Genomic DNA, 71,809 nt, shown 5'->3' on the forward strand with positions numbered 1-71,809 from the left:
GAGGATTGTCGAGTTCCAACCCTACTCCAACATGGTTGAGTTAGTCCACCAAGCAGCGAAGGCCGAGCGCCAAGTGATTGAGGACATCAAGTACTCCAAGGCCAAGTCCTATTTCTCCTCCAAGCTCGCTACATCGACTCCTCCTACTACATCAACTCCTTATGCTACAAGTGCCAAGGCCAACGCATCCTCTACACCTTCCAAGAAGACGACTATCCAAAGTCGCGTGAAGCAAACGGTCTCCTCCACCGCCTCCTCTAAGGCATCCACGGGACCCTCTAGTGTCACTTGCTTCAAGTGTGGCACCCAAGGTCACAAATCGTTTGAGTGCAAGAACACCAAGGTTATGATCGCTATGGAGAATGGTGACATCGAGACACTAGATGAAGATGAATATGAAGCCCTTGTGCAAGCCGCCGTGGAAAGTGAAGAAGCTTATGAGCAAGAAAGTGGAGAAGATCCTCTCTTATGTGAGCATGACCCAAGTCCCTCACTTGTGGTCACAAGGGTGCTAACCACACAACCTCATGCTATGGAAGACCAACGGTGCAACATCTTCCAAACCCGTGCCGGAATTGGTGGCAAGTCGATCAAGGTCATCATAGATGGTGGAAGTTGCCATAACCTTGCAAGCACCGAGTTGTGTGAGAAGCTACACCTTACTCTCCGCAAGCATCCTCACCCCTACCATATCCAATGGTTGAGTGACAAGGGCAACGTCAAGATACAACATACCGTCACCGTCAACTTCAAGATCGGCCCTTATGAGGACATCATCGAGTGTGACGTGGTACCCATGACGGTGTGCCACATGTTGCTTGGCCGCCCTTGGCAATATGACAAGAAGGCTATACATGATGGACTCTCCAACACATACACCTTCAAGGTCAACGACAAGAAGTTCGAGTTGCGCCCGATGACTCCTAGCCAAATCATCGCGGACAATGCGAAGGCTTTAGCGAGGGCACAACTCCACACCCATCATAGCGAGATGAGAGGTGAGGGAGCGACCCACCACAAAGAGAGTGAGCGCCACAAGCCATATATGAGTGAGTCCAAGAGTGTCCTTCTAGCCACCAAGAGTGAGTGGAGAGAGCTACAAGAGAACCCATCCACCATATTGCACTATGTGCTCATATGCAAGGGACCCTCGTCGGAGACTAACGACTTAACCAACATTCCTCCATCTTTGTTGTCTCTTTTGCAGGAATTTCGAGACGTCTTCCCCGACGAGCTCCCTCATGGACTACCACCACTCCGCGGCATAGAACACCGCATCGACCTCATACCCGGCGCTCCGCTCCCGAACCGTGCCGCCTACCACACCAACCCCGAAGAGACCAAGGAGATCAACCGTCAAATTCAAGATCTCCTCGCCAAAGGGTATGTCCGTGAAAGTCTTAGCCCTTGTGCGGTTCCCTGATCCTTGTACCTAAACCGGATGAGACGCAACGGATGTGTGCGATTAATGCTGGATGTCTTGGCGGTAAATACGCCTTGATAACCACATGGCCACCTCCCATCGATGACTTCTACCTTGATCGTGGCCTCGACAGAGTAAAGGATGTGACCAAATGTGAACTTGAGCGTACTGAGCTTGCTAGTCCAAACACGATGGATCACACATGATCTAGATGGGCTGTTACTAGTGTAACATGCTGCTAGAAGGCTTAAATCTTTGTCCTCGGACATAGTAGCGCCTTTCACTTTGAGATCGACCTCAAAGTAGACCGGATGGACGTTCACCACAACGGCTCGGCTAGGGCCGGTTAGTGCTAGACATGAATCCTTCATGCAAACACATTTATAATCTTAGCCAATGTTCAGATCAATATGCATATATAATACGTACTAGTGGTGAGATGAGGTAGGAGAAAATGTACTGACCTCCTCGCTAAGCGTTTGAGAGTCGTCTCGTTGAAGGTTGAAGATAATGTTACGGTTATGATCCACGACGTCCCGTACGGCAACCATACCGTAGACATCAATCGGCCACCACTAGTAGAAAACCTCTCATCCGTCTAAGCCATAAATACCGGTTCCCTTACGAACCGGTACTAAAGGGTGCATTAGTACCGGTTGCACTGCCCAGACCTTTAGTACCGGTTCGTAAGGACCTTTAATACCGGTTCGTCACACGAACCGGTACTAAAGGGTTCGCGTCAGCTGAAAAACCTTTGGTACCGGTTCGTGACACGAACCGGTACTAAAGGGTAGACCTTTAGTACCGGTTCGTGACACGAACCGGTATTAAAGGTTTTTCTGCTTCCCCACGCAGCTCCACCCCCCCCCGTGGATCGCCTTTTTTGACACTGTAAAATAGAAAAGAAAATGATAGAAAATTCAAAAAATAAAATGTTTTCAGATTCTTGTATGTTATGCAACCTACTATTAGGGAAAATTAACAAATTTAAATTTTCACTTTTTTTGCAAAAAAGTTTTGAAAAATGGTAAAACCGCAATAACTTTTGCATACGACGTCGAAAAAAAACGTATAATATATCAAAAAAATCCTGGGAAAATAAAAAAACGTGCGGAGCTAGACTATACACCCCAGCGGGGACACACGTTACAGCTGCAAAAGCATGGAGGTGAAGAGAGCAGAGAGCATCAGCGCGCACGTACAGGGACCAAAATTGCCCCGCCTCGCAACGGCAAAACTCTATATATCTGTCATGGGTAGTAATAATTTCATTACTTGATCTGATGATGTGACAGTTGCACTAGTAGAGCCAAATTACACCATCAATAGGCTCCAACTAACTGTCTCCCATGAACAGCCCCACGTGGATCGAACGGTGAAAAAGGGGGGCACTGGCTAACACACGACGGTGCCCAGGCACTTAATAGAAATTGGGTTTGTGTTTCTCAAAAGGAAAAATAACAGAGCAAGGCCGGACTGCACTAGGGCGCACGCCCGTGTTATTATTAGAGAACAGAAAAACGATAAATCCAATCAACTGCACCCACGAGTCCACGAGTCCAGCCGTCTCCAAAGTCCAACCACCACACGTATCCGCCTCCGGCCCAAATCGCATCCAGCGCAGATCGAGAAGAGAAGGCTAACCGGGTCAAAATAAAAGGAGAGAAGGCTAATCTAGATCGGCGACGATACTCGAGGCTTTCAGGCGCCCGTCCACAGGTAGGTCAATCAATGGAACTAGAGGAGGTCCTCGGTGACCTTGCCGACTCTACAACCGATGAGGAGGATTTTCTAGCAGCGAGCGACGAGGAGGGAGATGAGGAATGGCACGAGCAAGCTTTTGTGGCATCGAGCGATGAGGAATCGCCCGAGGAGTCCTTCACCGACCCAGCCGCCTACGAGGCTCGTCTCTACCGTGATTTCTGGAACGATATGTTTGCCGGCGAAGAACACGGTTCCTACGACACCATCAGTACGTAATTAAGCACCTCCATCGATCTCTACCATCCTTTTCTTTTCTTGAGCGTGTATTTCTTTTCTTCACATTAGTTGCTTCTCTTATAGTATCATAATACTATAATATATGATGTGAATGGATTGCATATCTAAATCATGAATACTAACTAACATCTCAATTCCATCATGCAGCGTCTATCCCTCCCATGTTTTTCACGGACCGTAATTGTACCCATGACGAGTACGTACACGAGCAACCGACTCTACAGGTCTTTTCAGTCAAAGTTACCGAAATAACTGGGGGTCTAGAGTGGCCGCTCGACGTCTACGGCATGGTTGTTGCACGGGACGTGGTGGATCGCAACCGTAACATCATATTTCACAGCGACAGAGACAACTGCCAAACAATCACCCAGGAGGTTTTGACATAGTCTCACTGATCCTATGTTGTTATTGATTATTTGTTTTGATCTTCAGCTAACTTTAAAATATATGCAGGATCCATGTCTAGCACTAACCGGTCCCACACGTGCCATCGTCTTGTCCGTGCAAGCAGCGTTTGTCGAGGTTGATCTGAAGGTGAAAGGCACCACAGAATCTGAGGACAGAGACTTGAGCTTTCTAGCGGTGTCATACAAAAACGACGGATCATCTAGTTCTTACGTATTTGACCGTGTCGAGACTAGCAGACTTAGCACACTAGAGCTTACATTCGGACACATCGTCAACTCTGTGGAGGCCACGATCAGTATGCAAGTCGTTCGTGGGAGCTGGCCACATGGTTTTCGTGGTGTATTCACGGCATGTACCACAGACATACATGGCTTGGATGTCTTGCTGTTGTCTTTTGGAGACGGTGGAGTGCCTGTAGATGAGGAGGGTGAGGTCAAGCTTTCGCGCCGTGTTGTTTCCGTTGAATTCTCTCGACCAATGGCAAGACGCAAGAAGGCCAACCGTAAGAAGCCAAAGCTCAAGATTTCTGGGCAGGCGCTACACATTGAAGGAGAGAGAGACGTGTTGAAGGATGATGCAGTTTTTACATCCAAGAAAAACGGCCGAAGCAAGCAGATGCTCAGGATTGGCTCATGTGAGATGGAAGTGACGGTGGCATGGTCTCTTCTATCGACCTTCAAATGCAGCTACGATTAGACTGATCTCAACTCAGCTTTTGAGCCGTTTTCTTTCCCTCTGGGATTGCTTTAGTTCCCATGTGTAGTTTCTTTTTGTTGCTTGTGGAGGATGTCAGTTAAATTCTAAATACGCAGAGGTCCGATGTAACCTTCTATGAATTATAATACTTATGAGCTTGGTGCTATCTTATGATTTTAACGAAGCACCCTTCTATGTATGTTGCTGGTTGTTTCATTTTTGTATGTGGTTGCTTTGTGCCAGCTGCTTTCGGTTGCTAATTATACACCGTCTTGGTGCTTTTTTGCAGTCTTTCATGCTGGTATATGAATATAGGGGGTACATGTATCTAGATTTCAGATGGCACGTGAAAGTTTACAAGCCTCAGAGTTGTCCGTTCCCAAAATGATACACCCTCCGTCACAAAATATAAGACGCGATCGCTGGTCAATGACATAGAACTTTGACTATGGTTTGTATTTATAATATATCAACAAAATCTGTGAACTTATAAAAACGAATGAGAATTGCACGATGAGTGCAAGGATACTATGTATACATTCTCAATTCGTATAGTATTTTAGTATATATACTAGTGGTTAAATTGTGCATCAAATACCGTGCGAAATATTCCCCAAATATAAATCATCATCAGTCCACAGCGAGCACCACCTGAAGGAGTTATGCCATATTGCCATAGAGGCAATAATAATAAGTGTTATTTATTATATATAACTTCATATTTATTATTAAGTTTATTATTTATGCTATAACTATTGTGTTTCTCAAATATGAGTTTTGAAGAAAAGCTCACAAGCATAGTAGAGAGATAATAAAAAGAAAGAAAGTTTCTACTCTTTGCTCCTAAATATGGATAGCTCAAATAATGTAAGATGATCAAGCTTTTCTGACCATGCACATTATTATTGTAACAAGGATGTTTGCAATGATTAGGGTACATTGTTTGACTTAACAATGGTACTGAAAAGACTCAAGCCACTAATACACTATGAGACATATTCATCGTTGTTAACAACTTTATTTTTAAGTGTTATCTTATGTAAAAGTCCTTACACAATGAACCGGGCCACTCATCAGCAGGTAATGGTCAAATGCTCCAGGTGAGAAAGAGATAGTTGGCACGAAGTGTCTCCTGGCAGCCCCACTCGTTAGCACGTAACTGCCAAAGGTTGACACGGCCCTACCAAACCACATTTGCCAGTAGGTAACGGTCAAGGCCTCTTATCCGACGACAAAGTGTTGTTTGTGCTTTTGTGGAGGTTTGAGACGAGAGAGGGGAAAAGTGAGCAAAAGTTTTTGAAGCTAGACAAAACGGGGAACAACTAAGAAGCGATTGGAACGAAAGAAAACCTTTTTTATTCAATAAAGCACCATATTTGAAGGTCGGTAGAAGAGACCATGCCAGCGTTTTCCTCTGCTGCAAATCATGGTATATACTTTCTAAAGCAAAAAAAACACGAATCCAAAAAATCTTTTCTTAAGTGACTTATGTTCTTCTGACCCAAAATTCGTTCTATTACATGCCTAGGTTTGTAAAATATAAACTATTGCATTTATTCAAAAATACAATCCTCTACAAATAAGATATAGTATGACTCTTAAAGCACGGAGCTTACCTCTAAGTGCATACATGGTGGGACCCACAGCTAGCGCTTAGGCAGCAGTTCTTATCCAGTCTGAGTTATAGGACGGGAATTCGGGAAAACATGGTGACAACCCCATGCGATAATAAAATTTGTAAGGTCTGGTGTGGTGAGGCACCTAGTGTAATTGGGAACCAGCTTGTTCTGGATTTGGTTCTACGTTAATACAATTGCAGCATTTCTTCTAAAAAAAAGGGTGACAACCCCATGGGTAGATTGGCACGGACGAGAATATTAAGTACATGTTTAACCATTGTACTACTATCCATTATGTATAACAATATATGACAAAAATCATGAAAAAGAAAGTCCATGCAATGGAAAAATATCATGTATCATGTTGAAACAAAGCAATTCGAGTGGCGACGACGATTTTTTGATAGGTTATTAGTCTTTCTCATGTGGTCATGTTCTAAGAGTTGTGCTCAAATCTATATTAATGATACTTCCATTATTAATTTTGTGTGTGAATTTGTAGTTGAGAAATTGAAATGGTCTATTTCATACACGAGATGATACCAAGCACATTGTAGACATACACATTAGATAATCAAATTTTATTTGAAGTAAATTCTTCAGTGATACTACAGTCAATACCATTTCATGCATATATTGTCAACTTATTACCCAACTCAGCCTGCAAGACGCAATACAATTAATCAGTTCAACTAACAGACAAGAAACCACTATTAAGATATTTGTTGGACCTTACGGTTTAGAGATCTCTACCATATTGTACTTCATCCGTTCAAAAATAAACCCTCCAGTTCATATTAATTGACTCTATTATGGATGTATCTAGACACATTTTAGTTCTAGATACATCCATATTGAAGTCAATTAATATGAATCAGAGGGAGTAACTTAGTTTTGTCTAGATAAGGATGTATATAAGTTGAGTTGTTTATTTTTTCCACCGAGAGGGTATTAAGGATACTAAAATAGACACTAAGCTAACACACATGTGCATACAAATATATGCATATACAATATATAATTTATGCAGTATTCAAAATATTATTTCAAGTTAACATTTATCAAAACACAGTGGTTTTAATGATAAACAATACAAATGTATTACAAAGAATGACATAATTAATATTAGCATCATTTTAAATGTGATTAACTTTGCAAACTAATATATAGAAAATTATGCTTGTTAAAACTGTAGTATGATAAAAGTTAGGCATAACAAAGTATAATAGTTTGGTATAATATATTAATGTTAATAAAGTTGTTGCTCAAAAGTGTACGAGGGCACCGCACTAAGTAAGATTAGAAACTAAAATCTGTAAGAAGATAGCCCTAATCATAAAACTAGGCGTTGGTTAGGAAATGAATTGGTGATTACCATGGTGGCATGGATAGCGTGCGGGCATCGTCCACAAACGGAGATGACAACGTTGTTGGCGTGCAGTCGGGTTGACCTTCCTGACGCGTCCAAAGATCGAGCACCAACCCGCAGCACTGTTCACCCACCGAAACCCGTCAATGCTCTACACATACACGTAGCTTCTGTGGGGGTAGGGCCTAGTCGTGCCGTGGGAGGCTTCATCACCGGCGAAGGCATAGGGCGAGATTGGACGACTCGGTGTGCATGCACTCCCGCGCAAAGTGCAACAACGTCGCTTATGGGAGGCCCTAAGCAGAAGAAACGTTAATGTGACTTGCACCATTAAATTGTCTTACGAAAAAGGGAACAACATAACTGTTACAAATTAGTAATTACACCACCATCGTATAACGTTCATTCAACTTCTAACAAATGCCAACCATTTAGGTTGTGAGAAGAGACCATGCCACGGTCACTTGCATCTTACATGTGTTGACCTTAATTGTATGTTGGCTTCTACCATTCTGTTTGGGCTTGAAATAAATATGATGTTCCACCTTACTATTTTTTTCATTGATACATTGTGCCTTCAGAAAAACGATCAGCTTTGGATTCCTAAGGTTTTCCTTGGGACGAACAAGTTCGATAGAAACAACACGGCGCGAAAGCTTGACCATGCGGCCATCAGCCATAGGCAATTCACCGTCTTCAAAAGCGAGCAGCGGGACTTCCATGCGATTAATGCTGGATGTCTTGGCGGTAAATACGCCTTGATAACCACATGGCCACCTCCCATCGATGACTTCTACCTTGATCGTGGCCTCGACAGAGTAAAGGATGTGACCAAATGTGAACTTGAGCGTACTGAGCTTGCTAGTCCAAACACGATGGATCACACATGATCTAGATGGGCTGTTACTAGTGTAACATGCTGCTAGAAGGCTTAAATCTTTGTCCTCGGACATAGTAGCGCCTTTCACTTTGAGATCGACCTCAAAGTAGACCGGATGGACGTTCACCACAACGGCTCGGCTAGGGCCGGTTAGTGCTAGACATGAATCCTTCATGCAAACACATTTATAATCTTAGCCAATGTTCAGATCAATATGCATATATAATACGTACTAGTGGTGAGATGAGGTAGGAGAAAATGTACTGACCTCCTCGCTAAGCATTTGAGAGTCGTCTCGTTGAAGGTTGAAGATAATGTTACGGTTATGATCCACGACGTCCCGTACGGCAACCATACCGTAGACATCAATCGGCCACCACTAGTAGAAAACCTCTCATCCGTCTAAGCCATAAATACCGGTTCCCTTACGAACCGGTACTAAAGGGTGCATTAGTACCGGTTGCACTGCCCAGACCTTTAGTACCGGTTCGTAAGGACACTAATACCGGTTCGTGACACTAACCGGTACTAAAGGGTTCGCGTCCGCTGAAAAACCTTTAGTACCGGTTCGTGACACGAACCGATACTAAAGGGTAGACCTTTAGTACCGGTTCGTGACACGAACCGGTACTAAAGGTTTTTCTGCTTCCCCACGCAGCTCCAGCCCCCCCCGTGGATCGCCTTTTTTGACACTGTAAAATAGAAAAGAAAATGATAGAAAATTCAAAAAATAAAATGTTTTCAGATTCTTGTATGTTATGCAACCTACTATTAGGGAAAATTAACAAATTTAAATTTTCACTTTTTTTGCAAAAAAGTTTTGAAAAATGGTAAAACCGCAATAACTTTTGCATACGACGTCGAAAAAAAACGTATAATATATCAAAAAAATCCTGGGAAAATAAAAAAACGTGCGGAGCTAGACTATACACCCCAGCGGGGACACACGTTACAGCTGCAAAAGCATGGAGGTGAAGAGAGCAGAGAGCATCAGCGCGCACGTACAGGGACCAAAATTGCCCCGCCTCGCAACGGCAAAATTCTATATATCTGTCATGGGTAGTAATAATTTCATTACTTGATCTGATGACGTGACAGTTGCACTAGTAGAGCCAAATTACACCATCAATAGGCTCCAACTAACTGTCTCCCATGAACAGCCCCACGTGGATCGAACGGTGAAAAAGGGGGGCACTGGCTAACACACGACGGTGCCCAGGCACTTAATAGAAATTGGGTTTGTGTTTCTCAAAAGGAAAAATAACAGAGCAAGGCCGGACTGCACTAGGGCGCACGCCCGTGTTATTATTAGAGAACAGAAAAACGATAAATCCAATCAACTGCACCCACGAGTCCACGAGTCCAGCCGTCTCCAAAGTCCAACCACCACACGTATCCGCCTCCGGCCCAAATCGCATCCAGCGCAGATCGAGAAGAGAAGGCTAACCGGGTCAAAATAAAAGGAGAGAAGGCTAATCTAGATCGGCGACGATACTCGAGGCTTTCAGGCGCCCGTCCACAGGTAGGTCAATCAATGGAACTAGAGGAGGTCCTCGGTGACCTTGCCGACTCTACAACCGATGAGGAGGATTTTCTAGCAGCGAGCGACGAGGAGGGAGATGAGGAATGGCACGAGCAAGCTTTTGTGGCATCGAGCGATGAGGAATCGCCCGAGGAGTCCTTCACCGACCCAGCCGCCTACGAGGCTCGTCTCTACCGTGATTTCTGGAACGATATGTTTGCCGGCGAAGAACACGGTTCCTACGACACCATCAGTACGTAATTAAGCACCTCCATCGATCTCTACCATCCTTTTCTTTTCTTGAGCGTGTATTTCTTTTCTTCACATTAGTTGCTTCTCTTATAGTATCATAATACTATAATATATGATGTGAATGGATTGCATATCTAAATCATGAATACTAACTAACATCTCAATTCCATCATGCAGCGTCTATCCCTCCCATGTTTTTCACGGACCGTAATTGTACCCATGACGAGTACGTACACGAGCAACCGACTCTACAGGTCTTTTCAGTCAAAGTTACCGAAATAACTGGGGGTCTAGAGTGGCCGCTCGACGTCTACGGCATGGTTGTTGCACGGGACGTGGTGGATCGCAACCGTAACATCATATTTCACAGCGACAGAGACAACTGCCAAACAATCACCCAGGAGGTTTTGACATAGTCTCACTGATCCTATGTTGTTATTGATTATTTGTTTTGATCTTCAGCTAACTTTGACATATATGCAGGATCCATGTCTAGCACTAACCGGTCCCACACGTGCCATCGTCTTGTCCGTGCAAGCAGCGTTTGTCGAGGTTGATCTGAAGGTGAAAGGCACCACAGAATCTGAGGACAGAGACTTGAGCTTTCTAGCGGTGTCATACAAAAACGACGGATCATCTAGTTCTTACGTATTTGACCGTGTCGAGACTAGCAGACTTAGCACACTAGAGCTTACATTCGGACACATCGTCAACTCTGTGGAGGCCACGATCAGTATGCAAGTCGTTCGTGGGAGCTGGCCACATGGTTTTCGTGGTGTATTCACGGCATGTACCACAGACATACATGGCTTGGATGTCTTGCTGTTGTCTTTTGGAGACGGTGGAGTGCCTGTAGATGAGGAGGGTGAGGTCAAGCTTTCGCGCCGTGTTGTTTCCGTTGAATTCTCTCGACCAATGGCAAGACGCAAGAAGGCCAACCGTAAGAAGCCAAAGCTCAAGATTTCTGGGCAGGCGCTACACATTGAAGGAGAGAGAGACGTGTTGAAGGATGATGCAGTTTTTACATCCAAGAAAAACGGCCGAAGCAAGCAGATGCTCAGGATTGGCTCATGTGAGATGGAAGTGACGGTGGCATGGTCTCTTCTATCGACCTTCAAATGCAGCTACGATTAGACTGATCTCAACTCAGCTTTTGAGCCGTTTTCTTTCCCTCTGGGATTGCTTTAGTTCCCATGTGTAGTTTCTTTTTGTTGCTTGTGGAGGATGTCAGTTAAATTCTAAATACGCAGAGGTCCGATGTAACCTTCTATGAATTATAATACTTATGAGCTTGGTGCTATCTTATGATTTTAACGAAGCACCCTTCTATGTATGTTGCTGGTTGTTTCATTTTTGTATGTGGTTGCTTTGTGCCAGCTGCTTTCGGTTGCTAATTATACACCGTCTTGGTGCTTTTTTGCAGTCTTTCATGCTGGTATATGAATATAGGGGGTACATGTATCTAGATTTCAGATGGCACGTGAAAGTTTACAAGCCTCAGAGTTGTCCGTTCCCAAAATGATACACCCTCCGTCACAAAATATAAGACGCGATCGCTGGTCAATGACATAGAACTTTGACTATGGTTTGTATTTATAATATATCAACAAAATCTGTGAACTTATAAAAACGAATGAGAATTGCACGATGAGTGCAAGGATACTATGTATACATTCTCAATTCGTATAGTATTTTAGTATATATACTAGTGGTTAAATTGTGCATCAAATACCGTGCGAAATATTCCCCAAATATAAATCATCATCAGTCCACAGCGAGCACCACCTGAAGGAGTTATGCCATATTGCCATAGAGGCAATAATAATAAGTGTTATTTATTATATATAACTTCATATTTATTATTAAGTTTATTATTTATGCTATAACTATTGTGTTTCTCAAATATGAGTTTTGAAGAAAAGCTCACAAGCATAGTAGAGAGATAATAAAAAGAAAGAAAGTTTCTACTCTTTGCTCCTAAATATGGATAGCTCAAATAATGTAAGATGATCAAGCTTTTCTGACCATGCACATTATTATTGTAACAAGGATGTTTGCAATGATTAGGGTACATTGTTTGACTTAACAATGGTACTGAAAAGACTCAAGCCACTAATACACTATGAGACATATTCATCGTTGTTAACAACTTTATTTTTAAGTGTTATCTTATGTAAAAGTCCTTACACAATGAACCGGGTCACTCATCAGCAGGTAATGGTCAAACGCTCCAGGTGAGAAAGAGATAGTTGGCACGAAGTGTCTCCTGGCAGCCCCACTCGTTAGCACGTAACTGCCAAAGGTTGACACGGCCCTACCAAACCACATTTGCCAGTAGGTAACGGTCAAGGCCTCTTATCCGACGACAAAGTGTTGTTTGTGCTTTTGTGGAGGTTTGAGACGAGAGAGGGGAAAAGTGAGCAAAAGTTTTTGAAGCTAGACAAAACGGGGAACAACTAAGAAGCGATTGGAACGAAAGAAAACCTTTTTTATTCAATAAAGCACCATATTTGAAGGTCGGTAGAAGAGACCATGCCAGCGTTTTCCTCTGCTGCAAATCATGGTATATACTTTCTAAAGCAAAAAAAACACGAATCCAAAAAATCTTTTCTTAAGTGACTTATGTTCTTCTGACCCAAAATTCGTTCTATTACATGCCTAGGTTTGTAAAATATAAACTATTGCATTTATTCAAAAATACAATCCTCTACAAATAAGATATAGTATGACTCTTAAAGCACGGAGCTTACCTCTAAGTGCATACATGGTGGGACCCACAGCTAGCGCTTAGGCAGCAGTTCTTATCCAGTCTGAGTTATAGGACGGGAATTCGGGAAAACATGGTGACAACCCCATGCGATAATAAAATTTGTAAGGTCTGGTGTGGTGAGGCACCTAGTGTAATTGGGAACCAGCTTGTTCTGGATTTGGTTCTACGTTAATACAATTGCAGCATTTCTTCTAAAAAAAAGGGTGACAACCCCATGGGTAGATTGGCACGGACGAGAATATTAAGTACATGTTTAACCATTGTACTACTATCCATTATGTATAACAATATATGACAAAAATCATGAAAAAGAAAGTCCATGCAATGGAAAAATATCATGTATCATGTTGAAACAAAGCAATTCGAGTGGCATTTACGATTTTTTGATAGGTTATTAGTCTTTCTCATGTGGTCATGTTCTAAGAGTTGTGCTCAAATCTATATTAATGATACTTCCATTATTAATTTTGTGTGTGAATTTGTAGTTGAGAAATTGAAATGGTCTATTTCATACACGAGATGATACCAAGCACATTGTAGACATACACATTAGATAATCAAATTTTATGTGAAGTAAATTCTTCAGTGATACTACAGTCAATACCATTTCATGCATATATTGTCAACTTATTACCCAACTCAGCCTGCAAGACGCAATACAATTAATCAGTTCAACTAACAGACAAGAAACCACTATTAAGATATTTGTTGGACCTTACGGTTTAGAGATCTCTACCATATTGTACTTCATCCGTTCAAAAATAAACCCTCCAGTTCATATTAATTGACTCTATTATGGATGTATCTAGACACATTTTAGTTCTAGATACATCCATATTGAAGTCAATTAATATGAATCAGAGGGAGTAACTTAGTTTTGTCTAGATAAGGATGTATATAAGTTGAGTTGTTTATTTTTTCCACCGAGAGGGTATTAAGGATACTAAAATAGACACTAAGCTAACACACATGTGCATACAAATATATGCATATACAATATATAATTTATGCAGTATTCAAAATATTATTTCAAGTTAACATTTATCAAAACACAGTGGTTTTAATGATAAACAATACAAATGTATTACAAAGAATGACATAATTAATATTAGCATCATTTTAAATGTGATTAACTTTGCAAACTAATATATAGAAAATTATGCTTGTTAAAACTGTAGTATGATAAAAGTTAGGCATAACAAAGTATAATAGTTTGGTATAATATATTAATGTTAATAAAGTTGTTGCTCAAAAGTGTACGAGGGCACCGCACTAAGTAAGATTAGAAACTAAAATCTGTAAGAAGATAGCCCTAATCATAAAACTAGGCGTTGGTTAGGAAATGAATTGGTGATTACCATGGTGGCATGGATAGCGTGCGGGCATCGTCCACAAACGGAGATGACAACGTTGTTGGCGTGCAGTCGGGTTGACCTTCCTGACGCGTCCAAAGATCGAGCACCAACCCGCAGCACTGTTCACCCACCGAAACCCGTCAATGCTCTACACATACACGTAGCTTCTGTGGGGGTAGGGCCTAGTCGTGCCGTGGGAGGCTTCATCACCGGCGAAGGCATAGGGCGAGATTGGACGACTCGGTGTGCATGCACTCCCGCGCAAAGTGCAACAACGTCGCTTATGGGAGGCCCTAACCGGAAGAAACGTTAATGTGACTTGCACCATTAAATTGTCTTACGAAAAAGGGAACAACATAACTGTTACAAATTAGTAATTACACCACCATCGTATAACGTTCATTCAACTTCTAACAAATGCCAACCATTTAGGTTGTGAGAAGAGACCATGCCACGGTCACTTGCATCTTACATGTGTTGACCTTAATTGTATGTTGGCTTCTACCATTCTGTTTGGGCTTGAAATAAATATGATGTTCCACCTTACTATTTTTTTCATTGATACATTGTGCCTTCAGACAAACGATCAGCTTTGGATTCCTAAGGTTTTCCTTGGGACGAACAAGTTCGATAGAAACAACACGGCGCGAAAGCTTGACCATGCGGCCATCAGCCATAGGCAATTCACCGTCTTCAAAAGCGAGCAGCGGGACTTCCATGCGATTAATGCTGGATGTCTTGGCGGTAAATACGCCTTGATAACCACATGGCCACCTCCCATCGATGACTTCTACCTTGATCGTGGCCTCGACAGAGTAAAGGATGTGACCAAATGTGAACTTGAGCGTACTGAGCTTGCTAGTCCAAACACGATGGATCACACATGATCTAGATGGGCTGTTACTAGTGTAACATGCTGCTAGAAGGCTTAAATCTTTGTCCTTGGACATAGTAGCGCCTTTCACTTTGAGATCGACCTCAAAGTAGACCGGATGGACGTTCACCACAACGGCTCGGCTAGGGCCGGTTAGTGCTAGACATGAATCCTTCATGCAAACACATTTATAATCATAGCCAATGTTCAGATCAATATGCATATATAATACGTACTAGTGGTGAGATGAGGTAGGAGAAAATGTACTGACCTCCTCGCTAAGCGTTTGAGAGTCGTCTCGTTGAAGGTTGAAGATAATGTTACGGTTATGATCCACGACGTCCCGTACGGCAACCATACCGTAGACATCAATCGGCCACCACTAGTAGAAAACCTCTCATCCGTCTAAGCCATAAATACCGGTTCCCTTACGAACCGGTACTAAAGGGTGCATTAGTACCGGTTGCACTGCCCAGACCTTTAGTACCGGTTCGTAAGGACCTTTAATACCGGTTCGTCACACGAACCGGTACTAAAGGGTTCGCGTCAGCTGAAAAACCTTTGGTACCGGTTCGTGACACGAACCGGTACTAAAGGGTAGACCTTTAGTACCGGTTCGTGACACGAACCGGTATTAAAGGTTTTTCTGCTTCCCCACGCAGCTCCAACCCCGTGGATCGCCTTTTTGACACTGTAAAATAGAAAAGAAAATGATAGAAAATTCAAAAAATAAAATGTTTTCAGATTCTTGTATGTTATGCAACCTACTATTAGGGAAAATTAACAAATTTAAATTTTCACTTTTTTTGCAAAAAAGTTTTGAAAAATGGTAAAACCGCAATAACTTTTGCATACGACGTCGAAAAAAAACGTATAATATATCAAAAAAATCCTGGGAAAATAAAAAAACGTGCGGAGCTAGACTATACACCCCAGCGGGGACACACGTTACAGCTGCAAAAGCATGGAGGTGAAGAGAGCAGAGAGCATCAGCGCGCACGTACAGGGACCAAAATTGCCCGCCTCGCAACGGCAAAACTCTATATATCTGTCATGGGTAGTAATAATTTCATTACTTGATCTGATGACGTGACAGTTGCACTAGTAGAGCCAAATTACACCATCAATAGGCTCCAACTAACTGTCTCCCATGAACAGCCCCACGTGGATCGAACGGTGAAAAAGGGGGGCACTGGCTAACACACGACGGTGCCCAGGCACTTAATAGAAATTGGGTTTGTGTTTCTCAAAAGGAAAAATAACAGAGCAAGGCCGGACTGCACTAGGGCGCACGCCCGTGTTATTATTAGAGAACAGAAAAACGATAAATCCAATCAACTGCACCCACGAGTCCACGAGTCCAGCCGTCTCCAAAGTCCAACCACCACACGTATCCGCCTCCGGCCCAAATCGCATCCAGCGCAGATCGAGAAGAGAAGGCTAACCGGGTCAAAATAAAAGGAGAGAAGGCTAATCTAGATCGGCGACGATACTCGAGGCTTTCAGGCGCCCGTCCACAGGTAGGTCAATCAATGGAACTAGAGGAGGTCCTCGGTGACCTTGCCGACTCTACAACCGATGAGGAGGATTTTCTAGCAGCGAGCGACGAGGAGGGAGATGAGGAATGGCACGAGCAAGCTTTTGTGGCATCGAGCGATGAGGAATCGCCCGAGGAGTCCTTCACCGACCCAGCCGCCTACGAGGCTCGTCTCTACCGTGATTTCTGGAACGATATGTTTGCCGGCGAAGAACACGGTTCCTACGACACCATCAGTACGTAATTAAGCACCTCCATCGATCTCTACCATCCTTTTCTTTTCTTGAGCGTGTATTTCTTTTCTTCACATTAGTTGCTTCTCTTATAGTATCATAATACTATAATATATGATGTGAATGGATTGCATATCTAAATCATGAATACTAACTAACATCTCAATTCCATCATGCAGCGTCTATCCCTCCCATGTTTTTCACGGACCGTAATTGTACCCATGACGAGTACGTACACGAGCAACCGACTCTACAGGTCTTTTCAGTCAAAGTTACCGAAATAACTGGGGGTCTAGAGTGGCCGCTCGACGTCTACGGCATGGTTGTTGCACGGGACGTGGTGGATCGCAACCGTAACATCATATTTCACAGCGACAGAGACAACTGCCAAACAATCACCCAGGAGGTTTTGACATAGTCTCACTGATCCTATGTTGTTATTGATTATTTGTTTTGATCTTCAGCTAACTTTGACATATATGCAGGATCCATGTCTAGCACTAACCGGTCCCACGCGTGCCATCGTCTTGTCCGTGCAAGCAGCGTTTGTCGAGGTTGATCTGAAGGTGAAAGGCACCACAGAATCTGAGGACAGAGACTTGAGCTTTCTAGCGGTGTCATACAAAAACGACGGATCATCTAGTTCTTACGTATTTGACCGTGTCGAGACTAGCAGACTTAGCACACTAGAGCTTACATTCGGACACATCGTCAACTCTGTGGAGGCCACGATCAGTATGCAAGTCGTTCGTGGGAGCTGGCCACATGGTTTTCGTGGTGTATTCACGGCATGTACCACAGACATACATGGCTTGGATGTCTTGCTGTTGTCTTTTGGAGACGGTGGAGTGCCTGTAGATGAGGAGGGTGAGGTCAAGCTTTCGCGCCGTGTTGTTTCCGTTGAATTCTCTCGACCAATGGCAAGACGCAAGAAGGCCAACCGTAAGAAGCCAAAGCTCAAGATTTCTGGGCAGGCGCTACACATTGAAGGAGAGAGAGACGTGTTGAAGTATGTTGGCTTCTACCATTCTGTTTGGGCTTGAAATAAATATGATGTTCCACCTTACTATTTTTTTCATTGATACATTGTGCCTTCAGACAAACGATCAGCTTTGGATTCCTAAGGTTTTCCTTGGGACGAACAAGTTCGATAGAAACAACACGGCGCGAAAGCTTGACCATGCGGCCATCAGCCATAGGCAATTCACCGTCTTCAAAAGCGAGCAGCGGGACTTCCATGCGATTAATGCTGGATGTCTTGGCGGTAAATACGCCTTGATAACCACATGGCCACCTCCCATCGATGACTTCTACCTTGATCGTGGCCTCGACAGAGTAAAGGATGTGACCAAATGTGAACTTGAGCGTACTGAGCTTGCTAGTCCAAACACGATGGATCACACATGATCTAGATGGGCTGTTACTAGTGTAACATGCTGCTAGAAGGCTTAAATCTTTGTCCTCGGACATAGTAGCGCCTTTCACTTTGAGATCGACCTCAAAGTAGACCGGATGGACGTTCACCACAACGGCTCGGCTAGGGCCGGTTAGTGCTAGACATGAATCCTTCATGCAAACACATTTATAATCTTAGCCAATGTTCAGATCAATATGCATATATAATACGTACTAGTGGTGAGATGAGGTAGGAGAAAATGTACTGACCTCCTCGCTAAGCGTTTGAGAGTCGTCTCGTTGAAGGTTGAAGATAATGTTACGGTTATGATCCACGATGTCCCGTACGGCAACCATACCGTAGACATCAATCGGCCACCACTAGTAGAAAACCTCTCATCCGTCTAAGCCATAAATACCGGTTCCCTTACGAACCGGTACTAAAGGGTGCATTAGTACCGGTTGCACTGCCCAGACCTTTAGTACCGGTTCGTAAGGACCTTTAATACCGGTTCGTCACACGAACCGGTACTAAAGGGTTCGCGTCAGCTGAAAAACCTTTGGTACCGGTTCGTGACACGAACCGGTACTAAAGGGTAGACCTTTAGTACCGGTTCGTGACACGAACCGGTATTAAAGGTTTTTCTGCTTCCCCACGCAGCTCCACCCCCCCCCCCCCCCGTGGATCGCCTTTTTTGACACTGTAAAATAGAAAAGAAAATGATAGAAAATTCAAAAAATAAAATGTTTTCAGATTCTTGTATGTTATGCAACCTACTATTAGGGAAAATTAACAAATTTAAATTTTCACTTTTTTTGCAAAAAAGTTTTGAAAAATGGTAAAACCGCAATAACTTTTGCATACGACGTCGAAGAAAAACGTATAATATATCAAAAAAATCCTGGGAAAATAAAAAAGCGTGCGGAGCTAGACTATACACCCCAGCGGGACACACGTTACAGCTGCAAAAGCATGGAGGTGAAGAGAGCAGAGAGCATCAGCGCGCACGTACAGGGACCAAAATTGCCCCGCCTCGCAACGGCAAAACTCTATATATCTGTCATGGGTAGTAATAATTTCATTACTTGATCTGATGACGTGACAGTTGCACTAGTAGAGCCAAATTACACCATCAATAGGCTCCAACTAACTGTCTCCCATGAACAGCCCCACGTGGATCGAACGGTGAAAAAGGGGGGCACTGGCTAACACACGACGGTGCCCAGGCACTTAATAGAAATTGGGTTTGTGTTTCTCAAAAGGAAAAATAACAGAGCAAGGCCGGACTGCACTAGGCGCACGCCCGTGTTATTATTAGAGAACAGAAAAACGATAAATCCAATCAACTGCACCCACGAGTCCACGAGTCCAGCCGTCTCCAAAGTCCAACCACCACACGTATCCGCCTCCGGCCCAAATCGCATCCAGCGCAGATCGAGAAGAGAAGGCTAACCGGGTCAAAATAAAAGGAGAGAAGGCTAATCTAGATCGGCGACGATACTCGAGGCTTTCAGGCGCCCGTCCACAGGTAGGTCAATCAATGGAACTAGAGGAGGTCCTCGGTGACCTTGCCGACTCTACAACCGATGAGGAGGATTTTCTAGCAGCGAGCGACGAGGAGGGAGATGAGGAATGGCACGAGCAAGCTTTTGTGGCATCGAGCGATGAGGAATCGCCCGAGGAGTCCTTCACCGACCCAGCCGCCTACGAGGCTCGTCTCTACCGTGATTTCTGGAACGATATGTTTGCCGGCGAAGAACACGGTTCCTACGACACCATCAGTACGTAATTAAGCACCTCCATCGATCTCTACCATCCTTTTCTTTTCTTGAGCGTGTATTTCTTTTCTTCACATTAGTTGCTTCTCTTATAGTATCATAATACTATAATATATGATGTGAATGGATTGCATATCTAAATCATGAATACTAACTAACATCTCAATTCCATCATGCAGCGTCTATCCCTCCCATGTTTTTCACGGACCGTAATTGTACCCATGACGAGTACGTACACGAGCAACCGACTCTACAGGTCTTTTCAGTCAAAGTTACCGAAATAACTGGGGGTCTAGAGTGGCCGCTCGACGTCTACGGCATGGTTGTTGCACGGGACGTGGTGGATCGCAACCGTAACATCATATTTCACAGCGACAGAGACAACTGCCAAACAATCACCCAGGAGGTTTTGACATAGTCTCACTGATCCTATGTTGTTATTGATTATTTGTTTTGATCTTCAGCTAACTTTGACATATATGCAGGATCCATGTCTAGCACTAACCGGTCCCACGCGTGCCATCGTCTTGTCCGTGCAAGCAGCGTTTGTCGAGGTTGATCTGAAGGTGAAAGGCACCACAGAATCTGAGGACAGAGACTTGAGCTTTCTAGCGGTGTCATACAAAAACGACGGATCATCTAGTTCTTACGTATTTGACCGTGTCGAGACTAGCAGACTTAGCACACTAGAGCTTACATTCGGACACATCGTCAACTCTGTGGAGGCCACGATCAGTATGCAAGTCGTTCGTGGGAGCTGGCCACATGGTTTTCGTGGTGTATTCACGGCATGTACCACAGACATACATGGCTTGGATGTCTTGCTGTTGTCTTTTGGAGACGGTGGAGTGCCTGTAGATGAGGAGGGTGAGGTCAAGCTTTCGCGCCGTGTTGTTTCCGTTGAATTCTCTCGACCAATGGCAAGACGCAAGAAGGCCAACCGTAAGAAGCCAAAGCTCAAGATTTCTGGGCAGGCGCTACACATTGAAGGAGAGAGAGACGTGTTGAAGTATGTTGGCTTCTACCATTCTGTTTGGGCTTGAAATAAATATGATGTTCCACCTTACTATTTTTTTCATTGATACATTGTGCCTTCAGACAAACGATCAGCTTTGGATTCCTAAGGTTTTCCTTGGGACGAACAAGTTCGATAGAAACAACACGGCGCGAAAGCTTGACCATGCGGCCATCAGCCATAGGCAATTCACCGTCTTCAAAACCGAGCAGCGGGACTTCCATGCGATTAATGCTGGATGTCTTGGCGGTAAATACGCCTTGATAACCACATGGCCACCTCCCATCGATGACTTCTACCTTGATCGTGGCCTCGACAGAGTAAAGGATGTGACCAAATGTGAACTTGAGCGTACTGAGCTTGCTAGTCCAAACACGATGGATCACACATGATCTAGATGGGCTGTTACTAGTGTAACATGCTGCTAGAAGGCTTAAATCTTTGTCCTCGGACATAGTAGCGCCTTTCACTTTGAGATCGACCTCAAAGTAGACCGGATGGACGTTCACCACAACGGCTCGGCTAGGGCCGGTTAGTGCTAGACATGAATCCTTCATGCAAACACATTTATAATCTTAGCCAATGTTCAGATCAATATGCATATATAATACGTACTAGTGGTGAGATGAGGTAGGAGAAAATGTACTGACCTCCTCGCTAAGCGTTTGAGAGTCGTCTCGTTGAAGGTTGAAGATAATGTTACGGTTATGATCCACGACGTCCCGTACGGCAACCATACCGTAGACATCTATCGGCCACCACTAGTAGAAAACCTCTCATCCGTCTAAGCCATAAATACCGGTTCCCTTACGAACCGGTACTAAAGGGTGCATTAGTACCGGTTGCACTGCCCAGACCTTTAGTACCGGTTCGTAAGGACCTTTAATACCGGTTCGTCACACGAACCGGTACTAAAGGGTTCGCGTCAGCTGAAAAACCTTTGGTACCGGTTCGTGACACGAACCGGTACTAAAGGGTAGACCTTTAGTACCGGTTCGTGACACGAACCGGTATTAAAGGTTTTTCTGCTTCCCACGCAGCTCCACCCCCGTGGATCGCCTTTTTGACACTGTAAAATAGAAAAGAAAATGATAGAAAATTCAAAAAATAAAATGTTTTCAGATTCTTGTATGTTATGCAACCTACTATTAGGGAAAATTAACAAATTTAAATTTTCACTTTTTTTGCAAAAAAGTTTTGAAAAATGGTAAAACCGCAATAACTTTTGCATACGACGTCGAAAAAACGTATAATATATCAAAAAAATCCTGGGAAAATAAAAACGTGCGGAGCTAGACTATACATCCCAGCGGGGACACACGTTACAGCTGCAAAAGCATGGAGGTGAAGAGAGCAGAGAGCATCAGCGCGCACGTACAGGGACCAAAATTGCCCCGCCTCGCAACGGCAAAACTCTATATATCTGTCATGGGTAGTAATAATTTCATTACTTGATCTGATGACGTGACAGTTGCACTAGTAGAGCCAAATTACACCATCAATAGGCTCCAACTAACTGTCTCCCATGAACAGCCCCACGTGGATCGAACGGTGAAAAAGGGGGGCACTGGCTAACACACGACGGTGCCCAGGCACTTAATAGAAATTGGGTTTGTGTTTCTCAAAAGGAAAAATAACAGAGCAAGGCCGGACTGCACTAGGGCGCACGCCCGTGTTATTATTAGAGAACAGAAAAACGATAAATCCAATCAATCGCACCCACGAGTCCACGAGTCCAGCCGTCTCCAAAGTCCAACCACCACACGTATCCGCCTCCGGCCCAAATCGCATCCAGCGCAGATCGAGAAGAGAAGGCTAACCGGGTCAAAATAAAAGGAGAGAAGGCTAATCTAGATCGGCGACGATACTCGAGGCTTTCAGCGCCCGTCCACAGGTAGGTCAATCAATGGAACTAGAGGAGGTCCTCGGTGACCTTGCCGACTCTACAACCGATGAGGAGGATTTTCTAGCAGCGAGCGACGAGGAGGGAGATGAGGAATGGCACGAGCAAGCTTTTGTGGCATCGAGCGATGAGGAATCGCCCGAGGAGTCCTTCACCGACCCAGCCGCCTACGAGGCTCGTCTCTACCGTGATTTCTGGAACGATATGTTTGCCGGCGAAGAACACGGTTCCTACGACACCATCAGTACGTAATTAAGCACCTCCATCGATCTCTACCATCCTTTTCTTTTCTTGAGCGTGTATTTCTTTTCTTCACATTAGTTGCTTCTCTTATAGTATCATAATACTATAATATATGATGTGAATGGATTGCATATCTAAATCATGAATACTAACTAACATCTCAATTCCATCATGCAGCGTCTATCCCTCCCATGTTTTTCACGGACCGTAATTGTACCCATGACGCAGTACGTACACGAGCAACCGACTCTACAGGTCTTTTCAGTCAAAGTTACCGAAATAACTGGGGGTCTAGAGTGGCCGCTCGATGTCTACGGCATGGTTGTTGCACGGGACGTGGTGGATCGCAACCGTAACATCATATTTCACAGCGACAGACAACTGCCAAACAATCACCCAGGAGGTTTTGACATAGTCTCACTGATCCTATGTTGTTATTGATTATTTGTTTTGATCTTCAGCTAACTTTGACATATATGCAGGATCCATGTCTAGCACTAACCGGTCCCACGCGTGCCATCGTCTTGTCCGTGCAAGCAGCGTTTGTCGAGGTTGATCTGAAGGTGAAAGGCACCACAGAATCTGAGGACAGAGACTTGAGCTTTCTAGCGGTGTCATACAAAAACGACGGATCATCTAGTTCTTACGTATTTGACCGTGTCGAGACTAGCAGACTTAGCACACTAGAGCTTACATTCGGACACATCGTCAACTCTGTGGAGGCCACGATCAGTATGCAAGTCGTTCGTGGGAGCTGGCCACATGGTTTTCGTGGTGTATTCACGGCATGTACCACAGACATACATGGCTTGGATGTCTTGCTGTTGTCTTTTGGAGACGGTGGAGTGCCTGTAGATGAGGAGGGTGAGGTCAAGCTTTCGCGCCGTGTTGTTTCCGTTGAATTCTCTCGACCAATGTCAAGACGCAAGAAGGCCAACCGTAAGAAGCCAAAGCTCAAGATTTCTGGGCAGGCGCTACACATTGAAGGAGAGAGAGACGTGTTGAAGTATGTTGGCTTCTACCATTCTGTTTGGGCTTGAAATAAATATGATGTTCCACCTTACTATTTTTTTCATTGATACATTGTGCCTTCAGACAAACGATCAGCTTTGGATTCCTAAGGTTTTCCTTGGGACGAACAAGTTCGATAGAAACAACACGGCGCGAAAGCTTGACCATGCGGCCATCAGCCATAGGCAATTCACCGTCTTCAAAAGCGAGCAGCGGGACTTCCATGCGATTAATGCTGGATGTCTTGGCGGTAAATACGCCTTGATAACCACATGGCCACCTCCCATCGATGACTTCTACCTTGATCGTGGCCTCGACAGAGTAAAGGATGTGACCAAATGTGAACTTGAGCGTACTGAGCTTGCTAGTCCAAACACGATGGATCACACATGATCTAGATGGGCTGTTACTAGTGTAACATGCTGCTAGAAGGCTTAAATCTTTGTCCTCGGACATAGTAGCGCCTTTCACTTTGAGATCGACCTCAAAGTAGACCGGATGGACGTTCACCACAACGGCTCGGCTAGGGCCGGTTAGTGCTAGACATGAATCCTTCATGCAAACACATTTATAATCTTAGCTAATGTTCAGATCAATATGCATATATAATACGTACTAGTGGTGAGATGAGGTAGGAGAAAATGTACTGACCTCCTCGCTAAGCGTTTGAGAGTCGTCTCGTTGAAGGTTGAAGATAATGTTACGGTTATGATCCACGACGTCCCGTACGGCAACCATACCGTAGACATCAATCGGCCACCACTAGTAGAAAACCTCTCATCCGTCTAAGCCATAAATACCGGTTCCCTTACGAACCGGTACTAAAGGGTGCATTAGTACCGGTTGCACTGCCCAGACCTTTAGTACCGGTTCGTAAGGACCTTTAATACCGGTTCGTCACACGAACCGGTACTAAAGGGTTCGCGTCAGCTGAAAAACCTTTGGTACCGGTTCGTGACACGAACCGGTACTAAAGGGTAGACCTTTAGTACCGGTTCGTGACACGAACCGGTATTAAAGGTTTTTCTGCTTCCCCACGCAGCTCCACCCCCGTGGATCGCCTTTTTTGACACTGTAAAATAGAAAAGAAAATGATAGAAAATTCAAAAAATAAAATGTTTTCAGATTCTTGTATGTTATGCAACCTACTATTAGGGAAAATTAACAAATTTAAATTTTCACTTTTTTTGCAAAATTTTTTTGAAAAATGGTAAAACCGCAATAACTTTTGCATACGACGTCGAAAAAAAACGTATAATATATCAAAAAAATCCTGGGAAAATAAAAAAAACGTGCGGAGCTAGACTATACACCCCAGCGGGGACACACGTTACAGCTGCAAAAGCATGGAGGTGAAGAGAGCAGAGAGCATCAGCGCGCACGTACAGGGACCAAAATTGCCCCGCCTCGCAACGGCAAAACTCTATATATCTGTCATGGGTAGTAATAATTTCATTACTTGATCTGATGACGTGACAGTTGCACTAGTAGAGCCAAATTACACCATCAATAGGCTCCAACTAACTGTCTCCCATGAACAGCCCCACGTGGATCGAACGGTGAAAAAGGGGGGCACTGGCTAACACACGACGGTGCCCAGGCACTTAATAGAAATTGGGTTTGTGTTTCTCAAAAGGAAAAATAACAGAGCAAGGCCGGACTGCACTAGGGCGCACGCCCGTGTTATTATTAGAGAACAGAAAAACGATAAATCCAATCAACTGCACCCACGAGTCCACGAGTCCAGCCGTCTCCAAAGTCCAACCACCACACGTATCCGCCTCCGGCCCAAATCGCATCCAGCGCAGATCGAGAAGAGAAGGCTAACCGGGTCAAAATAAAAGGAGAGAAGGCTAATCTAGATCGGCGACGATACTCGAGGCTTTCAGGCGCCCGTCCACAGGTAGGTCAATCAATGGAACTAGAGGAGGTCCTCGGTGACCTTGCCGACTCTACAACCGATGAGGAGGATTTTCTAGCAGCGAGCGACGAGGAGGGAGATGAGGAATGGCACGAGCAAGCTTTTGTGGCATCGAGCGATGAGGAATCGCCCGAGGAGTCCTTCACCGACCCAGCCGCCTACGAGGCTCGTCTCTACCGTGATTTCTGGAACGATATGTTTGCCGGCGAAGAACACGGTTCCTACGACACCATCAGTACGTAATTAAGCACCTCCATCGATCTCTACCATCCTTTTCTTTTCTTGAGCGTGTATTTCTTTTCTTCACATTAGTTGCTTCTCTTATAGTATCATAATACTATAATATATGATGTGAATGGATTGCATATCTAAATCATGAATACTAACTAACATCTCAATTCCATCATGCAGCGTCTATCCCTCCCATGTTTTTCACGGACCGTAATTGTACCCATGACGAGTACGTACACGAGCAACCGACTCTACAGGTCTTTTCAGTCAAAGTTACCGAAATAACTGGGGGTCTAGAGTGGCCGCTCGACGTCTACGGCATGGTTGTTGCACGGGACGTGGTGGATCGCAACCGTAACATCATATTTCACAGCGACAGAGACAACTGCCAAACAATCACCCAGGAGGTTTTGACATAGTCTCACTGATCCTATGTTGTTATTGATTATTTGTTTTGATCTTCAGCTAACTTTGACATATATGCAGGATCCATGTCTAGCACTAACCGGTCCCACGCGTGCCATCGTCTTGTCCGTGCAAGCAGCGTTTGTCGAGGTTGATCTGAAGGTGAAAGGCACCACAGAATCTGAGGACAGAGACTTGAGCTTTCTAGCGGTGTCATACAAAAACGACGGATCATCTAGTTCTTACGTATTTGACCGTGTCGAGACTAGCAGACTTAGCACACTAGAGCTTACATTCGGACACATCGTCAACTCTGTGGAGGCCACGATCAGTATGCAAGTCGTTCGTGGGAGCTGGCCACATGGTTTTCGTGGTGTATTCACGGCATGTACCACAGACATACATGGCTTGGATGTCTTGCTGTTGTCTTTTGGAGACGGTGGAGTGCCTGTAGATGAGGAGGGTGAGGTCAAGCTTTCGCGCCGTGTTGTTTCCGTTGAATTCTCTCGACCAATGGCAAGACGCAAGAAGGCCAACCGTAAGAAGCCAAAGCTCAAGATTTCTGGGCAGGCGCTACACATTGAAGGAGAGAGAGACGTGTTGAAGTATGTTGGCTTCTACCATTCTGTTTGGGCTTGAAATAAATATGATGTTCCACCTTACTATTTTTTTCATTGATACATTGTGCCTTCAGACAAACGATCAGCTTTGGATTCCTAAGGTTTTCCTTGGGACGAACAAGTTCGATAGAAACAACACGGCGCGAAAGCTTGACCATGCGGCCATCAGCCATAGGCAATTCACCGTCTTCAAAAGCGAGCAGCGGGACTTCCATGCGATTAATGCTGGATGTCTTGGCGGTAAATACGCCTTGATAACCACATGGCCACCTCCCAATCGGCCACCACTAGTAGAAAACCTCTCATCCGTCTAAGCCATAAATACCGGTTCCCTTACGAACCGGTACTAAAGGGTGCATTAGTACCGGTTGCACTGCCCAGACCTTTAGTACCGGTTCGGAAGGACCTTATCTACGGTTCGTCACACGAACCGGTACTAAAGGGTTCGCGTCAGCTGAAAAACCTTTGGTACCGGTTCGTGACACGAACCGGTCCTAAAGGGTAGACCTTTAGTACCGGTTCGTGACACGAACCGGTATTAAAGGTTTTTCTCGCTTTCCCCACGCAGCTCCACCCGTGGATCGCCTTTTTTGACACTGTAAAATAGAAAAGAAAATGATAGAAAATTCAAAAAATAAAATGTTTTCAGATTCTTGTATGTTATGCAACCTACTATTAGGGAAAATTAACAAATTTAAATTTTCACTTTTTTTGCAAAAAAGTTTTGAAAAATGGTAAAACCGCAATAACTTTTGCATACGACGTCGAAAAAAAACGTATAATATATCAAAAAAATCCTGGGAAAAATTCCAAATGAAAATATGAAAGCAGGAAGATTTTAGTTTTTTTTCCAGAAATTTAGAATTTTATATATTTTATTTTTTTTAAAATTAAAATATTAATTATAAGATTTTTTGAGTCCTAACATATTACTATTACTTTTATCAAATTATTTTAAGTTTTATGTTTTGCAAAAAATATTAAATTTTTAAAAAATAATTAAAAATAATAAAAATTTAAAAAGTTAACTTTATTTATTTATTCAACATTATTATTACATCATTACTTTTGTTTATTAAAAGAATTATTTGGAATTCAAACGATAAAAAGTGTGACATCGAGCAACATGTTAATAGGATTGATATGATACTACTATCACATACATGCGCGCGAAGCACTTGGAAGTGGAACGGGATGGAACTTGGAAGTTAAGCGTGCTAGTGCGGGAGTAGTGGGAGGATGGGTGACCGACCGGGAAGTTTGACTACGGGTAAGTAATTTGACTAGAGATTAAGTGTAGTTAGATACTAACGGGAATACTAGTAATTCTGAAAAAAATAAAAAAAAGAGGCCGTGAAAAAAAGGGTGTGAAAAATAATTAGAAAAAATGAAAAAAAATTTAAACGAAATAGGCTTTAATACCGGTTCGTGTTACGAACCGGTACCAAAGGTCTCCAGCCCCACGGGTTCCTCCGTGCCCACGTGGAGGCACCTTTAGTACCGGTTCGTAAGGAACCGGTACTAAAGGTGAGAGGCTTTTAGTACCGGATAATTAGTACCGGTTCCAAAACCGGTACTAAAGGCCCTTTGGAACCGGTACTAAAGGGGGGTTTTTCTACTAGTGCACGGTAAGCCTCCCATTATCTCCTCGACTTGGACCGAGAAGATCTGCAAGGCCGGCTGCGTGCAGGCGAATGTGGAATGACGGTCGGTGAAACGCATTGGCGGGATAGACGCTGCGGTTGATTTACATATAATGTAGTAGTTAGTGGTAGAGAAATTTAGTAATTACTGGGTATGTAATGAATATATTGGGCGCGCGCCGTGCTTACTTGTGTCCTCGTAGGAGCCGCATTCGCCGGCGAGCTTCCGGTTCCAGGTGTCGCGGTAGAGACAAGCCTCGTAGGCATTGTTGTCGGTGCGGGACTCCTGAGGGTCATCTTCCATCTCCCTTTCCCTCCTTGCCCAATATGCTGCTATCTTTGCGTCAAGCACATCCCCCTCAACGTCCATATTCGCTACAGTATTGCCTTCCTTCCGGTATATCTAGCTTAGATGCTGGACCCTGGTATGCAAGACTTAGATGCTGGACCCTGGTATTAATAGCGATGGGGGCGGGCTCCTGAGTACGGCCGGTGTATATATATACGTACTACGCACGCTCGACTTTGTCCCTGCCAGTCCGAGCCGGATTCCTGTACCACGAAGATGAAGCTGTTGATGGCTTGATGCCGAAGTGTGGTGAGGAACTCGTCAGAGTGGTTCTCGGAGATCGGTGCGGCGTTCGGAGACGGCACTGTCACCGATCACGATCGTGATCATGCACGTCTTCAGGGTCAATCGAGACGAAACACTCGGACAATAAAAAAACATGATTCGAACACTAGTAGAAAAACGCCCATCTATACCGGTTCCAGAGGGCCATTCGTACCGGTTTAGCAACCGGTACAAATTATTCGGCACTAAAGCCCCCCCCCCTTTCGTACCGGTTGCTTACGAACCGGTATAAAACGGGCCTCCACGTGGGCCACCAGGAGAGCTCAGGGCTGAGGATCTTTGGTACCGGTTGGTAATACGAACCGGTACCAAAGGTTCCCCCCGCGGCAGGGAATTTTCCCAAATCTCTGCCGCGGCAGAGAATTGGCTTTTTAGGGTTTTGGAGAGGTTTAGGGATATCGGTTTGATTCATATCGCGTCGATGCACCAGAAACGCGTTTGGGTTTAGGTAGTACATGAAGATCAAGATGATATGCATAGCAAGTTGGTGCATATAATATAACACACATGTTATTGCATGAGATCGCAAATTAAGTAGCACTATGCATGAAGATCGATCTTCATGCATAGTGGTGCTCTCCGAGGCGTACTCTATATATGTCTATTACATGTAGCATAGTGGTACTCTTCGAGTCAACGATATATGTAACATGTACATCTTCATTCATTGTGGTGCTCTGCGAGTGGTGGTATGACGTCCCGAAGGAAAAATCCCGCCAATTCCTCGCCTATTGCTATGAAGCGGTCATCGATTGAGAGCTTGTTCCGCTTTCTTGCCAACTATAAAAGAATAAGATACAAATGAATACATGAAACAACTATTACTGAAACTCGGCACAACTTATGATAACAAAACAAATTTGTGAAGATTGTTTTTGTACCTCTTTATTTCTCTCATTATTCGTTCTCTCGTTGACAATTCTGCGGATGAACTCGCAAACGAAGAATCCACAGAGATCGGTCCCCGGAGGTTGTTGCGGGCATTTCTTTACAAGAATATAATTCAATCAAACAATAGTCAAGTATGATAATTGAAAGGTGTGTGGACCTAGGTAGTACTACTTACTTTCGCACGCCATCGCAGCTTCGGTGGCCATTCACGGGACGTATCTTCCTTGATGAAAGTTTGCCATACGCTGCTCGACAAAAGAAAATGCATAAAAGAGTCATCAATTAGTTCAAAGCAGGAAATTAACGAAACAAACCGATAAGAATTCAAATTACCTTCTGAGCATTAAAAAACAAGACACGTATAGATCCTTTTCTTTGGTTAGTGAGTCCAAGACTTCAACTTCTCCAATTTCCAAATTGATGACGAGAAGAATAAAGTGAAACCTACGCACGTTTCAATATGTAGTCATTAGTTAAAATTTTGACATACGGTGAGCAAAATATAATGTGTTATAAGACAGTAAGACTCACTCGAAGTTGTAAGGCCAAAGTATTAGCTTTTTGTCACGTTGTCGCTTCAAAAACCTTAGCAAAGTCTGCGGTGTATCCTTGTTATAGAGGGGATCATCTATGGTTTTGACATGCATTGTGTTCGGGTCAATGAACCCAATGTATGTGATATCGTCCCTTTTGCATTCGAGCATCTTCGATCTGCATAATATAGCGCACAAAAGATTATAATCTGCAGACAATGAACGACTTCTCAAATTAAATAAATAAATCACTTACAGACAATAGCAACTGATGATTGATTTGTCGAGGGCCCGGAGATTATATAACTGAAAGAGTTCGGCGAAGTCAACGTTCACACAGTACTCCTGGAAGTAGTGCTCTTCCCTAACTCGCACCATGATAGTCTCGATCCCTTCCTTTGAGGCCTTAAGGTACCACGAATGCAAGTTACGCATACATGTTGGTACCTTCTGAGATTCTCGACCAAATCTTTCCCTTGAACAAACTGATATGCTCGTTCAGCTATGGCGTAATCAGTTGCGTCTTGTCGAGAACTTTGAACGGTCTTCCCGTCAAACACCTTGAGAGGGGCGACCGATTGAACGGGTTGTTGTCCGAGCTGGTAGACACTGTGTATCCCTTTTATCTCCCTGATACCCGATTTAACGGGTTTTGTCGCCTCGATCATCTTGTCATACGACCTTTCAATAGAACGCGCATAGTCGGATGGCGGCGATGGTACGAGGTCATATAGATTGTCAGCAGTACGCACAACTTTCTCCCGATCTAGTGTCTTCTCGAAAGGTATCTCTGGCACTTTCGGCGCAAAAATTTCTTCACCTCGGCCTTAACGGCCTCCGCGTTTTCCTCTGGAGTTTTTCCCAAGGTAACTTCTCGGGAGGCGGCAGTTGTTTCTCCTTTCTAGCTTTCTTCCTAGGCGGCGTGCCGTTCCGCTTAACGGACGCTGTCTTACGCGGAGGATCTCGAGATGGTGGACTCACGCTGGGGTCCCTCTCAGGTAGGTGTGGACTTGGCTGCTCACCAGGACTGCCACCAGGAGGAGTCGATGGCATTTGCTGCTCATGTGTAGGAGTCGGTGGCCTTTGCAAAAGGACGACGTACTTCTTCGGCCATAGGGCGAAACCGTGCTTGACATCGCCCAGTGTCCTCTCATCTTCACCTCTAGGAATATCAAGCTCCACTTTTTCAAACCCCGAAACAACTTCATCCACCCCGACACGAACACAACCAGGTGGAATGGGCATATGATGGTGCATTGCTCCATCTTCACTTGGGTACACATAGCCGACCGCCACCTTAACAGACGCGGTCCTGATTAACATATGTAGCTCGCAATCTGTCTTCTCCGTGACATAATCCACGGGGTAGCTTCCTCCACATCCGTCAAGATGCGAGGAACCGACACTGCTTCTTCGCTGAGATGGGGCAGCATCGGCTTGTGGATCTGTAGAAACAGCGGCTGATCGGGTGCCCTCTCGATTTCTCTCAAGAGCCTCCACCCTAGATAACAACTCCGTTACAATGTCGGCGTCCTTCTTCTTCTTTCGCGAACGGCTTCTATAAGTGTCAGCGCTGTCCGGCCACGCTTCCTTCATGGTGAGACCTGGGCGAGCTCGTACCCGTCCAACATGTTCGGGGTTCCCCGGAGCGAGTGTCGGCTCGTCATTCTCTCGATCGGGAATGTACTCTCCCTTTCGACCTTTTCAATTGCATCTACCAGCTTCGGTACATTTGCCTCACATTTTTCCTTCCATTTTCCCTTCGCAACGATCAACCCTGTCTTTGGGTCCAACCCTGCCCCATGAGCGAACAACGAACTTGGACCGTTCGGGCCGGTCCCATGTCTTTGGAGTGATTCCAAGATCCATCTGTTTATTCTCAAACGCTGTCCACTTCGGAATGGCACTCTTGTAGCCACGACCCCAAATGATGCGGAAGTTTCTTCTTTGCAGCATTTTCGGTATTTTTCTTCGATCGGGACACAAACTTAGACGATTTCTTATACTCCTTAAATGCGGCCCGGTGATCTTTTATCTTCACTAGATTTTCGGTATTATCATCGAATACTGGATCTTCATTCTTATATTTGTCCCATAAATTTTTCTTGAAGCTCTGGAATTGTATGGCCATCTTCTTCAATGTCCATTCCTTGACTTTATCCTTATGGCCTTCCGTCATGTCTTCAGGTAGGCTGAACTTTGTCGATGGCGTTTCCCAAAGAAATTTTTTCATCTTGTCGTTGACATAAGTAGCACCACTCTCCGGGTTCTTCGGCTTATGCCACTCTTGAATGCTGATCGGTACATGGTCCCTAACAATAACTCCGGATTGACTTGTAAATTTGCGGCAAAACTCCTTGGGCTCCACTGGTTCACCATTAGCCTTGAATGCCGTGAGGGCTAACCTGCCCTCGCCCTTTAGCACCCGCGTCGGGCCTCGTTTTGTTCTAACAGACTTGCTCGATGATCCAGAAGGCTAAAAGAAAAAATTATTCGTTAATAAGTGCAATACAAATAAATGAATGCATCTAGGGATGAACACAGACTAATTGATACATAGATATACACCTCGCCGGAGTTTGTGATGGACACTTCATTGTCTTTTCTAACTTGTTCAGACTCAAGTCCCTCGCCAAAATCATTCAGAAAGTCGGCGTACTCGTTGTCATCTCCATCGTCGGGTTCCGGACCACGGGCACTCTCATAGATCAATCGCTGCACCGCTTCTTCCCCCTCCTCATCTCGGACGAAGGTGCCGTCCTCCATACCTCAATGTCACTGCAAAATTAAGAAAGCAATTGTATTTCATTCATCATGTAATGATCATATAACAGATTGCTAGATGGATAACAATTGAAATGAAGAAAGCAAAAAAACCCTAACGGACCGCCACGGCCACGGACACGGTGTTCCCCCTCCTCCTCTCGCTCTTCTCTCTATGTCGCGGCGGCACCGCCACGGACTCGGCACCGCTACAGACCCTAACCCTAACACTCGGCGCTCGTCCTCTCGCTCTTCTCTCTATGTCGCGGCGGCTGTCTATATATCGACCGTACACCCCTCGCCGTATGGATACACGCCTAGCACTACTAGTATTTAAACCGCATCGTGCAGATGCTAATTAACTTCCCAGTGCTTCTTCATGGTCAGATTTGCAAATCATGGAAGGTTTTGTTCGGTTCTGATTTTGCTCTGTTTTCAGATAATGGGCGACGACATGACTGACAGGATGTGGGAGGCAACGACGAAACACGCCAGGCAATGCGAGGCCGGCGACAGGGTGTACGCGTACACCGCAGGGCAGACCGGCGGCGTCGGCGGCGCCACCGTGTACGTGAACTCCATCTGCCGGCGGCGTCGAGTGCGTGCCGCAGCACCTCAACAGGGCGCAGAAGGCGTACGTGCACCAGCTGCTGCTGGAGGCGTTCGAGCAGCGCGCCGGCCTCCAGGGAGGCCGACATACTCCTCCACGCCAGCCACGGCAGCGCGCGTTCAGGTCGATAACTGAGCGGCCCTTCGCTGCATCGCCGAGCATGTTGCGCATGTTGTCGCCGCAGCGCGCGTACAGCGTGGCGAGGGTGTTGGCGACGTAGGGCATGGCGTCGATGCCGAGCTTGGCGCGAGCGCGTGCACCTCACGGCCGCGCAGCAACAGCTGGCCTCGGCGCACGCGCGGTGAGCACAGCGGCGCATGCGTGCGAGTCGCGAGGGCACCCCGAGGCGCGCATCTCAGCGACGGCGGAGCGCGTCGTGGCGTCGGCCCGCCAGCGTCGGCGCGCCCACGAGCGTCGGCCCGCCCGCGTCGGGCGCCCACGAGCATTTCGTCGAACACCCTGAGCGCGAGGCGGCCGGCCTTGGCGTAGGCGTCTGCTAGCGCGGTGGCGTGGCCGGCGTCGGAGGAGACGGCCGAGGACCCGACGGCGAAGCGTGCAGCGACGCGGCGTGGCCGGCGTCGGCGACGCGGCGCAGGCCTTGAGCGCGAGGCTGACCACGAAAGGGTCGGCGGCCGCGAGCGGGGAGGCGTGGATGCGGGCGGCGGAAAAAAAAGGAGGAGAGGCCGAGGAGGTACTGCGGGGCGGCGGCGGCTGCGTCGGCGGTGGCGGCTGCGTCTGCGGCGGCGCTCGTCGGCGGCGGCGTGGGTGCGTCGGCGGCGTGGGTGCGTCGGCGTCGCCGGCGGCGTCGGGCCTCTGTCGCGCGGGGAGAAAGAAGATTTTGGGATTTTTCGGTCGCCGGCTAAGTGTAAAACGGGCGATGGGCCTTTAGTACCGGTTGGTACCACCAACCCTACGAAAGACCTTTCGTACGGTTGGTGGTACCAACCGGTACTAAAGGGTTTTTTTGTTTTCTTTTTTCTTTTCTTGTTTTCTTTTCTTTTCTTTGTTTCTTTTTTCTTTTCTTGTTTTCTTCTTTCTTTTCTGTTTCTTTTTCCTTTTATTTTGTGTTTCTTTTCTTTTCTTCTCATTTTCTATTTCTTTTCATTTTCTATTTCTTTTCTTTTCATTTTCTATTTCTTTTCATTTTCTATTTCTTTTCTTTTCATGTTCGTTCCCCTTTCTTTTGTGTTTCTTTTCTTTTCTATTTATTTTGTTTTCTGTTTCTTCTTTCTTTTCTTTTATGTTTTTTTTCTTTTCTTTTGTGTTTCTTTTCTTTTCTTCTCATTTTCTATTTCTTTTCATTTTCTATTTCTTTTCTTTTCATTTTCTATTTCTTTTCATTTTCTATTTCTTTTCTTTTCTGTTGCTTTTCTTTTTCTGTTTCTTTTATTTTTTTATTTTCTTTTCTATTTCTTTTCTATTTCTTTTTTCTGTTGCTTTTCTATTTTTTTTTTCTGTTTCTTTTCTATTTATTTTTTCTATTGCTTTTCTATTTATTTTCTTTTCTGTTGCTTTTCTTTTTCTGTTTCTTTTTTTTTATTTTCTTTTCTATTTCTTTTCTATTTCTTTTTTCTGTTGCTTTTCTATTTATTTTCTTTTCTGTTTCTTTTCTATTTATTTTTTCTATTGCTTTTCTATTTATTTTCTTTTCTATTTATTGTTTCTATTTCTTTCTTTACACTCCCGCCACGACGCCGTTCGCGCGGGAAAGTTTCCCGCCTCGACGTCGCGCAGGAAACTTTCCCGCCACGACGTCGCGCAGGAAACTTTCCCGCCACGACGCCGCGTGGGAGAAAAAAGGCGAGAAAGAAAGGGCGGGAATAAATTTTTATTACGATTGAACTCGAATTAAAAGTACATAGCTTAACTGAAAATTAAAGATACATGGCCAAATTCTACTGTTGGAGTCATTCAGTCATACTCGTGCCTAGCCCTGTAGTAGTCGCCACTGTAGTCGTCGTAGTCGCCGTCATCATCGTCGCTGGCATCGGGGTCGCGGTACTCTCCGGTCGGCGGGTGAGCACGCGTGGGCTGGGACTGAGGGTAGCGCAGGCGGGGGCCACGGTAGGCCATGACGCCCTGGAGAGTTCGGCCGCGCCACCACAGCCGACGGCCGGCCTCGTTGAAGTTCGAAGGAGGCGGACCGCCCTCCTCATGCCTGGAAAGCGCCCTCTCACGCCGATTGATGAAGAAGCTTTCCCAAGTCGGGCTGTAGTCGGGATGCCACTGGGGATTCCTCCGCTGCTCTGGCGTGAGCTCGAAGTAGTAGTGGTTCGTGATGGCCATCTCGCGCGCCACACCTAGAGGGACTGGAGGGACCGGTGCGCCTCCGACGCTTTAGCAACCAGCCGGTCGGGACGCGGTAGCCCGGCGGGCAGGGGTAGTTCGAGGCGCAAAGCGCCTCCGCCTCCCGGGGGGTTAGAGATGCGATGGAAGCCATGGGAGAGAATGATGAGGTTTGCAGATATGAGTCTAGATGTGATATGTAAATGGTGGCCAAGCCTACATATATATAGTGAAAAAATGGCGGGAAGACAGAGGCAAACCTTTAGTACCGGTTGGTGGGTGCAACCGGTACTAAAGCTGTCGGTAGGATAAGGACGCCCTGTCGGTGGGATAAGGACGCGTGGGTAACCTTTAGTACCGGTTGGTGGGTGCAACCGGTACTAAAGCTGTCGGCAGGATAAGGACGCCCTGTCGGTGGGATAAGGACGCGTGGGTAACCTTTAGTACCGGTTGGTAGGTGCAACCGGTACTAAAGCTGTCGGCAGGATAAGGACGCCCTGCTCGATGAGATAAAGTATGTAGCGCACGACGCCCTGTCGGTGGGATAAGGACGCGTGGGTAACCTTTAGTACCGGTTCGTGTCTGCAACCGGTACTAAAGCTGTCGGCAGGATAAGGACGCTCTGCCTATAAAAGGAGCATCGATAGACCATGGGAAGCAGCTCAACAAGCCAACATGGATGGAGAGTTTCATCACCATGGATGGAAGAAAGGGTTGGGAAATCTCCCGTGGCGGAACTTGTCGAAGATGCCCTTGGTGCACACGCCCTATGGCATCTTCGGAAGTTCCGCCTCGGAAAAATTTCCCTGCAAGCCCGTGGAAGACTCCATCTCCTCTAACAATGTTGGGGAAAGGGTTGGGAAATCTCCCGTGGCGGAACTTGTCGAAGATGCCCTTGGTGCACACGCCCTATGGCATCTTCGGAAGTTCCGCCTCGGAAAAATTACCTGCAAGCCCGTGGAAGACTCCATCTCCTCTAACAATGTTGCGGAAAGGGTTGGGAAATCACCCGTGGCGGAACTTCTCGAATATGCCCTTGGTGCACATGCCCTATATATGGCATATTCGGAAGTTCCGCCTCGGAAAAATTTCCCTGCAAGCCCGTGGAAGACTCCATCTCCTCTAACAATGTTGGGGAAAGGGTTGGGAAATCTCCCGTGGCGGAACTTGTCGAAGATGCCCTTGGTGCACACGCCCTATGGCATCTTCGGAAGTTCCGCCTCGGAAAAATTTCCCTGCAAGCCCGTGACTTAACTAGTAAAACAAGCCAACCATCTCCATTGTTAATATCTTACATACAGTAACATCATTACACAAAAGTGATTTCCATATTGAGATACACAAGTTATACTCCATCTCCTCTAGTCTTCTGAGTTTTCTTCGCCCGTTTCCCTTTCTTCTTACTGCGACGCAACCATGGACAATCTTCATTGTTTAAGATGATGCTTGGGTCAATTTTTACCTTGAAGGGTGGAATATCGTCAAACTTATTATAATCTTCTGACATGTCTGTCTTGTCCTCTACTCCCACGATGTTTCTTTTTCCTGAAAGAACTATGTGCCGCTTTGGCTCATCGTATGATGTGTCCTCTTGCCTTTCTTTTCTTTTTTTCGGTTTGCTAGACATATCCTTCACATAAAAAACCTGAGCCACTTCACCGGCTAGGACGAATGGTTCGGTGTCGTACCCAAGATTCTTGAAATCCACCGTAGTCATTCCGTCTGCGGGTCTACTGTACCCCGTCTTTCAGGTTGAACCATTTACACCGGAACAAAGGGACCTTGAAATTAGGTCCATAGTCAAGTTCCCATATCTCCTCTATGTACCCATAATATGTGACCTTGTTCCCATTGCCATCTTCTGCATCAAAGCGGACACCACTGTTTTGGTTGGTGCTCTTTTTGTCTTGGGCGAAAGTGTAAAATGTGTTCCCATTAATCTCGTACCCTTGAAAAGTCGATATAGTAGAAGATGGTTGCTTGGCCAACAAGTACAGCTGCTCGTCATCGGTGACATTCATGAGACGTGTTTGCAACCAACCGCCGAAAGTCTTCATGTGTTCTCCATCAATCCAATCTTCACGTTGCTCCGGGTATTTAGAGCGTAAGATCTCCTTGTGTTCCTCTTTGTACGGAGCCACCAAGATGGAATTAAGTAGAACCGTGTAGTGTGCTTGAGTGAAAGAATGTCCGTCCATACACGTTGCTGATTTCTTTCCTAGCGTGCCTTTTCCACGCAGTCTCCCCTCATAGCGCGATTCGGGAACACCGATCGGCTTAAGGTCAGGAATAAAGTCAACACAAAACTCAATGACCTCCTCTGTTCCATAGCCCTTGGAGATGCTTCCTTACGGCCTAGCACGGTTATGAACGTACTTCTTTAAGACTCCCATGAATCTCTCAAAGGGGAACATGTTGTGTAGAAATACAGGACCGAGAACGCCAATCTCTTCGACCGGGTGAACTAGGAGATGTGTCATAATATTGAAGAAGGATGGTGGGAACACCAACTCGAAGCTGACTAGACATTGGACCACATCCTTACGTAAATTTTGTAGAGTAAGTGGATTGATCACCTTGAGAAATTGCATTGAGGAACGCACATAGCTTCACAATGGGTACTCGAACATTTTCCGGCAGAAGCCCCCTCAATGCAACCGGAAGTAATTGTGTCATAATCACGTGGCAGTCATGAGACTTTAGGTTTTGAAACTTTTTCTCCGACATGTTTATTATTCCCTTTATATTCGACGAGAAGCCAGACGGGACCTTGATGCTACTCGGGACTTCAAAAAGATCTCCTTCTCCTCTTTGGTAAGAGCATAGCTGGCAGGACCTTGATACTTCTCTGGATTCAGGTTGTTTCCTTCGTGGATACTTTGCTGGTCTGCCGTGCATCCGGTGTATCTTTTGTCTTCCCATACACGCCCAAGAAGTTTAGCAGGTTCACGCAAAGATTTTTCGTCACGTGCATCACGTCGATTGCAGAGTGAACCTCTAAGAATTTCCAGTAGGGTAGCTCCCAAAATATCGACTTCTTCTTCCACATGGGTACGTGTCCGTCAACATCAAGCGGAGCAGATTGTCCGCCGGGACCCTTTCCAAAGATCACTTCTAAATCCTTGACCATATCATATATAACTTCCCCATTAGGGCGGGTAGGCTTGGTTCGGTTATCTGCCTCACCTCCGAAATGCTTTCCTCTCTTTCTTACGTGATGTTGTTTTGGAAGAAATCGACGATGCCCTGGTACACATTCTTGTTTCCCAAATAAATACTATCAGTCTCACCTAAACAGTGTGTGCATGCATTGTATCCCTTGTTTGACTGCCCTGAAATGTTACCAAGAGCAGGCCAATCATTGATGGTTACAAATAACAACGCTCGTAGGTTAAATTCCTTTTGTTCGTGCTCATCCCACACGGTACACCTTCGTCACGCCACAACTCTAAAAGTTCTTCAACCAATGGCCTCAGGTACACATCAATGTCGTTGCCGGGTTGCTTCGGGCCCTGGATGAGCACCGGCATCATAATGAACTTCCGCTTCATGCACAACCAAGGAGGAAGGTTATAGATACATAGAGTCACCGGCCAGGTGCTATAGTGAGCTCTGCTCCCGAAAGGATTAAAGCCATCTGTACTTAGACCAAATCTTAATGTCCTTGCGTCATCTGAAAATGACGTGAACTCTCTGTCGAATTTTCTCCACTGCGACCCGACTGCGGGGGGTCTCAGCATCACATCTTTCTTACGGTCCTCTTTGTGCCATCGCAACAACTTGGCATGCTCTTTGTTGGAACAAACGTTTCAACCGTGGTATTATAGGAGCATACCACATCACCTTCGCAGAACCCTCTTCACGGGGGTGGACTCACCCTCAACATCGCCAGGGTCATCTCGCTTTGATCTTATACCTCAATGCACTACATACCGGGCATGCATTCAAATTCTCGTACTCCCGCGGTAGAGGATGCGGTCATTGATGCATGCATGTATCTTCTCGCACCTCTAATCCTAGAGGGCAGACAACCTTCTTTGCTTCGTACGTGCTAGAGGGCAACACGTTCTCCCCTGGAAGCATCTTTTTATTATTTTCAGCAACTTTTCAAATCCCTTGTCGGAAGTACCATTCTCTGCCTTCCATCGCAGCAATTCCAGCGTGGTACCCAGCTTTTTCGACCATTTTCGCAATTTGGGTACAACAGTTTGTTGTGATCCTCTAACATTTTCTCCAACTTCAACCTCTCCTTTTCATTTCCATGCAGTTCATCTTCGCATCAAGAATGGCCCGACCCAAATCGTCATCCGGGTCATCAAAAATCGGCTCATCGAAAATGAGCTCTTCTTCGACTTCGTCTTCCCCATTCTACTACCACCGTCTTCGGTGAATAAGCTGGGATAGTTGTCACTATCCTCTTCTTCTTCGTTGTCTTCCAATATAACCCCTCTTTCTCCGTGCTTGGTCCAACAATTATAGCTGGGCATGAAACCATTCTCCAAAGGTGGACGTGAAGGGTCTTCGAGGTAGAGTAATCCTTCATATTCTTACAGAACTACATGGACAATACATGAAACCATTCGACTGCCTGTTTGCCTCAGCCACGTTGAGAAAATAATGCATGCCAGTAATGAACTCGGGATGGCACCGGTCACCGTACATCCATTGTCGACTCATCTGCATTTTATATGTATATCAAAAATCATTAAGTACACAACATCATGGATATATGAGTGACCAACTTAATTAATATTCAAGTTCATCACATAAAACTAATTGTTTTTTATAAAAAAGAAGAGGGGCTCACCGAGGTGGTACCGTGCCGGCTAGGGGACGACGCTAGCGATCGACGGCGGTGAGGACGGGGATGATACTAATTAAAACCTACAAAACATACCATAATTTCAGCTCAAATTGCATATAAAAAAATAAAATCACTAACTTAGGCATTTCATCGAACACCTTGATTGCACTACAAAAATAGTACGAGTTAAAACTACCAAAGAACTGAGCTAAATTAGGAACGCCGGAAGGAAGGATGATATTGCTAACCCTTGGATAGATGTATGCCGTTAATCTTGTTAAAATGGTGGAGAAAAATAAAGATTATTGGAGTGTGTGAGAGGTGGAGAAAAATTTAGAGTGTGAGGAAGAAGAGAAAAATGAGAGCCAGGGGGCTCGGGACGATCTGGGCGATTTTTGATATGGCTGGGTACCCTTTGGTACCGGTTCGTGTTACGAACCGGTACCAAAGGTCCAGCCCGGGCCCCACCACGCGTTTTAATTTTGGCCGAAGACCTTTCGTACCGGTTCCTAACACGAACCGGTACGAAAGCCCCTACCAAACCGGTACGAAAGCTCCTCGCCCACCTGAGCCCTCAAACCGGTACAAATGGCCCCATTGGTACCGGTTCGTAAGGGAACCGGTACCAATGGCTTAGATGGATGTGAGGTTTTCTACTAGTGGAAACGTTTGCAGCAGATCGCGCTGAACTAGATCTGATGGAAATTGTATATATATTCTCGATCTGATCCGTATATGTGTGGTGGAAAAGAATTAATGGAGCAGTGAGAATTAATTAATCCATGCATGGATGGATCAATTTCACGTGCACGTGCATGTATTCGCGTACTCTGGGTTTCGGCGTGAAAAAGCCGGCCGTCCTTCGCGTCCTCCTCTCTCCGGCCGGGAACGAGTTAGATTAGAAAAAAATAAAACCAAACCCGATTGATACAAGCAGCTAGCCGGGCTCGATCCGGCTCGGACAGGCAGCCGTGACGGCGAATCTCCCTAATCGCTATATAATTATGAGAACTCCCAGGGTCCAGACTCCAGACTCCAGACTAAACCCAAACCCATAGGCCATAGGAGGAGAGGAGAGGCGGCAACGCAAGCTAAGCTAGATCGGCAAGGCAGAGGCGAGGGAAGGGGAAGAAAGCTCAGGCGCCGGCGCTGAATATGGGCGGCGACGAGGCGTTGGCAGCGTTTAGGGCGAGGAGGCAAAAGGAGCGGGAATCTGAACCCGAGGAGTGCCGCACCGATCCCAAGGCCTACGAAGCTCGTCTCTACCGCCTGTTCTGGAACAACAATTTCGCCGCTGAATGCGGCTCCTACGAGGACACAAGTACGTAAGCACGTATGCTGCCCCCTGATGCGATCCATCTCTTCATGCATGCCTCTCAAGTCCTAGTTTAATTTAGGCTAGTGCCCCAATTTTGATTGCTCCCCCCTCCTATCGTGCACTAACCACGTTTACATACTATTGGGTTGACTCATGCAGCCTCTATCCGTCCCATGAGCTTCACCGACCGTCGTTGCACATTCGCAGACATGCAATCGACCTTGCAGATCTTCTCGGTGAAAGTCGAGGAGATAATGGGAGGCTTGCAATGGCCGCTTCACGTCTATGGCATGGTAGCAGCACGCGATATCGTGGATCATAACCGTAATATTATCTTCCACCGTCAAAGAGATAACTTTCAATCGATTACAGAGGAGGTTAGTTTGTACACCTTCTCCTACTTAATTTGTCTCGGTTAGTAGTGTGTATTAATTATATATGCATTATTATTTTTTGGGCGGTCTGATCACTTCAAAATTCAAATGCATGCATGATCCCTATCTAGCACTAACCGGCCCTACCCGTGCCGTTGTGGTGAGTGTTCACCCTGTGTACTTTGAGGTCGATCTTAAAGTGAAAGGCGCTGTTGAGTCCGAGGACGGAGATTTAAGCTTTCTAGCACTTTGTTACACCTGCAACGGCCCATGTATGTCCTACGTGACCAATCTTGTTGGGACTAGCAAGCTTAGTACAGTAAAGTTCACGTTTGGTCACATCCTCAACTCCGTCGAGGCCACGGTCAATGTGGAAGTCATTAGCGGGAGATGGCCATGCGATTATCAAGGCGTATTTACTGCCAAGACCTCCAACATTGACGGCATGGACATAGTGATGCTTGCATTTGAAGATGGTGAATTGCCAATGGATGGTGACCGCAAGATCAAGCTTTCACGCCGTGTTATTTGCGTCGAACTTGTTCCACCCGAGGAACACCTTAAGAAGTCAAAGTTGATGCTTACTCTCAAGGCATTGCATATTAATGACATAAATGATAAGGTGGAACATCATCTGAGTTTCAAGCCAAAGAAGAATGGTAGAAGCAATCGGAAAATTAAGGTTGGCCCCTGTGAGATTCAAGTGACCGTCGCATGGTCTCTTCTCACGACTTTCAAATTTCCCTACGAGGAGGCCATATCTTAACTCACATGAACTGTCTGTGTTTCCTAAAGTAGATGGACTAGTTGTTGCAATATGTATGATAACTAGCAAAATATCCGTGCGTCGCGACAGATAGTTCATGTATTCTTCGTTTTGTGTGATCCTTTGTTCTCACGATTTAGGATGGACAACACTTCAAAAAACCAACACCTCAAGATTTACATTTAAGCAAACCACATGGTAATTAATGATCCTTGAAAGAACATGGCCAAGGCTTTTCAAAGCCTCTGGAACATTTAATTTATGCTAAAAACCAAAAAAGCTTTTTACGGAAAAAAGTGAGACGGAGAAATCTGGGAACAAAAATAAAAGAGTAGCACAAAATGCAAAATAAAAATTGTACCAAATACAGAAATAAGTGCCCACACGCAGGATCGAACTACGGACCTTCAGTTTAAAAGACTGACGCTCTACCACTTACCACTGAGCTATACGGGCTTGACTGGTTTTCATTTGATAATAAGCCAATTTAAGTTAAACTAATAACGACGAAGCCTCAGCTTTTGTGAACCCTCCCTTCTATCCCAAATTATGAAACTGGTATCTAAATGTGGTTCTGAAAGCTTCGAGTCATTGCAAACTATTATGAGATTACTAGGAAGGTGCGATATCGTGGTTGTAAAGCATCTGTGGCAATGCTGTTAATTAGTCATGATGACTAAATTGGCATGAACGAAGGCAGGCAGTTGGAGTAATTACACAGGGGTACTCAAGTGCTTAATACTACCAATACACTGGTGGTGTTTATAGATAATTTTATCGAAGTCAGCAGTGTTCATACTTCCTATAGTGACAGGTAGGCAAATAACATTTGCCATGTAATTTTGGTGGCTGGCATTGACATAATAGATATTTTGATATAGGTCACCAGTCTGGATACTTTTTCACTTCTTCGGCTAACCTCGTTTGTTGCTGCAGATGATACTTCGTTGTTCAATTTGCTGCAATGAGAAGAGTTAAGAGTCAGTACTCTTGGTCGTGCTGAAATTTTTGTCAGGTGTTTGAAGTTTATCTTAAAATCTGACCTGGTAGCGTGAAGCTTTCTACTTGGATGCCTTCTTGTTTTTATAGGTGCTACTGCAGACAATGAATAGTGAGTTCTTGGTATCACTGTAAACTGACCAGATTGAGAGCATGGGAGTAAATGTACCTCTTTGAGGTATTGTATTAGATGGCCTTCAGTTTTTTCCTTGTTATCACTGCAATCCGGACACTTTCCTAAGGTTGGCCAAAACAAATCCAAACTCTCTCCAGGATTAGTGCTCCACTATACCTACCTTTTTCTTTTGTAGCCCTTCAACCTTCCTCAGCCACATCAAGTGTTAAGTGCCTACATGAAACCTGCAGAAATAGTCCTCAGTACATAGGCTGATAACTGACAGGAAATATTATCATATAATTAACAGTAACTGCACATCAACAAATGCTCCTCACAGTGCGTTAGCGAGGCAGTAGTGCTCCTGTTCTTTTTTAGGTCGAGCAATCTGGTGACTTATGTTATGCTTATAGTTTTGGATTTAGTAGAACATATTGGACAATACTTTCACCATATCAGCTAGAGAATAATTTTGAACCGGAGGGAGTAACTTATTCCTGGCATCTACGTTTAGTTAAAACCTAAGACAATGTTTGCGTTGTTCTGTAGATATAAGTGCCAGTGTTATTTTTTGGTACTTTTTAATAAAGGGATGTGTGCATCTATTGATGCAGGGGCCATGGCCAGTGTTACCTTTAATTGGGTTTGCTGCAAGAATAGTTCAGAGGTAGAGTGGTCTCTTGCCAGCAACTAAAAAAATGAGAAAACCCCATATAAGCATAACATGTAGATTTAAAGGTAAATTGTAGATGTAAGTGGCAGTGTTACTTTCAACTGGGTTTGCTGCAGCAATAGTTCAGAGGTAGAGTGGTCTCTTGCCAGCAACAACAAAAATGAGAAAACCCCATATAAGCATAACGTGTAGATTTAAAGGTAAAAATAATAGTAAAGAAAATATACAAACCGTAAGGCGCATGATCAGCTGATGGTTCGAAAGTAGCATGTACTTGAGAACTAAACAGACCATGAATATAACAGGTGGAACAACTGAAGGAACCGATGAATAAGTATCAGTAGCAAAAGGCAACCGAAATCCAGAATTCTCGGCCAATATTTCTTCAATGCCAACTTCTAATACTTCAAAGACATCGTGCAGCGCCTTGGCGATAATCAACACCAGAGTAGGCAATGTGCATGCTCGATGAAAGCAGAAGGCCATGGCTCATCTTCCCTCTGTACATAGGGAATTATTACATGTGAGATCCCTTGATTCGTATTATGAAGGTTTAAAAGAACACAAAGATATATATTTTTGTAAGCATGACATCAGTTTGGTTGCTTGCAAGCTCAAATCTCTTTAAGAAAATGAAAAAAAAAATCGTATTATGAAGGTTTAAAAGAACACAAAGATATATATTTTTGTAAGCATCACATCAGTTTGGTTGTTTGCAAGCTCAAATCTCTTTAAGAAAATGAAAAAAAAATTGTATTATGAGGTTTAAAAGAACACAAAGATATATATTTTTGTAAGCATCACATCAGTTTGGTTGCTTGCAAGCTCAAATCTCTTTAAGAAAATGAAAAAAAAAATCCTAGGGATGTGACATATGGCCAAGTGTTGACATATTGTTTCCTCCATTGTTCTAACCAAATATCATTTGCATCATCATGCACGGAGGGCTAGATGAGCTTCTAGATAGCAAAATTGTGTAAGTAGTACATAGGGTAGTAGCTTACCTAGATCGAGGCAAGGAATTGATGTGAATGGCAATAGGTGCGATACCATATACATGTCTTCCAACACTGCAAATCCAAGCATGCCTAGTTAAAACGCTTGAACAATCTGACGCAAATATGCAATCAACAAAATCAACTGCACTCTATCTCCGAAGATGTCAACAAAACAATCTGGCAAGGAAACATTTATCTTCTCAGTACAAATAGATATTTCCGGTTCACGTGGGCCGTGGCTGTATAGACCAACTAACGTTGCTTACCTTGTTTTGGGGCGGCCGATCTCTGTGACAAAGAAGACATGCTGGTTCAACAGAGAGGATTGGCGAGTGGAAAAGCACCTCATGAACAACAAAGAACTCCTTGAATGAAATGATTAACCCTCCAATCTAACCTGGAGAAGTATTTTCCATGTGCATGAGAGGATTAGCAGGTAGTCATTTCAACAAACAGGTTGTGTGCACAAATCGCAATGAAGGAAAATCTGAACAAACACGTCTGCCTGATGTACAGAAGTTGGGAGAAAAGCTCTGGACTGAGCAACCAATCCGTGGTAGCAGGCTCGAAGAAGACTGTTGCTGGAGTGGTCGTGGATGAAGTCACCGAGGGGCAGGGCATGGTGGCTCAGGGCCTTGACTATGTGAGAATCTGCAGGTCCGGCAGGCGCCCTCGTGGTGTTGTCCGCGATCTCATCGGCAAGACTGCGGACGCTGCCGACGTTTCGCTAGCAGGGTCCGGGCATGCGTCCAGCAGGCTTGGCCCAACGTTTGGACCATAGCGCCGGCCGGCCACCGCATGTCCCGTGCGCACTCATGTAGGCATGCGGCGCGCAACCCGCACCTCTATCCCCGCGCCAGCAGGCTTGGACCGCCAGCGCTTGCGCCCTCAGGCGGACTCGATGGCTCATCCGCGACATCAACTTGGGTCTGTACAACGCGCAGATATGCAGCCGTCGAGCACGCGGAGCCTCCGCCCGCTTGCCACCAGGAACAACTCGCCTCCCAGGAGGAGCCGAGAGGTAGTAGGACGTCTAGGTCTAGCCTCTGTCCCACGCCCCCACATGACCCAAGCAGCGCTGAAACTGCGAAGAGCGACGTCGAGGAGGGCGGAACAGCGCGAGCATCCTCCATTGCGGCCTGTAAAACAGGGTTTGGGAACGCTCGACACCCAATAGGGTTGGCGTAGGGTTTATATTTATAGTGTACAACATGTACAATGTTATAGGTATAATACACAGAAGCTCTACGTATATATACAGTCTAACACCCTCCCTCAATCTCAACTCTGTTATCTAACATCTAACAAGTTGAGATTGCGCCGACAGCCTTGAAACAAGGGCAAGGACAATGGCTTTGTGAAGATGTCAGCAAGTTGATCTTTCGAGGAGATAAACCTGATCTGAAGAAGCTTCCGTGCAACACGTTCCCTCACAAAATGATAGTCAACTTCGATGTGCTTGGTTCGAGCATGAAATTCAGGATTAGATGACAGATATGTCGCCCCAATGATGTCACACCAAAGAACAGGAGGACGAGCTTGCGGTATGCGCAACTCTCGTAACAATGACTGCACCCAGATGATTTCAGCAGTAGCATTTGCCACAGCTTTATACTCAGCTTGATGCTTGCTCCGAGACACTGTAGCTTGCTTGCGAGCACTCCAGGCGATCAAATTAGGACCAAAGAATACTGCATATCCCCCCGTGGATCGCCTATCATCAGGACTACCAGCCCAGTCTGCATCAGAGAACGCAGATAGCAAGGCTGAAGGAGCAGAACGAAGACGAAGGCCATAGGACGGTGTATGCCGAATATAGCGCAGAATGCGCTTCACAGCAGCCCAATGAGGATCTCTGGGTGAGTGCAAATACTGACAGACGCGGTTAACCGCATAAGATATATCCGGCCTGGTAATAGTGAGATACTGAAGACCACCAACAACACTGCGATACTCCGTCGCATCCTCAGAAGACAAGAGCACACCATCGGCAGCTGTAAGGACATCCGCGGTGGACATCGGAGTCATAGCAGGCTTACTGTCAAGCATGCCAGCACGACGAAGCAAATCCTGAGAATATTTCTTCTGAGTGAGAGACAGTCCAGTATCATCATGAGTCACCTCAAGACCAAGGAAATAGTGCAGTTTCCCAAGGTCTTTCACAGCAAAAGTAGCCCCAAGAGAAGCAACCAGACGATCAGTAGCAGTAGCAGAGGAGCTGACCAGGATAATGTCATCAACATATACCAAGAGATAAATAGTGACCTCTGGACGCTGAAGTAGAAACAGGGACGTGTCAGCTGTAGAGGGAACAAAACCATGAGCACGAAGAGCAGCTCCAAGGCGTGCATGCCAGGCACGAGGAGCTTTCTTAAGACCATACAAGGCCTTCACCAAGTGACAGACATGGTCAGGACGAGAAGGATCAGCAAACCCAGGTGGCTGACGCATGTAAACCTCCTCATCAAGAACTCCATGAAGGAACGCATTCTGAACATCCAGCTGGCGGAGAGACCACCCACGAGTAACAGCCACAGAAAGCAGAATACGAATGGTGGTTGGCTTGACAACAGGACTGAATGTATCCTCATAATCAATACCATACCGCTGTTTGAATCCCTTTGCCACCAAGCGAGCCTTATAGCGCTCAATGGTACCGTCTGCATGTTTCTTCACCTTGAACACCCATTTGCAGTCAATAACATTGAGACCTGACCGTGGCGGAACCAAGGACCATGTTTTATTCTTGAGAAGAGCCTGATACTCAAGGTCCATAGCTTGACGCAAATGAGGAATCTGCATGGCTGCAGAATAATGACGAGGCTCAGCAGTAGGATCCGCAACCGCTTGAGACAAACACGCGGCAAGCCAAGCAACAGTCCCATCAGTGCGCTCCTTAGGTCGAGAGATGCCACTCCGACTGCGAGTGTGAGGTCGAGATGGCACAGGGGCTGCCACGGTAAAAGGGGGAACCGTGTTCACAGGTGGCGAGGCAGCCGGCGACGCAGTCGCAGGTGAAGAGGCAGCAGGTGACGGTGGCGTGGGCGACAGGGGCGGTGACGGGGACGGTGACCCAGTCGGCGATGGAGGCGGCCCAGCTGAGGAGGCAGGCGACGAGGCAGCAGGCGTCGCCGCGGGCGACCCAGGCGTGGGCGACGGCCCAGGCGGGGGCGACGCAGGGCGCTCCTCAGCAGAAGGCGAGGACGTGCCAGGCGCGGCCGTGTGCTGAGGCACATGCGCGGGCAGCAGCACGGCGACCGAGGACGGTGCATGGGCCATGCACGGTGCCACCGGATCGACGTGAACAGGAGCAGCAGGGGGAGCCAGAGGGGAATCATCCAGAAGCTCAAGACGAGCACCTAACTATTCCAAAAGACCGATCTGATGGAAAGAGTTAGGCAATTCACTTATAGTTTAACATTCCCCCTCACGTGTGACGCGGCGGAGACAAGTCAACACGTGTAAACAGCGTGTATGGCCCTAGAAGCCAGTACGTAGACAGGAGGGGAGTAACAGCAATTTATAGAATAAATTGTGAAAACCAAGACTCGAACTCGAGACCCTGGCTCTGATACCATGTAAAACAGGGTTTGGGAACGCTCGACACCCAATAGGGTTGGCGTAGGGTTTATATTTATAGTGTACAACATGTACAATGTTACAGGTATAATACACAGAAGCTCTACGTATATATACAGTCTAACACGGCCGGAAGCATCTGCATCCAAGGAAATTTATATCAGGCGGCGGAGAGTGAGGAGAGGAGGATGGTGGAGGTGGAGATGGGTCAAATGGGTCGGTGGAGGAAATCAACAGTGAGAAAGGGAGGAAAGCTTACCCGCGTTGACGCTGGAGAGGGTGCCCTTCCTACGCCCCTTGAACGGGCTCGCCGGCGTCGATCCAGGCCACATCTGCCGGCCTTGTCTTAGCTGGCTCAGCCGAGGAAACCAACTGTTGGTGCACCTTACGCGCGGTTGAATCAAGGAGAGAGAGAGAGAGAGGGGGAAGGCGAGAGACTTCCAGAACGCAGGAGACAAATCAGGGGTAGGAAGAAGAGGACACACCAGCGTCAACGCGGGAGGATATGGGCTGCCGATCGTGGAGGTCCTCGGGACCCGTCTCACCGCCGCTTTGACCACCGCTCCCTCGATGAACAAAACATTACCATTGCCACCGGTAAAACCGGAAATCAAATGTAGAGGAAAGGATTAGAAAGGAGGCTACCGGTTGGAACAGCCCAAAATCACTGGAGATCTCCCGTTCACCATGAATTGTACAACGAAAAGAAAAGATGACCAAAACCATGTACAGAATCAGGGAGCCTATCTACTGTAAAAAAAGCGGAAATCTCTCCTACCTAAAGTAAAAAGGCTAAAAAAAGAAGGTCTTCGGTTTCCTTTTTTTCTCTACTATTATCTCTGCTACTTAAAAATGCAGAACGTGTTCCATCGTCAAACAAAAACGTGGTCCATCGTCTGCTTCGTTGCTGGTCCCGCTCCCTTAAATCAGGACAACTCAGGATGCGAGTATGCAACGTCAATGGCTTCCTCGCCGACGGCTCCTCCGGAAGACAACACACTCTCTTGATTCCAGAGCGGCTGATCTCGCGTCGACACAACCTCCAAGATGGTGTCATTCGCCTCCAGGATGAAGACGGCCAGCACGCGCAGCAACACGCAGATGGCATCCGCCTGTGGCGTTGATTTCGTGCGCAGGTCGGCCGCGACGATGGGTGCCGGGTCGGGGGAAACGGCGAGGCCGCCGTCACGAGCACTCCAAAGTCTGGAGCGCCGCCGGTCGCTCAAACTCCCTCCATTAGATCCACCGACGCACCCCACGCCTCTCGATCTCTCTCCACCGGCAACCCTCTCGATCATCTTCGTCACTAGGTTTGTGTACTTTGTCGCCTTCCTCACTAGGAAGACAGCACCTCGTGCTGTATAAAATTGTTGCCATCGGTGACAATAATTGATGTTTCTGAAACCATGTTAATGTAAAACCTAGGTGACGTCTTACTCCTTCAGTTTTTCGTTCTTCTGAATCAGCAAATTCATATTGATTTTAGGTTGGTTGGATCCTGAAAAGGTTAGTTACTTAGTTGTGCACAACCCGATTCTACTTTTAGTAAATTTGTTCTCTGCCTTGATACGTCTCAAACGTATCTATAATTTCTTATGTTCCATGCTAGTTTTATGACAATACTCACATGTTTTATATACACTTTACATCATTTATACGCATTTTCCGGCACTAACCTATTAACGAGATGCCGAAATACCAGTTCCTGTTTTGTGCTGTTTTTGGTTTCAGAAATCCTACAAAGGAAATATTCTCGGAATTGGACGAAACAAACGCTCAGGGTCTTATTTTTCCACGGAGCTTCCAGAAGACCGAAGAGGATACGAAGTGGGGCGACGAGGCGCCCAAACCACAGGGCCGCACGGCCAAGGGGGGGCCCGCGCCGCCCTATGGTGTGGGGCCCTCGTCAGCCCTCCGACTCTGCCCTTCCGCCTACTTAAACTCTCCGTCGCGAAAACCCTCGGATGCAATTGTCTGTATGTGCATTGTTATGCCCTCTTTATTTGTCAATTGCCCAACTGTAATTTGTTCACGCAACATGCTATTTATCTTATTGGAGAGACACCACTAGTGAACTATGGACCCCGGTCCATTCTTTTACATCTGAATACAATCTACTGCAATCATTGTTCTCTGTTGTTCTTTGCAAATTAAACAAACATCATTTTCCACACCATACATTTAATCCTTTGTTTACAGCAAGCCGGTGAGATTGACAACCTCATTGTTAAGTTGGGGCAAAGTATTCTGATTGTGTTGTGCAGGTTCCACGTTGGCGCCGGAAACCCTGGTGTTGCGCCGCACTACACTCCGTCACCAACAACCTTCACGTGGCCCTTGACTCCTACTGGTTCGATAAACCTTGGTTTCTTACTGAGGGAAACTTGTTGCTGTACGCATCACACCTTTCACTTGGGGTTCCCAACGGGCGTGTGCTTTACGCGTTGATACGTCCAAAACGTATCTACTTTCCCGAACACTTTTGCTATTGTTTTGCCTCTAATTTGTGTATTTTGGATGCAACTAACACGGACTAACGCTGTTTTCAGCAGAACTGTTCTGGTGTCTCGTTTTTGTGCAGAAATCCAACTTTCGGGAAAAACCTTGGAATTTATGCAGAAGGCCCTATTTTCCAAGAATACTGACGGAGCCAGAAGGACAATTAAGGTGGAGGCCCGAGGGCCCCACACCATAGGGCGGCGCGGCCCAGGGGGGGCCCGCGCGGCCATGTGGTGTGGCCCCCTCGGCCGGCCTCCGACGCCCTCCTTCGGACTACTTATTGGCCTCGACCTAAAAACGCACGGAGAGAAGTCGAAGTCGCCAGAAACCCTCCAGAACGCCGCCACATCGCGAAACTCCGTCGCGGGAGCCAGAAGTCTCCGTTCTGGCACTCCGCCGGGACGGGGAATTGGAGGAGATCATCACCGCCATCACCGCCAACGCCTCTACATCAACCAGCCATGTTTCCCCCATCCATGTGTGAGTAATTCCCCCGCTGTAGGCCGAAGGGGATGGTAGGGATTGGATGAGATTGGTCATGTAATAGCATAAGATTGTTAGGGCATAGTGCCTAGTGTCCGTAATTGGTACTTTGATGATATTGTTGCAACTTGTTATGCTTAATGCTTGTCACTAGGGCCCGAGTGCCATGATCTCAGATCTGAACATGTTATTGTTTCATCAAGATATTCATTGTTTATGGTCTTACCTATAAGTTGTATACACATGTCGCTGTCCGGAACCAATGGCCCCGAAGTGACAAGAATTGGGACAACCGGAGGGGATGGTAGCGATGTGAGGATCACATGTGTTCACGGAGTGTTAATGCTTTGCTCCGGTACTCTATTAAAAGGAGTACCTTAATATCCAGTAGTTTCCCTTGAGGCCCGGCTGCCACCGGCTGGTAGGACAAAAGATGTTGTGCAAGTTTCTCATTGCGAGCACGCACGACTATATATGGAACACATGCCTATTGATTGCTTTGTACTTGGACACCGTTTTATTATTATCTGCAAATGCCCTGCTATGATTGTTACATGAGTTTCTCTCATCCATGCAACGCCCGTTCATCCGTCCCCGTGCCTACAGTATTTTAATCCTGCTGTTTACTAAAATCACTACTGCTGTCTCTGTTACTCTGCTACTGTTACTTCACTACTGCTCTTTGCCATAAAGCTGTTACCTCTTGATAAACTCTTGCGAGCAAGTCTGTTTCCCTGTGCAGCTGAATTGACAACTCCGCTGTTAAGGCTTCCAAGTGTTCTTTGTCTCCCCTTGTGTCGAATCAATAAATTGGGTTTTACTTCCCTCGAAGACTGTTGCGATCCCCTATACTTGTGGGTCATCAAGACTATTTTCTGGCGCCGTTGCCGGGGAGCATAGCTTTATTTGGAAGTTCACTTGGATTGATATTGTTCGCTGCAAATTCTCCATCATGGGTAAACCTCGCGATACTAAGGTCGCCATATTACCATCCACTACAAGAAAAGGTACAACTCTGAGTACCTCTGCTGCACTTGATTCACCATCTGTGATTGATAAACTTGTTTCACCGCCACATGCTTCACATGCGGGTACTTCTGCTGAATCTGAAAACTCTCATAATATTGATAATATTTCTGCTGTGCTTGATGATAGTGGTTCATTGGGATCTTTTCTAGATGCTACGATTGCTAGGTCTAGACAAATTGAAAATACTGAAACTCCTAATGTTACTACACCTGTTAATTCACCTGAACTTGATTATTCTAGTGATGATCCTGATGAAGATTATGTGGAGCTTAATGGTGATTTTATTGAAAAATGCAATGCTACTACTGATGCAAGAAAAATTAAAAAGTTGCTTGCAGAACATGCTGTTAGATATAAACTGTCTCCTGATCCTAAGTTTGCCACATCTCCTATAAACATTAAGGATAAAGATTATGATTTTTCTCTTGATTTATCTCATATAGCTATTGTTGAGAAAACACCCTTTTGTGGTACTGAAAAAAAAGTGCTGTTGAACACATGATCGAGTTATCTACTCTAAGTAGCTTGTTTTCTGATGATGTCAAGATGCGTACTTACTTTGTTGCTAAAATCTTTCCATTCTCATTAAAGGATGATGCTAAAACTTGGTATAAAAGTTTGCCACCTAATTCTATTAAAAGTCCAAAAGAATTGCTTGATGTTTTCTTCCGTAAATACTTTCCTGCTAGTGCTCAACATATTGCTTTGCAGAGAATTTATAATTTTGACCAGGAAGATGGAGAGAAATTGCCTGAGGCTTGGGCGAGATTTTGCTCTCTTATTAGAGCTCGGCCTGATCATGATTTGGAAAAGCATGATTTACTTGATATATTTTATAGTGGACTAACCATTGAGTCTAGGGCATACCTGGATAGTTGTGCTGGTTGTGTTTTAGAAAAGAACTCCAGGGCAATATTTGAAGAATTATTGGCTAAAATAGGCCGGAATCATGATGATTGGACTACGCCTGAACCAACTCCAACACCAATATTGAAGAAGAGGGGTATGATTAAATTGAATGATGAAGATATGAGGGAAGCCAAGAAGTCTCTCAAGGAGAAAGGTATTAAATCTGAAGATGTGAAGAATCTTCCTACCATAGAAGATGTATGTGAGATAATTCCCCCTTCATCCATGATTGAGGTAAACTCCCTTCAACACTTTACTAGGGAAGATATTCCGTATTCGAAACCTCCTGCACAATGCTTAGATGAGTTTGATAATTACATTGTTAAGCAAGAAAATTTTAATATGAGAGTAGAGAATCATTTAATGGAAAATTCTCGAGCTATTAGTGAATTGCATGATATTGTAGAGAGAACCTCCAATGATGTTAAGATGCTTGTTAAACATTTTCATATGGTTCAAACTCAAATTGATCAACTCACTAAAGTGCAAAATGACTTGTTGGGAAATAATTCTAAAGAGAAACATGCTTATGAAGTAACAACTAGAGGTGGTGTCTCTACCCAGGATCCTCTGTATCCTGAAGGGCATCCCAAAAGATTTGAACAAGATTCTCAATGCATTGAACCTAGTGCTCCTTCTAAGAAGAAAAAGAAGAAGAAACATAAAAATGTTGTAGAATCCTCTGAACCTGCTAATGATCCTAATAGTATTTCTATTTATGATGCTGAAACTGAAAGTGGTAATGAACATGATAATGATAATGATAAGAAGGATGCTTCTGATAAAGAAGAGGTAGAAGAAGAATCTGAAAAGCATGCTAAAAATAAAAAGTACACTAAAGAAGATTTTATTGCTGAGAAACATGGTAATGAAAGAGAACCTTGGGTTCAAAAGCAAATGCCTTTTCCTGCTAAGAAACTAAAATCAAAGGAAGAAGAACACTATAATAAATTTTGTGATTGGATGAAACCTTTATTCTTGCAAATCCCTTTGACTGATGCTATTAAATTGCCTCCTTATTCAAAGTATATGAAAGATATTGTTACTAACAAAAGGAAAATCCCCAATGAGGAAATTTCCACTATGCTTGCTAATTACTCTTTCAATGGCAAAGTTCCAAAGAAGTTGGGCGACCCAGGTATACCTACTATTCCTTGTTCTATTAAGAATAATTATGTTAAAACTGCTCTATGTGACTTGGGAGCCGGTGTTAGTGTTATGCCTTTTTCTCTTTATAAGAGACTTTACTTAGATAAGTTGATACCTACTGATATATCTTTGCAAATGGCTGATAAATCTACTGCTATTCCTGTTGGTATATGTGAGGATGTTCCTGTTCAAGTTACTACTAACTGCTTGATATTAACTGATTTTGTTGTGTTGGAAATGCCTGAAGATGATAATATGTCTATTATTCTTGGGAGACCTTTTCTTAACACCGCAGGGGCTGTTATTGATTGCAATAAAGGAAAGGTTACCTTCAATGTTGATGATAAGGAGCATACCGTCTATTTCCCCAAGAAGATTGATAAAATATGTGGAGTTAACACTATTACTAATGTGAGAACTATTAAAGTTGGAACTATTGATTGTCCTATATATGAGCCTAAAGAAGAATATCAAACTCTCGTGATTGGATCCATATCAATACAATTCAAGGTAACATGATTGATTTGAGGTTTATTTCTTCTTATGCTATGTAAAATTTATTTGGTGGCAAGACTTGATCAACCTTGTTAACAAATACTTTTTATATGCATAGAGGAGGTAAACAACATCTCTTTCTCCCTCCATTTGCTCTAGTTGCTGTAGCACTTTTAATTTGCAAAGTTCCTTAGTTATTTAAAGATTTCAAAAAAAATTCCTGGCCAGTAATAATAAACTTAATACCCAGAAATGTGCATTTTTCAAAGTTTTCAAAAATTCACAAAAATTATACCGTTGGTCCTATTTTTCGACGAGGCACCTGGGAGCACCAGAGGATGACCTGTGGGGCACCCCAGGGTGCCACACCACAGGCCAGCGCGGCCAAGGAGGGGGGCGCGTCACCCTGTGGTGTGGGCCCCTCCTTGCCCCACTACTTCATCTCTTTCTCCCAGCATCTTCTCTCTCCCAAAAAAACTCGCACCAGGTTCCTCTCACTCGCGTTTTTGCTCAAGAGCTCAGGATTTTTCGATCTCTTTGCTCAGCCCAGATTTCTGTCTGAAATTTGGCACATTTGCTCTCCGGTATGTGACTCCTCCACCTATCCAAGTAGAATTTTGTTTGGTTGAGTATATCTTGAATATTTTGCTGCTGTAGGTAACATGTTTAGTGAGCTTGCATGCTTGTTCTAAGTGGTAGAAACCAGTTTTGATGCATGATTAGTACTCTAGCAAGTTCCTATAGTAGTTCCCCTTGATTATATGTCACCAAATCAAATTTTATATCATTTGTTGAAAATTTCAGAGAAGGGATGAAGAAGTTCAACTTTGGAGAGTTGTTCAAGAAAGGAACAACCAGCACCGGGAGGCCTTCTAGAGCCGCCACCCGGCTTAGGCGATCGTACAATGAGGATATCATTGCACCTAGCTTCGCGCCCGAAGAAGACAATGGGGCTCCTAATGCTTCATCCTTCCCATGTTATGATTTTCTGACAAATGCAGGGATACTGGATGATTTCTTCACCCTTGTCAACAAGGCGGGCTTAACCACCTACGTGGAAGACGAAAGGGAGCAATACTATATGCTCACCAAAATTTTCGCCGAGAGCTTCAGGTTCAACAACACGCAATACGAGCCGACAGTTGCATTCAAGATCTATGGTAATCCTGTTACTATGAAATTGGAAGATTTTTGTCGTGCATTGGATATCACCCCTGTAGGTACAGCAAGTAGGATTGGTGACAACCCCCGGGACTTGTTGGAGCTCTATCGAGGGATCACCGATGATGATTGTCGCACCATTCAGCGTGGCAAGATAAGGAACATTCAACTCCCCGCCATTAAGTATTTTGCATATTATATTGCTACTAGCATTCTTGGTAGGGAGAACACTAGCAATATTTCTAGTTACCATCTTGCTTTCTTAAATATTGCACTTACTGGACGGACATCTTATCATCTTGGTTCTCTTATTGCTCGTCGCCTGACTAACAGGGGGCCTATTTTTGGAGGAACTATTGCATTGCGTGTTTTAACACATTTAAGACTTCCTATTGATCCTAATGATGTGCCATTAACCCCTAGGAGGCTTGATATCGCTGCTATGAAAAGCCATCATTTTGTTACCACTGATTCCACTTTAGATAATATGGTCTATAGAATGTTGTTTGCTGACGGGGATGAGAAAGAAATCCCTCTTCCCCAGACAGGTTTGTTTTGTATTGACAGGCAACCATGGTCGCGCACTAAGGAGGAGGTGGATGAACATATGAAGATACAAGATTTCCACCAGCAGCATGACTCCGAGGACGCCGAGCCCTCCTATGACTACACCGTCACGTATCCGGGTGCCTCTTCTAGCACATACCCGGAAGATGATCCATCTTCGTCGTACTACGGAGATACTACCTCATGGGGTCGATGGGATTGAACTCCACTTAGGCCAAAAGCCTAAGCTTGGGGGGAGGTATACCGGCATCACTCATTTTTTGCATATTATGGTTGCTGGATACTTGTACATACTTGTTTAGTCTCTTTGAGTGGTTTTCCAATGAGAGGGAGATGATATTTGGGGAAGTGCTGCCTGAAAACAGATTCTGGGCTGTTACTAGAAAAATTCGTGCGCACAGCCAGAACGTTATTTTGAGCTGCCAATTTTTGTGCTGGTTCCCCAGGTTGTTATCTAACTTTCATTAGTTGAACACTTTTCGAGCTGAGCAACGTAAGATTTTTGTAAAAATCGATTTCTGTACTGCTGTCAGGTTTGGCAGATTTCTGCTATCTCGCTTTTCTGTGTTTCTTCTAGTTTGCTATTTCTTGTTTTTGCCTTTCCAAAACACAAAAAGACCAAAAATATTTCTGTTGTTTCTCTTCATAATTTGTTTGCTTTGGTTTCTTGCATTTGTTTCGCTTTATTTACTATTGCCAGTTTGCTATAAGAAAACCCAAAAAGATTTTGCTTTGTTTGCTTGTTTCCTTTTGTTCTTGTTCTCAAATTCGAAAACACCAAAAATATTTGCTGTTCTTCTTTGGTTTGTAAAGTTCATCTTGATTTCAATGGTCTTCTGTGGCTGGAGCGTGGTTTTCATTTCATATTATCCAAGCTACACAAGTGAAAGGCAATAATGACGATCTACGACAATCTGATTGTGGTGAGAGGCTGGTATGAACTCGATTTGTTTTCATTTTTGTACATATACTCATCCATGTGAGCATGCTTAGTTGGTTCATGTGAGGTATATGTTATTTGAGAAAGTCTAGTAGTTTATGATCTCTCATGTTTAGCTCCAATCTATTAATATGAGTAGCATGTCATGGATGTTTGGTTGCATTGTTTTATTCATAAGTAAGTATGGCATTGTGGTATCCTCCTCTGAATAATTCATTTATATCGACTTGGCACATGCTCACGCATGCATATGACTGAACAAAAAGTCAATTAAGCCTTGATGATTTATATTGCTTCAGAGTTCTTGTATCACTTTTATGCCTCAGTTAATTTATTTTGCCGCAAGCATGATTATGACAGTTACTGCTCTCTTGATTTGTCGCTCCCTAGTCTTTTGCTAGCCTTCACTTGTACTGAGCGGGAACGCTGCTCGTGCTTCCAAACACATGAAAACCAAGTTGTTCCAAAGTGTCCACCATAAATACCTATGCATGGCATTTCAAACCATTCCAAGTAAATTCTCATGCGCTACCTTTAAAACCTTCAAAATGCTTCTCAATTTGTGTTTAGGTTTCATAGCTCATGAGGAAGTATGTGGTGTTTAGCTTTCAACCTTGTCATTTACTTTTGACGGACTCTCATATGGACTAGTGGCACATCCGCTTATCCAATAATTTTGCAAAAAGAGCTGGCAACGGGATTCCCAGTCCCAAATTAATTGACCTAAATAGACACTCCTCCATGGTTTGTGATTGTTGGACGGCACCCGAAGGATTCGGTTAGCCATGGCTTGTGTAAGCAAAGGTTGGGGGGAGTGTCATCATCATAATAAAACTAAAATAAAAAGGCACTCCTTCATGGTATGAGATTGTTGGCAGGCACCCGAGGATTCGGTTAGCCATGGTTTGTGTAAGAAAGGTTGGAAGGAGTGCCACATAAACATGCAAATAATTCATGGGAGCCGCTCTTGGGAGTCCGGTTGGCGAGGTAGTTGGTGTACCCATTACCATTCGTTGACAACAACAAACACCTCTCAAAATAATTTTACTCCTGCTTTACAAATGAAAAGCTCTAGCGCATGTTAATCTCTGCTTCCCTCTGCGAAGGGTCAATCTTTTACTTTTATGTTGTGTCTCCATTATTTCTTTAAGCACTATCTTGAGAGCACAACTGTCATTCTTAGTATAATATGCTTGTCTCAAAATATGATTGATTGTGGTATAACTTTGATGCTTTTATCTTTGACAATCACTACTTCTAGTCTTTCTATGAACTCCAGAGGTGCCCGGGCATTTATGTTTTGCCAATCAAATACAGGCAAGCGAGATACCACTTTATCATACTCTCTTATGAACATTGCAATCCTGCTTATATACATGATTCATGATGCTTATTATTAATTATTGGTACCTCTTCATGATTGACATAGCTGTTAGATGATCTTATTTGCATGTGTCTCATTATGAACTGCTTAAGTATTAGCCATAGCATGAGAATATATACATCATATGAGCAAATGCGTTCGTGAAAGTTCTTTTATCGCTCAGTTGTTAACTGAATTGCTTGAGGAAAAGCAATAAGCTAAGCTTGGGGGGAGTTGATACGTCCAAAACGTATCTACTTTCCCGAACACTTTTGCTATTGTTTTGCCTCTAATTTGTGTATTTTGGATGCAACTAACACGGACTAACGCTGTTTTCAGCAGAACTGTTCTGGTGTCTCGTTTTTGTGCAGAAATCCAACTTTCGGGAAAAACCTCGGAATTTATGCAGAAGGCCCTATTTTCCAAGAATACTGACGGAGCCAGAAGGACAATTAAGGTGGAGGCCCGAGGGCCCCACACCATAGGGCGGCGCGGCCCAGGGGGGGCCCGCGCGGCCATGTGGTGTGGCCCCCTCGGCCGGCCTCCGACGCCCTCCTTCGGACTACTTATTGGCCTCGACCTAAAAACGCACGGAGAGAAGTCGAAGTCGCCAGAAACCCTCCAGAACGCCGCCACATCGCGAAACTCCGTCGCGGGAGCCGTGGTCTCCGTTCCGGCACTCCGCCGGACGGGGAATTGGAGGAGATCATCGCCGCCATCACCGCCAACGCCTCTACATCAACCAGCCATGTTTCCCCCATCCATGTGTGAGTAATTCCCCCGCTGTAGGCCGAAGGGGATGGTAGGGATTGGATGAGATTGGTCATGTAATAGCATAAGATTGTTAGGGCATAGTGCCTAGTGTCCGTAATTGGTACTTTGATGATATTGTTGCAACTTGTTATGCTTAATGCTTGTCACTAGGGCCCGAGTGCCATGATCTCAGATCTGAACATGTTATTGTTTCATCAAGATATTCATTGTTTATGGTCTTACCTATAAGTTGTATACACATGTCGCTGTCCGGAACCAATGGCCCCGAAGTGACAAGAATTGGGACAACCGGAGGGGATGGTAGCGATGTGAGGATCACATGTGTTCACGGAGTGTTAATGCTTTGCTCCGGTACTCTATTAAAAGGAGTACCTTAATATCCAATAGTTTCCCTTGAGGCCCGGCTGCCACCGGCTGGTAGGACAAAAGATGTTGTGCAAGTTTCTCATTGCGAGCACGCACGACTATATATGGAACACATGCCTATTGATTGCTTTGTACTTGGACACCGTTTTATTATTATCTGCAAATGCCCTGCTATGATTGTTACATGAGTTTCTCTCATCCATGCAACGCCCGTTCATCCGTCCCCGTGCCTACAGTATTTTAATCCTGCTGTTTACTAAAATCACTACTGCTGTCTCTGTTACTGCTACTCTTTGTTACTTCACTCACTCGCCATAAAACTGTTACCTCTTGATAAACTCTTGCGAGCAAGTCTGTTTCCAGGTGCAGCTGAATTGACAACTCCGCTGTTAAGGCTTCCAAGTGTTCTTTGTCTCCCCTTGTGTCGAATCAATAAATTGGGTTTTACTTCCCTCGAAGACTGTTGCGATCCCCTATACTTGTGGGTCATCACGCGTCAACAAGCTAAATTTCTGGCGCCGTTGCCGGGGAGATCAAGACACGCTGCAAGGGGAGTCTCTCACATCCAATCTCTTTACTTTGTTTTTGTCTTGCTTTACTTTACTTTATTTACTGCTTTGTTTGCTTTCTCTATATCAAAATACAAAAAAATTAGTTACTTGCTTTACTTTATTTACTGTCTTGTTTGCGTTCTCTATATCAAAAACACACAAAAAATTAGTTACTTGCATTTACTTTATTTTGTTATCATGACTAGTCATGTAGCTGTTACTCTATCACCTGAGGAATCGATCTTTACTTTTAAACAAGGGGGTGAGGAGAGTTTTAAAGAAGCTTGGTTTAGAATTTTTGATTCTTATAGTAAAACTGAACCTAAAATGACTCTAAGTTTGCTTCTTAGTAACTTTTAATTTGGGCTTATTCTTCGCTATAGATATGCCTTAGATGCTGTAGTGGGAGGAGATTTCCTTCACTGCGATGGGGACCAAGCTTTTAATGCCATAAAAAAATTGGTACATCATCTAGCTCCGCTAATAATTTTGATTCATCTCTCGCTAGCATTCATAATAGATTAAACACTCTCGAAACAAATATATCTTGTTTAAAAGAAGGGTACAACCAGATTCGCGAATATTATGATTATGTTCCAGTAAGCTTTGAACCATCAATGTGGGTGCCTACTATTAAGGTTGCTATTTATGGTGAAACTTTTTATGCCCGTTGTGATATTATGTCTGAGTTTTGACTTATGCCTAAAAGTATTTATGAATCTTTGACACTTTGGGAACTTACTGAAGGAGGAGAAGGAATAACTCTTACTGATAAGTCTGTTATAATTCCTAAGGGAATAGCTGAAGGTGTGTTCACAACCTTTCTTGGAAGGACGGTATCCACTGATTATCTCGTTGTTGAATGTGTAGGGACAGGACAAATCACACTTGGAAGATCCCTGCTGAAACTCGTGGGAGCAATCATAGACGTGGGGAAAGGCACTCTAAATTTTACCTCTACGCCCGGATGCGGTCATATATTTCCTAAACCAAAGAATAAGAATAAGAGTAAGAAGGGTAGGCGCAAAGCCGCTGGTAAGAATGTTAATGCTTCATCTCTTGATAATACTTGATTCACACTTTCTGCGCCTAGCTGAAAGGCGTTAAAGAAAAGCGCTTATGGGAGACAACCCATTATTTTACTTCTGCACTTTTGTTTTATATTTGAGTCTTGGAAGTTGTTACTACTGTAGCAACCTCTCCTTATCTTTATTTTATTGCATTGTTGTGCCAAGTAAAGTCTTTGATAGTAAGGTTGATACTAGATTTGGATTACTGCGCAGAAACAGATTTCTTGCTATCACGAATTTGAGTAGCCCCCTCTGTACGTAACTCAGAAAAATCTGCCAATTTACGTGCGTGATCCTCAGATATGTACGCAACTTTCATTCAATTTAAGCTTTTTCATTTGAGCAAGTTAAGTGCCTCTAAAAAATTCTTCTTCACGGACTGTTCTGTTTTGATAGATTCTGCTTTTTATTTCGCATTGCCTGTTTTGCTATGTTGGATGGATGGATTTCTTTGTTCCATTAACTTTCAGTAGCTTTGAGCAATGTCCAGAAGTATTAAGAATGATTATGTCACCTCTGAATATGTGAATTTTTGATTATGCACTAACCCTCTAATGAGTTTGTTTTGAGTTTGGTGTGGAGGAAGTTTTCAAGGGTCAAGAGAGGAGGATGATACAATATGATCAAGAAGAGTCAAAAGTCTAAGCTTGGGGATGCCCCCGTGGTTCATCCCTGCATATTCCAAGAAGACTCAAGCATCTAAGCTCTTGCATCATGTACTTCATCCCCTTCTTCATCGACAACTTATCAGGTCACCTCTAGTGAAACTATATTTTTATTCCGTCACATCTTATGTGCTTTACTTGGAGCATCTGTATGTTTTTATTTTTGTTTGTGTTTGAATAAAATCGGATCCAAGCATTGTTTGTGTGGGAGAAAGACACGCTCCGTTGTTTCAAATGAACACTGGTGTTCTTAGCTTTACTTTTAATGTTCATGGCGAAGGTTGAAACTGCTTTGTTCATTGTTATTTGGTTGGAAACAGAAAATGCTTCATGTGGTAATTTGTATATGGTCTTGAATAATTTGATACTTGGCAATTGTTTTGCTCAAATAGATCATGCTTAAGCTCTTGCATCATGTACTTTGCACCTATTAATGAAGAACTACCATAGAGCTTGTTGAAATTTGGTTTGCATGATTGGTCTCTCTAAAGTCTAGATATTTTCTGGTGAGGTGTTTGAACAACAAGGAAGACAGTGTAGAGTCTTATAATGCTTGCAATATGTTCTTATGTAAGTTTTGCTGTACCGGTTCATACTTGTGTTTGCTTCAAACAACCTTTCTAGCCAAAGCCTTGTATTGAGAGGGAATACTTCTCGTGCATCCAAAACCTTGAGCCAAAACCTATGCCATTTGTGTCCACCATACCTACCTACTATGTGGTATTTCTCTGCCATTCCAAAGTAAATTACTTGAGTGCTACCTTTAAAACTTCATTCCTTGTCTTTGCAATATATAGCTCATGGGAAAATAGCCTTAAAAACTATTGTGGTAAAGAATATGTAGCTTATGTATCTTATTTCTTATAAGTTGCTTGTTGAGCGGTAACCTTGTTTCTGGGGACGCCATCAACTATTACACCTTTGTTGAATATCATGTGAGTTGCTATGCATGTTCGTCTTGTCTGAAGTAAGGGTGATGGTTTGAGTATGCATATTGTTAGAGAAGAACATTGGGCCGCTAACTAAAGCCATGTATCATGGTGGAAGTTTCAGTTTGGACATCAATCCTCAATCTCTTATGAGAATATTATATGTTGTTGAATGCTTATGCATTAAAGAGGAGTCCATTATTTGTTTTCTATGTTGTCCCGGTATGGATGTCCTAAGTTGAGATCTATCAAAAACGAGAAATCAAATGCGATCTATCTCCTTGGACCGTTGTACAGGCGGCATAGAGGTACCCCTTTGTGACACTTGGTTGAAACATATGTTATGCAATGATAATCCATGTAAATCCAAGCTAATTAGGACAAGGTGCGAGCACTATTGGTATTCTATGCATGAGGCTTGCAACTTATAGGATGTCTTATGCATAACACATCTGAATTATTACTACCGTTGACAAAATTGTTTCTATGTTTTCAAAATAAAAGCTCTAGCACAAAAATAGTAATCCATGCTTCCCTCTGCGAAGGGCCTTTCTTTTACTTTATGTTGAGTCAGTTTACCTACTTCTTTCTGTCTTAGAAGCAAACACTTGTGTCAGCTGTGTGCATTGATTCCTACATACTTGCTTATTTGCATTCATCATATTACTTTGTGTTGACAATCATCCATGAGATATACATATTGAAGTTGAAAGCAGCTGCTGAAACTTATATCTTCCTTTGTGTTGCTTCAAAACTTTCTACTAAGAATTTATTGCTTTATGAGTTAACTCCTATGCAAGTCTTATTGATGCTTGTCTTGAAAGTACTATTCATGAAAAGTCTTTGCTATATCATTCAGTTGTTTAATCATTGTCTTTACCATTGCTTCGAATCACTTCATTCACCTCATATGCTTTACAATAGTATTGATCAAGATTATGATAGCATGTCACTTCAGAAATTATCCTTGTTATCGTTTACCTACTCGAGGGCGAGTAGGAACTAAGCTTGGGGATGCTTGATACATCTCAAACGTATCTATAATTTCTTATGTTCCATGCTAGTTTTATGACAATACTCACATGTTTTATATACACTTTACATCATTTATACGCATTTTTCGGCACTAACCTATTAACGAGATGCCGAAGTGCCAGTTCCTGTTTTGTGCTGTTTTTGGTTTCAGAAATACTACAAAGGAAATATTCTCGGAATTGGACGAAACAAACGCCCAGGGTCTTATTTTTTCACGGAGCTTCCAGAAGACCGAAGAGGATACGAAGTGGGGCGACGAGGCGCCCAAACCACAGGGCCGCGCGGCCAAGGGGGGGCCTGCGCCGCCCTATGGTGTGGGGCCCTCATCAGCCCTCCGACTCTGCCCCTCCGCCTACTTAAACTCTCCGTCGCGAAAACCCTATTACCGAGAGCCACGATACGGAAAAAGTTCCAAAGACGCCGCCACCGCCAATCCCATCTCAAGGGATTCAGGAGATCGCCTCCGGCACCCTGCCGGAGAGGGGAATCATCTCCCGGAGGACTCTACATCACCATGATCGCCTCCGGACTGATGTGTGAGTAGTTCATCCTTGGACTATGGGTCCATAGCAGTAGCTAGATGGTTGTCTTCTCCTCATGTGCTATCATGTTTAGATCTTGTGAGCTGCCTATCATGATCAAGATCGTCTATTTGTAATGATGCATGTTGTGTTTGTTGGGATCCGATGAATATGGAATACTATGTCAAGTTGATTATCAATCTATCATATATGTGTTATTTATGATCTTGCATGCTCTCCGTTGCTAGTAGAGGCTCTGGCCAAGTTGATACTTCTGACTCCAAGAGGGAGTATTTATGCTCGATAGTGGGTTCATGCCTCCATTGAATCTGGGACAGTGACAGAAAGTTCTAAGGTTGTGGATGTGATGTTGCCACTAGGGATAAAACATCAATGCTTTGTCTAAGGATATTTGTGTTGATTACATTACTGATACGTCTCCGACGTATCGATAATTTCTTATGTTCCATGCCACATTATTGATGTTATCTACATGTTTTATGCACACTTTATGTCATATTCGTGCATTTTCTGGAACTAACCTATTAACAAGATGCCGAAGTGCCGATTCTTGTTTCTGCTGTTTTTGGTTTCAGAAATCCTAGTAACGAAATATTCTCGGAATTGGAAGAAATCAACGCCCAGGGGCCTATTTTTCCACGAAGCTTCCAGAAGTCCGAAGACGAAACGAAGTGGGGCCACAGGGTGCCCAAACCCTAGGGCGGCGCGCCCCCCCTGGCCGCGCCGGCCTATGGTGTGGGGCCCCTGTGCCCCCTCCTGACTTGCCCTTCCGCCTACTTAAAGCCTCCGTGACGAAACCCCCAGTACCGAGAGCCACGATACGGAAAACCTTACTGAGACGCCGCCACCGCCGATCCCATCTCGGGGGATCCAGGAGATCGCCTCCGGCACCCTGCCGGAGAGGGGAATCATCTCCCGGAGGACTCTACGCCGCCATGGTCGCGTCCGGAGTGATGTGTGAGTAGTCTACCCCTGGACTATGGGTCCATAGCAGTAGCTAGATGGTTGTCTTCTCCCCATTGTGCTATCATTGTCGGATCTTGTGAGCTGCCTAACATGATCAAGATCATCTATCTGTAATTCTATATGTTGCGTTTGTTGGGATCCGATGAATAGAGAATACTTGTTATGTTGATTATCAAAGTTATGTCTATGTGTTGTTTAAGATCTTGCATGCTCTCCGTTATTAGTAGATGCTCTGGCCAAGTTGATGCTAGTAACTCCAAGAGGGAGTATTTATGCTCGATAGTGGGTTCATGTCTCCGTGAATCTGGAGGAGTGACAAGAACCACTAAGGTTATGGATGTGCTGTTGCCACTAGGGATAAAACATTGATGCTATGTCTAAGGATGTAGTTATTGATTACATTACGCGCAATACTTAATGCAATTGTCTGTTGTTAGCAACTTAATACTGGAAGGGGTTCGGATGATAACCTGAAGGTGGACTTTTTAGGCATAGATGCAGTTGTATGGCGGTCTATGTACTTTGTCGTAATGCCCAATTAAATCTCACTATACTCATCATGATATGTATGTGCATGGTCATGCCCTCTCTATTTGTCAATTGCCCAACTGTAATTTGTTCACCCAACATGCTGTTTGTCTTATGGGAGAGACACCTCTAGTGGACTGTGGACCCCGGTCCAATTCTCTTTACTGAAATACAATCTACTGCAATACTTGTTCTACTGTTTTCTGCAAACAATCATCTTCCACACAATACGGTTAATCCTTTGTTACAGCAAGCCGGTGAGATTGACAACCTCACTGTTTCGTTGGGGCAAAGTACTTTGGTTGTGTTGTGCAGGTTCCACGTTGGCGCCGGAATCTCTGGTGTTGCGCCGCACTACATCCCGCCGCCATCAACCTTCAACGTGCTTCTTGGCTCCTCCTGGTTCGATAAACCTTGGTTTCTTTCTGAGGGAAAACTTGATGTTGTGCGCATCATACCTTCCTCTTGGGGTTCCCAACGAACGTGTGAGTTACACGCCATCAAGCTAGATTTCTGGCGCCGTTGCCGGGGAGATCAAGACACGCTGCAAGGGGAGTCTCCACTTCTCAATCTCTTTACTTTGTTTTTGTCTTGCTTAGTTTTATTTACTACTTTGTTTGCTGCACTAAATCAAAATACAAAAAATTAGTTGCTAGTTTTACTTTATTTGCTATCTTGTTTGCTATATCAAAAACACAAAAAAAATTTAGATACTTGCATTTACTTTACCTAGTTTGCTTTATTTACAATTGCTAAAATGGCTACCGCTGAAAATACTAAGTTGTGTGACTTCACAACCACAAATAATAATGATTTCTTATGCACACCTATTGCTCCACCTGCTACTACAGCAGAATTCTTTGAAATTAAACCTGCTTTACTGAATCTTGTTATGCGAGAGCAATTTTCTGGTGTTAGTTCTGATGATGCTGCTGCCCATCTTAATAATTTTGTTGAACTATGTGAAATGCAAAAGTATAAGGATGTAGATGGTGACATTATAAAATTAAAATTGTTCCCTTTCTCATTAAGAGGAAGAGCTAAAGATTGGTTGCTATCTCTGCCTAAGAAAATTTATAATATGCTTGACTTGCCACCGCTGAAAAATTGTTATTTGGATGTTAATCTTGCTGATCATTCTACAAAGAAACCTTTGGGTAAAGCTGATAATGTTCGCATTACCGTTAACAATAACCTTGTTCCCGTTGATTTTGTTGTCTTGGATATTGAATGCAATGCATCTTGTCCCATTATATTGGGAAGACCTTTTCTTCGAACTGTTGGTGCTACTATTGATATGAAGGAAGGTAATATAAAATATCAATTTCCTCTCAAGAAAGGTATGGAACACTTCCCTAGAAAGAGAATGAAGTTACCTTTTGATTCTATTATGAGAACAAATTATGATGTTGACACTTCGTCTCTTGATAATACTTGATACACACTTTCTGCGCCTAGCTGAAAGGCGTTAAAGAAAAGCGCTTATGGGAGACAACCCATGTTTTTACCTACAGTACTTTGTTTTTATTTTGTGTCTTGGAAGTTGTTTACTACTGTAGCAAACTCTCCTTATCTTAGTTTAGTGTTTTATTGTGCCAAGTAAAGTCGTTGATAGAAAAGTCAGTACTAGATTTGGATTACTGCGCAGTTTCAGATTTCTTTGCTGTCACGAATCTGGGCAAAATTCTCTGTAGGTAACTCAGAAAATTATGCCAATTTACGTGAGTGATCCTCAGATATGTACGCAACTTTCATTCAATTTGGGCATTTTCATTTAAGCAAGTATGGTGCCATTTTAAAATTCGTCAATACGAACTGTTCTGTTTTGACAGATTCTGCCTTTTATTTCGCATTGCCTCTTTTGCTATGTTGGATGAATTTCTTTGATCCACCAATGTCCAGTAGCATTATGCAATGTCCAGAAGTGTTAAGAATAATTGTGTCACCTCTGAACATGTTAATTTTTATTGTGCACTAACCCTCTAATGAGTTGTTTCGAGTTTGGTGTGGAGGAAGTTTTCAAGGATCAAGAGAGGAGTATGATGCAACATGATCAAGGAGAGTGAAAGCTCTAAGCTTGGGGATGCCCCGGTGGTTCACCCCTGCATATTCTAAGAAGACTCAAGCGTCTAAGCTTGGGGATGCCCAAGGCATCCCCTTCTTCATCGACAACATTATCAGGTTCCTCCCCTGAAACTATATTTTTATTCCATCACATCTTATGTGCTTTGCTTGGAGCGTCGGTTTGTTTTTGTTTTTTGTTTTGTTTGAATAAAATGGATCCTAGCATTCACTTTATGGGAGAGAGACACGCTCCGCTGTAGCATATGGACAAGTATGTCCTTGGTTTCTACTCATAGTATTCATGGCGAAGTTTCTCCTTCGTTAAATTTTTATATGGTTGGAATTGGAAAATGATACATGTAGTAATTGCTATAAATGTCTTGGGTAATGTGATACTTGGCAATTGTTGTGCTCATGATTAAGCTCTTGCATCATATGCTTTGCACCTATTAATGAAGAAATACATAGAGCATGCTAAAATTTGGTTTGCATATTTGGTTTCTCTAAGGTCTAGATAATTTCTAGTATTGAGTTTGAACAACAAGGAAGACGGTGTAGATTCTTATAATGTTTACAATATGTCTTTTATGTGAGTTTTGCTGCACCGGTTCATCCTTGTGTTTGTTTCAAATAAGCCTTGCTAGCCTAAACCTTGTATCGAGAGGGAATACTTCTCATGCATCCAAAATACTTGAGCCAACCACTATGCCATTTGTGTCCACCATACCTACCTACTACATGGTATTTTCCGCCATTCCAAAGTAAATTGCTTGAGTGCTACCTTTAAAATTCCATCATTCACCTTTACAATATATAGCTCATGGGACAAATAGCTTAAAAACTATTGTGGTATTGAATATGTACTTATGCACTTTATCTCTTATTAAGTTGCTTGTTGTGCGATAACCATGTTCACTGGGGACGCCATCAACTACTCTTTGTTGAATTTCATGTGAGTTGCTATGCATGTTCGTCTTGTCTGAAGTAAGAGCGATCTACCACCTTATGGTTAAGCATGCATATTGTTAGAGAAGAACATTGGGCCGCTAACTAAAGCCATGACCCATGGTGGAAGTTTCAGTTTTGGACATATATCCTCAATCTCAAATGAGAAAATTATTAATTGTTGTTACATGCCTATGCATAAAAGAGGAGTCCATTATCTGTTGTCTATGTTGTCCCGGTATGGATGTCTAAGTTGAAGAATAATCAATAGCGAGAAATCCAATGCGAGCTTTCTCCTTAGACCTTTGTACAGGCGGCATAGAGGTACCCC

General features: G+C 44.3%; 3 protein-coding genes, 2 long non-coding RNA genes, 1 other non-coding gene and 1 pseudogene across 9 annotated transcripts; 4 read left to right on the forward strand and 3 right to left on the reverse strand.

Annotated features, from left to right (window-relative positions):
• Positions 1–3,154: 3,154 nt before the first annotated feature.
• Positions 3,155–4,528, forward strand: LOC127348249 (uncharacterized). The gene is made up of 3 exons (XM_051374333.1): positions 3,155–3,395; positions 3,572–3,798; positions 3,878–4,528. The coding sequence occupies exons 1-3, from the start codon at positions 3,155–3,157 to the stop codon at positions 4,526–4,528; spliced, it is 1,119 nt and encodes a 372-aa protein (XP_051230293.1).
• Positions 4,529–9,930: 5,402 nt separating this feature from the next.
• Positions 9,931–11,304, forward strand: LOC127348248 (uncharacterized). The gene is made up of 3 exons (XM_051374332.2): positions 9,931–10,171; positions 10,348–10,574; positions 10,654–11,304. The coding sequence occupies exons 1-3, from the start codon at positions 9,931–9,933 to the stop codon at positions 11,302–11,304; spliced, it is 1,119 nt and encodes a 372-aa protein (XP_051230292.1).
• A 12,189-nt stretch (positions 11,305–23,493) lies between these two features.
• LOC139830392 (uncharacterized) lies at positions 23,494–24,678 on the forward strand (annotated as a pseudogene).
• Positions 24,679–26,200: 1,522 nt separating this feature from the next.
• Positions 26,201–27,481, forward strand: LOC139830393 (uncharacterized). Its single transcript, XM_071818393.1, has 3 exons — positions 26,201–26,441; positions 26,618–26,844; positions 26,924–27,481. The coding sequence occupies exons 1-3, from the start codon at positions 26,201–26,203 to the stop codon at positions 27,479–27,481; spliced, it is 1,026 nt and encodes a 341-aa protein (XP_071674494.1).
• A 2,984-nt stretch (positions 27,482–30,465) lies between these two features.
• Positions 30,466–31,314, reverse strand: LOC127349325 (uncharacterized). The gene is made up of 4 exons (XR_007880201.2): positions 31,162–31,314; positions 30,964–31,074; positions 30,806–30,875; positions 30,466–30,725 (listed from the first exon to the last, which is right to left on the reverse strand). It is a non-coding gene; the product is annotated as an uncharacterized lncRNA (long non-coding RNA).
• Positions 31,315–44,461: 13,147 nt separating this feature from the next.
• TRNAK-UUU (transfer RNA lysine (anticodon UUU)) lies at positions 44,462–44,540 on the reverse strand. Its single transcript has one exon. It is a non-coding gene; the product is annotated as a tRNA-Lys (tRNA).
• A 236-nt stretch (positions 44,541–44,776) lies between these two features.
• LOC127297611 (uncharacterized) lies at positions 44,777–48,003 on the reverse strand. 4 transcript variants are annotated; one of them, XR_007849282.2, is made up of 7 exons: positions 47,136–48,003; positions 46,876–47,046; positions 45,967–46,371; positions 45,832–45,888; positions 45,253–45,443; positions 45,128–45,179; positions 44,777–45,043 (listed from the first exon to the last, which is right to left on the reverse strand). It is a non-coding gene; the product is annotated as an uncharacterized lncRNA (long non-coding RNA). The 4 variants fall into 4 exon arrangements; XR_011744212.1 differs by having other exon boundaries at positions 45,253–45,301; positions 45,380–45,443; positions 45,832–46,371; XR_007849281.2 differs by having other exon boundaries at positions 45,832–46,371; positions 46,876–46,941.
• Between the last annotated feature and the right edge of the window lie 23,806 nt (positions 48,004–71,809).

Source organism: Lolium perenne, chromosome 4, assembly GCF_019359855.2.
Source record: "Lolium perenne isolate Kyuss_39 chromosome 4, Kyuss_2.0, whole genome shotgun sequence".
NCBI lineage: Eukaryota > Viridiplantae > Streptophyta > Magnoliopsida > Poales > Poaceae > Lolium > Lolium perenne.

Excerpts from the sequence above, each read along its gene's own strand:
- LOC127348249 (XM_051374333.1), top strand. The coding sequence starts at position 3,155 with ATGGAACTAGAGGAGGTCCTCGGTGACCTTGCCGACTCTACAACCGAT. Across the intron at positions 3,396-3,571 it reads CGGTTCCTACGACACCATCA|CGTCTATCCCTCCCATGTTT; the intron begins GTACGTAATTAA and ends TCCATCATGCAG. Across the intron at positions 3,799-3,877 it reads GCCAAACAATCACCCAGGAG|GATCCATGTCTAGCACTAAC; the intron begins GTTTTGACATAG and ends AAATATATGCAG.
- LOC127348248 (XM_051374332.2), top strand. The coding sequence starts at position 9,931 with ATGGAACTAGAGGAGGTCCTCGGTGACCTTGCCGACTCTACAACCGAT. Across the intron at positions 10,172-10,347 it reads CGGTTCCTACGACACCATCA|CGTCTATCCCTCCCATGTTT; the intron begins GTACGTAATTAA and ends TCCATCATGCAG. Across the intron at positions 10,575-10,653 it reads GCCAAACAATCACCCAGGAG|GATCCATGTCTAGCACTAAC; the intron begins GTTTTGACATAG and ends ACATATATGCAG.
- LOC139830393 (XM_071818393.1), top strand. The coding sequence starts at position 26,201 with ATGGAACTAGAGGAGGTCCTCGGTGACCTTGCCGACTCTACAACCGAT. Across the intron at positions 26,442-26,617 it reads CGGTTCCTACGACACCATCA|CGTCTATCCCTCCCATGTTT; the intron begins GTACGTAATTAA and ends TCCATCATGCAG. Across the intron at positions 26,845-26,923 it reads GCCAAACAATCACCCAGGAG|GATCCATGTCTAGCACTAAC; the intron begins GTTTTGACATAG and ends ACATATATGCAG.